The following is a 61,841-nucleotide window of genomic DNA, read 5'->3' on the forward strand; positions in this document are numbered from 1 at the left end:
CTATTAAAAAAAGAAAAAAACAAACTAAACCAAGCATGCAATTATAGATCCTTGGAGTTAAAAGAGACCCCAGAGAGCATCTACTTATCACGCAAAATATTTCACCTAGAACAAATGCTCAAAGTGCCTCTCCTTTGAGACGAATCTTCTCAGTCTTCACTATCATGGAGGCAGGTGCCTCTCGCCTTTACCACCACCAACAAAAACCATCTTGTGGCTAAACTGAAGCAGAGAAAAATCAAAACACACAGGCTGCCTCACTTAGCGGTAAACTGTAAAAGTTCTCAGACACCACTACTTCTAAATCAATATAAAAGCATTTCTAGGCTATCCATTATCCTCAGGAAATTGGTCTTGGGGGAGAGCTCTTCCAGTTAGTGAAATTTATCATTTCTACAATCAAAACTTGTTTTTAAAAATTATAATAGTGGGCTCCCTGCTCAGTGGGGATCTGTTTGTCCCTTTCCCTCTGCCCCTCTCCCGCTCATGCTCTCTCTCTCAAACAAATAAATAAAACCTTTAAAAAAATTAAAATTGTAGGAACTCTATAAAATGTGTTATGTCCTTCATACCTTTTCAAACAGAAAACCATGGGGCAGCAAGCAGTCTTTTCTTGACGTGGGGATTATCAATAACATACATGTAGGGACGCCTGGGTGGCTCAGTCAGTTAAACATCTGCCTTCGACTCATGATCTTGGGGTCCTGGGATCAAGCCCTGCATCAGACTCCCCACTCAGTGGGGAGTCTGCTTCTCCCTCTCCTGCTGCCCCTCCCTCCCACTCTCTCTCTCTCTAATAAATAAATAAAGTCTTAAAAAAATAAAAGAACGTACATGTAATGCAGGATCTTTTGACCTTTGTGTTAAATGACTACAACTGTTGGGTTTGAGAACTCTTCTCTGGCTCTTCTCATGTTAGACTCCCCAGTTGCTCCTCACTTCTCTCTTTCCCGCTTGGAGCAGCTCCTTCCTTGCCTTGAGATTTGCTCCTTCTCTGCTACAAATCTGAAAATAAAATAGCAAAATTGCCGAGAGCATTTTAACTCTAATTTCACATACAACCCTAAAGAAAAGATTTGCCTTTGAGTCCAACCCAGAATCCATAGCACAATCACGTTCCTTCAAACTCAGTTTACGCCTTTCTTTGTTCCACATAATCAGGCAATTGGACAACGGAGTTCTAAATAAATGATAGTTAACTATATCTTGATCTATTAATTAAGAATGTTTCATTATCAAGTAACCCCAGACCAAATCAAATGGACTCAAGCAAAATAAAGAATGTATTGACTCATACAAATGAAAAGTCCACCTGCATGTCCAGATCCAGGTGCTTAAGTAATATTGTAAGAGCTCCGTCTTTCCACATCTTTGGCTCTGATTTTTGCCACATTCCCTTTGTTCTCAGGCAGAGTTGGTCACCAGCATCTATGTGCTTGTATTCTCCCAGTGTAGCAACCCCAACAGAAACTAGGTACCTTTGCTCCAGTAACTGAGCAAAAGTCTCAATGCTGATTTCCATTGGCCTGGATTGGGTCATGCAATCGTGCCTGAGCCAATCACACTGCCTTATTGGACAGACTTTGATCATGCCCAACCCTGGAATTCAATCCCTCTGAGACTACTTGGATTGAGAATAGGGACAGTTATGTTTAATTCCTTAAGAGGAAATCAAGGTTTTGTTGCAGAAGAAAACAGATAAAAGCTGGACAGGCAAAAAAACAAGAGATGTCCACTGAAATTATTACAGGCCAATTAACCTAGGTTTCTAGAGGTTCAAATGCAAGGCAATTTTTGAATCATCATTTGACTGTACAATCATTCCTATTCATAACACTCCTGAAAGTTTTCTGTATGCAGGAAGATAGACTTGGCCCTGAAACCATACAATATACCTCTAACATTAGGCCTTCCTAACTAGAACATATTTCTGTTTCCTGATTACAGCATGTTTCTATCATCACCCTTATAATAATTTTCACACTTTTTCTCTCACTTGAAGTAAAAATTTCAGTGTGAAATTTATCTCCGGTCTTCAATGTCATTATGTTAGCAGTTTTCCAGTCCTTGTAAGTCTTTCTGGAGCACCATTTTCTCCTAAAACAGAAAGTATGAGAGCCAAAAATAATCTTTCCTGTTAGCCTCGTAGCTCTCCAGTAAGTGTTGCTGGAAGCTCTAATAAAAAGCACTATTAGCAGCCAGGACACTCCAAACTGGCATTGCACAGAAGGCATCCTTTAAATGCCTTTGGGTATCAGTCTCCCAAGCAGATGTCCTCTCCCTTTGAGGAGATTGCATTTCCCCCAGAGAATAGGCGTGGCTTTGCACTTGGCATCAGATAAGGGCTTCTCGGATGCCGAGGGGATGCACAGAAACAGAGCAGCGCCACTCAGGGCTGCCGCCAACATGCTCACGTGGTGAGAACTGGCCACGCAGTGCCCCCCACACCCTGCCCACCCACCTCTATAAATCCTCCTGTGGTGTAGAGGCCAGGAAACGGATCTGTTCTCTATTCAAAGGCCATGGAGCCAAGAACTCCCAAAGTTCTTGCGTCAGAATCACCATTCTCCAACTCTGCTGGGCGTTCTTCCTTGACCTCTCCTGGAAAAGGGCCACAGCATGTCTCGGAGTCATCCACCTCCCTGTGCTTCTGGAGGAAGAACACTGCACTTGCTGTAAGGACACCAGGGTTTGGAACGTGATCTCGCCATTTGTTCAGCAGAGACCTTGTTCCCATTCACTTCCACAGGGCCCTTCGCTCCCCTTTCTGACCACAGCCCCTACTGTCTTTTGGGACTCCTCCCCATCTCCTCACCACCACGCTTGTGGTCCAGACAAGGCTCCACCCAAGCCTAAGCCAGTCAGTGCCCCTGCAACCACCTGGCTACAGGGACTGATTCAGGGACAGGCCCTGGTTCTAAGACAGTTGGGCATGTGCAAGTCAGAACAGTTTGCAAGAGCTACTCAAAGAAGCATTCTCTTTTCCACTGGACTTGGAGCTGAGATAATGCCAAGGACCTAGGAATTTCCTGGTTTGAAAACTGAAAGTCCCCTGCCCGGGGATTCTCCCTCAATTCCAGGCAAACCGGGGCAGTTGTTCACCCTAAACAGATGTCAGAGCTGCATGTGAGAGGTGGGGTGCTGCAGCCATGTTGTTACCACATGAAACCTGACAATAAAACCAGCACAAAGCAGGAGGAACTGAGAGATGGAGAGAAGTCAGTTCCTGGTCACATCTTCAAACTCCCGGATCTAGCCATGCCTGTAGCCAAAAGCCCTTACAATCTCTCATCATTATAAGAACCAATATATTCTCTTTTTGCTTAAACCAGCTCAACTTGGATTTCCTGAAACTTGTAACAGGAAGTCTGCTCACTAATGTATCAGTTGCATGGTATTGCAGAAGTTGATTCACCTCACTAAGCCCATTTCATTCATGTATAAAATTGGAGTGTTATTTTCTGAAGACCAGAGGAGTCAAGTATCTGTCTCAATGGTCAGCATACAGTTCTCTTCCCTTCCTTTTTGTGAGCTAGAGCACTCATAAACCATAGACAGTGAGGGCTGGGAGGAAACAGAGACATACTTGTTCTGATGGCTCATTCTACAAATAGGGAAACTGAAATAGAGATGAAAACTGGATCAGCTAAAGCCCTTCCGCTAGTGGCAGTCAGAACCAGAACCGGGGCCCCTGAGTTCTGCCTAGTGCTTTTCCCATCCCATCATGAACCCGACATTTCATTTTCTTTTCTGAGAAGAAGAGTCTGCTGATACAAAGGGGAGGGCTAGTCTTTCACAGCGCAGGGAGACTCCACCTGAATGTGATGACATCAGGGGAAGTGCCAAAAACTGGTCCAGAGCAAGGACTCACCTGTCCCATCTTCCTAACTGGGTATCAGTCCAGTGTCCTCACAGGTTATTACCAACAGGGTTCTTCTCCTGCTCCAGGGGCTCTTCTCCACTTGTCCTAACCATGAGAAGTCTCTCCCCTGAAATGCAGACTTGAATGCAAGCATGGGGACCTATTCTTCTGCCAACCACTTAGTAATGAAATGTATTAATAGCCATCTGGTCCTCACAAGATTCAGAAGTTCCTTCATGTTATTCTCTTCTTAAGAAAGTAAAATTTATTCTCAAAATGAAGCCCCTCGTTGTGTTTGTGAATGCCTTTCCCAAAGCAAATGATACCAGGGGCAAAACAATGAAGAAGGGAGACTAATAATTATTCACCACTTGGATTTGGGGTAGGGGTGGGAAGAAGACAAGGAAGTTCCCTGTTGTCACCTGAGGGGGCTGCTCTGTGCTCAGCTGGCCCGCTCTCTACTGCAGTTTGGAGGCATGGCCAGGAGCCCACCAGACATAGGGAGGTAGAGCCCAGCTGGCTGCTGGCTGGTGATTTATTCGCCTTGTCCACAGCATCCCCTCCTACTGCCTGGGCTGGTTTTAGTCTAAGCTGACTTGAGATCATAAAAGGAATATTCTCCTTGACGGCCACACGTTAGGGAGGGAGACTGGGGCAGAGTGGCCAAGTGATTCCCCCTGGACTGCTGGGCTTGAGTCTAGCTGCTCCAGAAAATCTTGGGAGAATGTACAGTACTGAACTGAAGGCATGTTCCTCTCCGTCAACTAATGTTAGAACCACTGTGTGTCCAGAGTCAGAAGAGGGTGCTTATCCCCTGGGATGCACCAAAATCTTGGGGGTCTTTATTGCTTTGCTCACCAAGTATCACAAGGCTATGTGTCTGACACATAACAAATATAAGTGAGAGTTTTGTGTGTGTGTGTGTGTGCAGTGTTTACAGATCCATTTCATCACATTTCTCAACACTACAGGTTCTGAACCAATTGATAAGTAGACAAAAGAGTCGGGAATCACGATCCCAGCTTTATCCTTGGTCCAGTTGGATTAGAGTTCTCAGATTAAGCCTGGACTAGCAAGGAGCTCTCTTCTCCTTCCTGTCCCCCTCCCAGCTGAGGCTCCTGACTCAGGGAGAGGCAGAACAGTTGGACACCTCCCTGCCTCACTCCCACCAGCTCCTGCCTCGGCGAGCCTTTTACAAGAAGAAGAGGCCTATGGGCATGCAGCTCTGAAGGAAAGAATCCATAAAGGCCTGAGCATAATGTGCTCCATGATTCCCTTTCCCATCCCACCAGTTAGATAAATCACCCCTAATCCCAGGGGTAGGGGGAGTCATGAAAAGAAGGGCAGAAGTTTATGCATTGCTTTGTCAAGAGATTTGACGACATTGTCTTTGGAGTGCAGAAAGCAGACCCACCTTATAGGCAAAAATGACTTTTTTTTTTTAAAGATTTTATTTATTTATTTGAGAGAGAATGAGATAGAGAGAGAGAGAGGATGAGAGGGGGGAGGGTCAGAGGGAGAAGCAGACTCCCTGCTGAGCAAGGAGCCCGATGCGGGACTCGATCCCGGGACTCCAGGATCATGACCTGAGCCGAAGGCAGTCGCTTAACCAACTGAGCCACCCAGGCGCCCCAAAAATGACTTTTTTCTAGGACTCTAGGTTCACCGAAAATAAACTCCCTAAAAGAACCCTCAAATGAACCCACCTTTTTCCAAGGTCTAAATGACAGCAAAGGGTCCTAGAGCAAACTGGCTACACCACCTTGTACTCTGCCAGGCCGTCACTACATGCTTTAATTTTCATGGGTTCAGAATAAACAAAAAAAATTTTTTTCATTTAAAAAAAAAGGTAAAGATTAACAGCTCCGTTTCAGAACACAGTCAGCCCAACCCAGGCACCAACCTTCAGAGGAGAGGCCAATGACCTCAGTTATGGAGACACCTGCTGGGCCGCACACAGGGCCAGAACTATCGGAAATCTGAAGGTGCTCGATAAAGCTCAGGAGCCCTCACTCACACAGCCCTGGGGGAAACACTAGCAATATATTCATGTAGTGGGGGGTTCTTGTAAAACTTGCAAAGGTAAACTAATTTAACCCCAACTAGTCAACACCATTGCTTATTTCTGCTTTGATGTCCCTTGTCACACTTCCCTCCATGTTGGGTGGTATTGGAGAAGCATTGGGCATTTTGGAATCTGGCTGGGGAAAAACTGATTTAGAAATACATCAGTTTGGGGGCACCCGGGTGGCTCATTTGGTTAAGAGACTAACTCTTGGTTTCAGCTCAGTTCATGATCTCAGAGGTCGTGGGATCCAGCCCCACATTGGGCTCCAAGCTCAGCGGGGAGTCTGCTTGAGATTCTCTCCCTCTACCCCTCCCCACTGGCACTTTCTCTCTCTCTGTCTCTCTCTGTCTCTCTCTCAAATAAATAAATAAATCTTTAAAAAAAATACATTGGTTATGGCTTTAGCAATAATAGGCATATATAATTTGCAGTCACTTCTGTGTATAGTTATTAGAATAGAAATAACACCCAGAAGTATTTTTAAATTTAGTTTTAATTGAAATTTTTACTGAGGTAATTGTAGATTCATGTACAGCTCTAAGAAATAATACAGAGATCCCTGTACATTTTGCAAGACAATGCTATAATATCACAACCAGATACTAACTTTTATATAATTCGCTTATCATATTCAGACTTCCCAGTTTTATTTGTATTCTCTCTCTAGTGTGTGTGTATATGTATGTGTGTTAAGTTCTATCAACATTATCACCTATGCATATCTATGTTATCTATTACCACAGTAAAGTTACTGAACAGTTCCAAAGCCACAAGGATTTCCCATGTGGTCCCATTATAGCCACACCTGCATCTCTCTGACCTCTCCCCTTCTCCCAATCCCAAATCAACCACTAATCTGTCCCTCATCTCTAAAATTCTGTCATTTCAAGGCACTTGGGTGGCTCAGTCAGTTAAGTGTCTGCCTTCAGCTCAGATCGTGATCCCAGGGTCCTGGGACAGAGCCCCACATCAGGCTCCCTGCTCAGTGGGGAGCCTGCTTCTCCCTCTCCCCTCTGCTTGTGCTCTCCCTTGCTATCTCTCTCTCTCTCAAATAAATAAATAAAATCTTTAAAAAAAATAAAATGAAATTTTGTCATTTCAAAATGTTATACAAATGAAATCAATAGTATGCAACCCCTTGGGATTAGTTTTTTTTTTTTACTCAGCATAATTCCCTTGAGATCCATCCAAGTCATTGCACATGTCAATATTCCATTCCTTTTTACTGCTCAGTAGGGTTGTCCCACTGTTGTTTGTACACAGCCGGCCTGTTGAAGGACATCGGGGCTGATTCCAGCTGCTATGAACTTTTCTGTACAGGTTTTTGTGTGAACATATGCTTTCATTTCTCTGGTATAACCGTGTGGTCAGGCAATTGCTGTATTGTATGATATTCACTTATTTACTTTTTCGCAAAAAGTGCCAAAATGTTTTCCAGGGTAGCCATACCATTTGACATTCTCACCAGCAATGTATGAGTGGCCAGTTCCCCTGCATCCTGAACAGCGTTTGCTGTTGTCACTACTTTTTATTTTAGCCATTCTGATAGTGGAAGGGCCTAGCCCACTGTGGTCTTAATTTTCATTTCCCTAATGGCTAATGATGTTTTTTTCATGTGCTTAATTATCACCTGTATATTCTTTTCAAACAAAATATCTGCGTATGTCTTTGGTTCATTTTTCATTTGGATTTCTTGGGTTTTTTAGTGTTGCATTTTGAGAGTTCTTTATATATTCTTGATACTAACCCTTTTTTCAGATATGTGGTTTGCAAATATAGTCTTTCAATCTGTAATTTATCTTTTTATACTCTTCACGTGGGTTTTCATAGAGCAAGTTTTTAATTTTGATGTGTTTTCAATTTATCAATTGTTCTTTTTATAGATTGTTTTAGTCCACTTGAGCTGCTATAACAAAATATCACAGACTGGGTAGCTTATAAACAATAAAAATTCATTCCTCACAGTTCTGGACACTGGAAGTCTGAGGCAAAGGAACCAGAATGGTCATGTTCTGGTCAAGTCCCACTTTCCAGTTCAGTCAGCACCTTCTTGTGTCCTCACATGGTGGAAAAGGCTAGGCCACTCTGTGGGATCTCTTATAAGAGCACTTTCTTATAAGAGATCCCACATTGGAGAGGGCTCTATGCTCATGATCTAATCACACCCTAAGTCCTCACCTAATACCATCACCTTTGGAGTTTAGAATTTCAACATATGAATTGGGGGGGTGGGGCGGACACAAGCGTTAAAACTATAGCATGGATCAAGCTTTCAGTGTCAAGACCAGGAATATTCTAAATACATATTCTGCCAGTTAATTCACCAAGAAGCGTGATATGAACGTGCAATGTGACAGGTCATAGGACAACACAAATGTGTCCCAAGCCACCAGCACTGGTATATAAGTGGGTATAAAAGAAAATGAGGCTTGAAATATGGTGCGAGAAGCTAAACTTTAGAAAATTCTTATAGTCATCAGATGTGCAAAACTGTAATTAGAAGATTCAGGTTTCAATAATGTCCAGTAAAATTAGTAAAAACTATTAAGAATAAAAGTAAAATCTGGCTAACCATATGAGTAGAAAGACCAAATTTTCTTTCTATTATTTCTATATATCATATTATAAAATTGTTGCAATATAAAGATATCAAAGAAAAAGTATGTAGAAAGAAAAGTTTTATGACATTTTGAAGTATAATTAATAAAAGATATTGTTATGTTTCTGAAATTCTGCAATATTTGTGTTATTTATCAGGTGTTCAAAATTTATTATGTGTTGTGATTTCTTTTCTTATTCTACATGTCTGTTTGTGTTTGTACCTAGCATTATGCTGTTCTTATTAAAGTGGGGACCCCAAATCAAATAAACTTAAATCAGGCCCTAGCCAGGTGTTAACCCTTTAGTTGCCAGACAATAAGGCATTCTGTAGTGTCCCAAGGCAGGTAGCCATTGGGTGGGGGGAGGGAGAGAGATGGTCAAAGAGTACCCACTAGGCTCAGAAGAGTAGTTATTTACCAACTAGTATGGAAGTATTTCAATCTTTTCATTGGTATGAAGTCCAGCTAAATATATGTTCTGTCCCTTGTATTTATGTAAATACTTTGTCAGGGTAGCAGAAACTGGGCAAGGAAACAGGCCTTCAACATCAGGCAGTTCTTGAGGAAAACAATTAACTTCCCCCTTAAAGTGTTAAACAGAAATTCATAGGGGAAAAAAATCCCCCCAATTTGAAGGTCAGTGGCCCAGAAGAGATTACAATAAGAACATTATAAATCACTAATAGACATTAAACTAGAGGGTTTCAGCTACTATTTTTTCCCCAAGACTCCGTATCAGGCATGCCTCAGAATAGAGATGAATTCCTGCTTGTATGGGCTATGATTGCTGTCCATCCCACCACTCCAAGTCTTTGGAGAGAAAGCCAAAGGTGATGATGCAGCTTGATTCAACTCCAGGCATTGACTGTGGTCAGGCAGTGAGGTAGGGGCTATCTCGACTTAATCTCATTTAAGCTCCTGGGGATGCAAAACCCCTCAGGTCAGCTATGGCTCTCACTTCTTTTCAGAGTCCCCTAGAGATGACCCACAGAATTTAAGACTTGTATAGAGCAGTTTAACAGCCAAAAATCTAAAGGAAACAGCATTTAGCTAAAGGGCGAACTTCGACAATTAATTACACTGAGATCCTTAATAACATAATTTTTTAAAGTTTTAATTTAAATTCCAGTTAGTTAACATACCATGTAATAACTAGTTTCAGGTATACAATTTAGTGCTTAGTAACGTAATTTAACTTCTTGCCTCAGTTTTTCCATAACCTAACCTAATGATGCCTCTTTGAAGGATTCTGAACCCACCCTCTTCACTTTCTTTGAAGCTCTTCAGATGCAAAGTCAAGATGGAATCACAGTTCTGCCATGCATCTGTTATGCAACCGTAGGCTACTGCTCTCCCCATCTGTAGCTTGCTGGTTAGTGACACCTGTGTGATTCCACAGCTCAAAGAAAAACATGAGAATGGAGCCTAAGTAGACAACCTAGAGCCTAGAAAATTCTCAATAAAAGTAACTGTTGCTATTAGAAACAAAATCTTGTACAGTTTTAAACCACCAGCAAAGAGAAAATGACATGCAACATTGAGATTTCTGACATTTATTGTCTACAAAGTAACAGTGCCTTTTAGTCATTCTTATCAGGTGTTTGCTATTAAGGGACAAGACCAGTATTGGAACTATATGAATGCTCGAATTTTCATTTCCAGTTCCTTATTTATCTTCAAACTTTTCTCTGTACTAGAGAAAAGTTTTTCACTTTGCCCCATCTGATATGAAGAATTTTAGAGAGAGAGTAAATTTAAAAGGGAACAAATTAATTTATAAAGTTCTCAAAACTACAAAGATATATTCACAAATATGTAAATGCTTTGTTAAACCCAGAGTTAAAACATGAAATCAGCAAGGTTATATAGTACCCTTTCCTGTATTTATGAAAAAGGGCTTAGTAGGCAAATTAGCAATATAGATAAGATTTCAAGGGAAAAGCTTGCATTTCAAAATATTTCTAAGTTTTGGGGCGCCTGGGTGGCTCCGTCGTTAAGCGTCTGCCTTCGGCTCAGGTCATGATCCCAGGGTCCTGGGATCGAGCCCCTCATTGGGCTCCCTGCACGGTGGGAAGCCTGCTTCTCCCTCTCCCACTCCCCCTACTTGTGTTCCCTCTCTCACTGTCACTCTCTCTCTCTCTGTCAAAATAAATAAATAAATAAATCTTTAAAAAAAATATTTCTAAGCTTTTAAAGTGATAGTATAATCTAAGCTCTAATCATACTTTGTCAAGTCCTTTTATGAGAAGAGACCCAGAAAATGTTACTTTGACACTTTTTGTCCCTTTTAGTATGAAAACCTGAGACGAGTAAAACTGCTTTGAGGAAGTGGATGTGTCCAGGGAAACAAAGCATGGGCTTTGTAATCTAAGACACAGATTCAAATCTGTATTCAATAACCTATTTCTTTTTTAGCCTTTTAATTTCTCAAACCCTCAGTTTTCTCATCTGTAAAATCAAAATAATACTTCATATCAGAATTATAAGAAATCAAGGTATATCCAGAACCCCAACATTTCCTTATTCAAATAATAATATTTTTGAAAATATTTCTAATCCAATCATACTATTTTAAGAATATTTCACTATTCATATTATTTCATATTATGTTAATTAAAAAGTTTTATTTTATATAGTTAGCATATAACACATCATGATGATCTGGACAATTTCTTCTATTAAAACCTTGGAAAAGAATAAAATTTATTTGAAAAAGATTCTATTGAGATATTTTGGGCCACAGTTAGCTACTTTAACTGCTCTCTTGAAAATAATGTTCTAAATTTGATCTAAAAAATAGTTCCCTTGATAACTATAAACATAGGAGCCCAACCTATATTTTTTTGTGGAAGCAAAATTCCTGCCAATCTCTGTGACACTCTTGCTTACAGAAAGTCTGAAAAAAATCAGGCCAATATTGCTTCACAATATTTTTTTTCCATTTCTTTATACAATCCAGTAGAGTTTCAGGGAAGGAAATGAAATATAAAAAGTAATCATCATAAAGATTTATATTTTAGCTTGGGAATGATGTCACCAAGATGGCCACAGAGGTTGCTCCTGATTTTGCTCTCCATAACAAGAAAAACCAACAACTATTCAAGAACAAGACACCACTGAGAAAATCCTAGAATGTGGGGATGAGGCTGAAATATCCACTGCACACAGAGGGTAAGAGAGACCTCATGAGAAAGGTAAGAGTCACAGGCACACAGTGAGTATATTGCCCCTCCCCCATGCCAAAACTGCACCACAAGGAGAGGTCTCCCTGAAACTCTGATTCCTCCAGTGAAAAAGAGAACCTGGAAGGACAACAAGCCCTTTTGCCCCTGCCTGGCATTGTGGGTCACTTTGCAGGAACCCCTACTCTGATCTTACACCACAGGGAATCTACAGGGCTCAACCACTAAGAATCTGGTTGTGATGGAGAAGGTGAGAGGGGCTTGCAAAAACCAGCACACAGATCTAGGCAGAATAATACTGACAGTGTCCAAGTAGTAATCCCAAACAGCAGATTTGCTCATCTGAAGAACTAAATTGGGGCATACTTTGACCAGGGAACTTGGCAGAATGTAGATCTGCCTGATTTTTTTTTTTTAACTTTTTCAAAGATTTTTATTTATTTATTTGAGAGAAAGAGAGAGAGCATGCACAAGCGGAGAGAAGGGCAGGAAGAGAGATAAGCAGACTCCCTGCTGAGGACTGAGCCCAATGTGGGGCTCAATCCCAGGACCCTGAGATCATGACCTGAGCCGAACTTAGATGCTTAACTGACTGAGCTACCCAGGCACTCCCTGCCTGATTTTAATTCTCAAATGAGTTCGGCTGACCCTAGAGCCCCATGTGTTCACACCCAGGCAAGGAGCTGAATCATAGCCCCACCCACTATACAGAGTGCCTTTCAGTTCCATCTGACCATGAGGACTGGTGATAACTCCTGGGAGCTAGAATGCCCAGTGGTACTCAAGCCAAGAGGTAGGCAAGCAGCGTTAATCACCCCAGACCAAAATCAGTACCAGGCATACTTTCAAGGTATTGAAAGAAAATAATAGTCAACCAAAAATTCTATACCCAGTGAAGCTGCCTTTCAGAAACAAAGGAAAGATAAAAACTTTCCAGAACAAATAAAAGCTGAGGGACTTCATTACCATGAGTCCTGACTTACAAGAAATGCTAAAGGGAATTCTTTGTGTGGAAGTAAAAGAATGCCAATTTACATCATAAAAACAAATAAAAGTAGTATAAATATCACTGGTAATAGTAAATATATAGTTATAGTTAGATTCTGCAATATGGTAATAGTGCATAATTCACTTATGACTCCAGTTTGAAAGTTTAAAAAATAATGTAGTAAAATAACCATAACTACATAATCTGTTATTAGTTACACAACATAAAAAATATGTAAATTGTAACAGCAATAATCTAAAATATGAGGGGAAGGAGAAGTAAAATTGTAAAGTTTACAAATTCTATTGAAGTTGTTATCAGTTTAAAATAGGGTTTGTAAGTTTAAGATATTTTACATAAGCCTCATGTTAACCACAAAAGAAAATACTGTAGTAATTACACAAAAGAACACGATAAAGAAGTCAAAGCATGCTGATTCCAAGATATCAAAATACACAAAAAAACAGCAAGATAAGAAACAAGGAACAAAGGATAAACAAAATAACCAGAAAAAAATTTAACAAAATCACAATTGTACATCCTTATCTGTCAATAATTACCTTAAATGTAAATGGATTAAATTCTCCAACTAAAAGACACAGAATGGCTAAATGGATAAAAAGAACGAAAAAAAAAACAGATCCAACAATCTGCTGTCTACAAAAGACTCTTTTAGCCTCAAAAACACATATAGAATGAAAGTGAAGGGATGGGAAAAGACACTTCAAGCAAATGGTAACAACAACAAAAGCAGAAGTATCTATATTTGTATCAGACAAAATAGACTTTAAACTAAAAATGGCAAAAAGAGACAAAGGAAATCATTATATAATAATGAAGAGGTCAGTATATCAAGAAGATATAACAATTGTTAATATTCATCCACCCAACATTGGAGAACCTAGATATATAAAGCAAAAACTAACAAAGCTAAAAGAAAAAACAGTAATACAACAATGTTGGACACTTTAATACCCCAGTCTCAATGACAGATAGATCATCCAGACAGAATCAATAAGGAAAGAGCATTTCTGAGCAACACAATAGACCAATTGGACTTAACAGACATATATAGAACATTCTGTCTAGTGATAGCAGAATGCACATTCTTTTCAAGCACACATGAAATATTTTCTAGGACAAGCCATGTTACACTACAAAACAAGTCTTAACAAATTCATGAAGACTGAAATCATATCAAGGATCTTCTTTGATCCTAATGACATGAAACTAGAAATTAATAACAACAGGAAAACTGGAAAATTTACAACACTCTCCTGAACAACCAAAGAATCAAATTAAAAATGAAAGAGAAAGTTAAAAGTTTCTTGAGACAAAAATGGAAACACAACACACCAGAACTTGTGGGATGCAGCAAGAACAGTTCTAGGGGGAATAAACAATAAACACCTACATTAAGAACAAGAAAGATCCTAAATAAACAACCTATATTTACATCTTAAGGAACTAGAAAAAGAAGAACAAATTGAGCCCAAAGTTAGCAGGAGAAAGGAAATAATTAAAATTAGAGCAGAAATAAATGAAATAGAGGACAGAAAGACAATAGAAAAAATGAACTAAACTAAGAGTTGGTTCTTTGAAAAGATAAACAAAATTAGCTAAAATAACCAAGAAAAAAAAGAAAGGAGACAAATCACAAAATTGTAAATAAAAAAGGAGAGATTACAGCTGTTACCACAGAAACTCAAGGATCATAAGAGGCTACTATGCATGACTAAATTGGACAACCTAGAAGAAGTAGAAAAATTCTTGGAAACATACAAGTTACCAAGACTGAATCAGGAAAAAATAGAAATCTGAACAGACCAATTCCAATAAGAAGATTGAATCAGTAATAAAAAATTTCCCAACAAAGAAAAGCCCAGGACCAGATGGCTTCGCTGGTGAATTTTACCAAACATTTAAAGAAAAATTAACACCTGGGGTGCCGGGGTGGCGCAATGGGTTGAGCATCCAACTCTTGGTTTCAGCTCAGATCATGATCTTGGTGTGGTGGGATCAAGCCCCACATCAGGCTCCCCACTCAACCTGAGTCTACTTGAGATTTTCTCCCTTTTTTTGCCCCTCCCCCTGCTCACACACTCTCTCTCTGTCTAAAATAAATTTTAAAAATCTTCAAAACAAAACAAATTAACACCAGTCCTTCTCAAACTCTTCCAAAAAATCAAAGAAGGGAAACTCCTAAATTTATTTCATGATGCCAACATTATCCTGACACCAAAACCAGAAAAATACACAACTAGAAAAGAAAACTACAGGCCAATGTCCCTGATAAATAAAGATGCAAAAATTATCAATGAAATACTAGCAAACTGAATTCAGCAGCCCATTAAAAAGATCATTCAAGTGGGATTTATCCTTAGGATGTAAGGATTGTTCAACATACACAAAACAATCGATGTGATACATCACATTAACAAAGTGAAAGGAAAAATCATACAATCATCTCAATAAATGCACAAAGAGCATTTGACAAAATTCAACACCCATTCTTGATTAAAAAAAAACTCTTAACAAATTAGACATAGAAAGAATACATCTCAAATCAATAAAGGCCATATATGACAACACCATAGCTAACATCATACTCAATGATGAAAGATGGGAAGTTTTTCCTTCAATATCAGAAATAAGACAGTGGTGCCCACTGCCACCACTCCTATTCAGCATAGTACTAGCAATACTAGTTAAAATGATCAGACAAGAAAAAGAAATAAAAGGTATCAGAATTGGAAAGGAAGAAATAGAATTGTTTCTATCTGCAGATGACATGATTTTATATATAGAAAAACCTAAAGATTCAACCAAGACACTGTCAGATCTAATCAATGAATTCAGTAAAGTTGCAGGATACAAAATTAATGTACAAAAATCAATAGCATTCCTATACACTAACATTGAATTTTATGGAAAAAAAAAGAAATTGATCCCATTTATAATAGCATCAAAAACAATAAAATGCTTAGAAATAAATTTAACTAAGAAGGTGAAAGATCTATACTATGAAAACCACAAGACACTGATGCTGAAAGAAATTGAAGAAGACACTAATAAATGGAAAGGTATCTTGTGTTCACATAGTAAAAGAATTGATATAGTTAAAATAGCAATACTACTAAAAGCCATCTACAGATTCAATGCAATCCATATCAAGAGTCATGGCATTTTTCACAGAAGTAGAACAAACACTCCTAAAATTTATAAGGAACCACAGAAGATCCCAAGTAGCCAAAGAAATCTTGAGAAAGAAAAACAAAACAGGAGGCATCACACTTCCTAATTTCAAGCTATATTGTAAAGTTATAGTCATCAAAAAGGTATGGTACTGGCATAAAAACAAATAGGCCAATGGAACAAAAATCAGGAGTCTAGAAATAAACCCAAGCATATATTGTAAACTAACATTTAACAAGAGAGCCAAGAACACACAATGGAGAAAAGACAGTCTCTTCAACAATTAGTCCTGGGATGATTGGATATTCACATGTAAAAAAATGTAAATGGACCCATATCTTATACCACTCACAAAAATGAACTCAAAATGGATTAAAGACCTAAGTGTAAGGCCTGCAATTGTGAAACTCCTAGAAGAAAACATAAAAATAAAATTCCTCGATATACGTCTTGGTAATGAATTTTTGGGTATGACACCTAAAGCACAAACAACAAAATAAAAAACAAACAAGTGGGACTATACCAAGCTAAAAAGCTTCTGCACAGCAAAAGAAACCATCAACAAAGGAAAAAAACAATCTATGGAATAAGAAAAAATATTTGCAAACCATATACCTGATAAGGGGTTAATACCCAAAATACAAAAGAACTCATACAACTTAATAACAAAACAAATAATCCAATTTTATAAATAATCAAAGTACCCAAAAGACATTACTTCAAAAAAATATACAAAAGGCTAACAGGTACATGGAAAGATACTTAACATCACAAGTCATCAGGACAATGCAAATTAAAACAGAAGTGAGATATTATCTCACTCCTGTTAGAATGGCCATCATAAAAAGACAAAAAATAACAAATGTTAGCATAGAAGTGAAGAAAAGAGAAGTCTTGTGCACTGTTTGTGGAATTATAAATTGGTACAGCCACTCTGGAAAACAGTATGAAGGATCTCCCAAAATTTTAAAATAAAGCTATCATATGATCCAGCAATCTCACCTGGGAATATATACAAAGGAAACAGAAACACTAACTCAAAAGTTATCTGCACACCCATATTCATAGCAGCATTATTTGCAGTAGTCAAGACATGGAAATAATCTCAATGTCTATCAATGGGTGAATGGGTAAAGAAATCATGATATGTATATATGCAATGGAATATTATTCAGCCATTAAAAAATGAAGCTATGCTGCCATTTGCAATAACATGGATGGGTCTTGAAAGCATTATGCTAAGAAAAATAAGTGAGATCTCACATACATGTGAACTCAACAAAAAATAAAACAGGGGTGACTGGGTGGCTCAGTCGTTTGAGCATCTGCCTTCAGCTCAGGTCATAATCCCAGGGTCCTGGGATCTAGCCCCATGCTGAGCAGGGAGCCTGTTTCTCCCTCTCCTCCCTGCTTGTGCTCTCTCTCTCTCCCAAATAAATTAAATAAATAAATAAATAAATAAATAAATAAATAAATAAATAAATCTTTAAAAATCTTAAAAATATATAACAGAACAAAATAACCAAAAACAAAAAAAAATAAAACAGCTCATAAAAAGAGATGCAGAGGGTGGAAGGAGGGGGATTTAGAGGAAGGTGGTCAAAGAGCACAAACTTGCAGTTACAAGATAAATAGGTTTGAGTTACATAATGTACAACATGATGACTATCACGAACACTACTGTAAGATATGTAGGAAAGTTGTTAAGAGAGTAAATCCCAAGAGTTCTCATCATAAGAAGAAAACGTCTTTCCTTCTTTTCTTTTTTCTTTCTTCTCTTTTCATTGTGTCTGCATGAAAAGAGGGATGTTGGCTGAACCTGTTGTGGTAATCATTTCACAATATGTGTAAATCAGACCATCATGCTGTATGTCTTAAACTTATACAGTGGTGTATGTCAATTATTTCTCAATAAAAGTGGGGGGGGAAGTTTGCCAATTTAAAAAATTAATAATGAAGGTAGCAGGAGGGGAAAAATGAAGCGGGGGAAATCAGAGGGGTAGACGAACCATGAGAGACGATGGACTCTGAAAAACAAACTGAGGGTTCTAGAGGGGAGGGGGGTGGGAGGATGGGTTAGCCTGGTGGTGGGTATTGAGGAGGGTACATTCTGCATGGAGCACTGGGTGTTATACGCAAACAATGAATCATGGAACACTTCATCTAGAACTAATGATGTAACGTATGGGGATTAACATAAGAATAAAATTTTAAAAAAATAATGAAAAAATGGGAAAAAAAGATTTACATTAAAAATTTTGTTAGCCAATTTCAAGGACTTGGTTTATTTTGAACACTTTCAGCCACTTTCAAAGACATACCAGAAACATCGAAGGCATCCATCTATCTGCCAGTTTCAAATCCTCACACAATGATAAGACAATGGAATTCTTAAATAAACCAAATTTGTGTGTGTGTGTGTGTGTGTGCCAAACGTTTTTTTCTGAGTCATGTGAAAATGTGTTTAATGCAATTGACCAAGGTGGTTTTGGTTTTATATTTGGTTTCACCTTCTCTAACGACTGAATGGGAACTGGGTTTTGACAATTTGCCCAACAGGATTTTTAGAGTGTAGTGTCCCCAGCAGGCAAACTGGCACTCAGCAGCCTAGTTAACATAATTCTGATATGCATGTCCCAAGAGGCAGTCCTTCCAGTCAAGGGTGGAGTCAAAGAAGTCAGCAGACAAAAGTCAAAGCCAGATGGAAAATCACAGACTCAACAACACGAATGTCCATTTTCTCAAGAATAAAGAAGGTGCTAGGGCACAAATAAGTTAACTTTAATATTTCTCCTGAGATATACAACAGGTTCTACTCTAGGTAATGGGAATAGGGAGTCATTTAGGGTCACACTATCTTTCTTTCAGGAAGTTCACCAGGAATGGCCCTTTATAAATAAATTTTGAAGCAAATCCCTTTCAGCAGCTCTAGGGGAAAAGTTCAGGAGTGTTATTGGGTGTCACAGTGGTCTTGAACTCAAATTCTATTGCCAATCAAAGTATATGTGTCCTTCCCAATTAACCAGTTTGAAACTATGAATTTATTCAGGGTCTAAGCACTTTTCTGAGATAGGGCAGTGATTCCAGACACCTCTCTTTTAGGTTCAAAGATTTAGGCTCACTGTATTTAGATTGAGACCAATGGTAAGAAAACAAGACAACCAAATAAGAAATTTCCCAGGAGTAAGAAGGTGGAGGGCCTGGGTTCCACACTAGAGCCCCACTATTGGGAACATCTCATGGCTGATGACACCATGGGACCCTTCCCAACTAGTCATTATGGTACCCTGAGCTAAAATATATGTCCGTACTCTAAATGTCATTCAAAAATATAATTATACTAAACTGTAAAATAAAGGTAAGAAAGTCCAAGAATGAAATCTAGCTCATAATGCCTACTTGATACTTCTATTGCAATATCAAATCTTTCAAAAGAACTTTTTACTGAAATTTTGGTGCCCCATTGTAGTCTGGATTTAGAGTCCTGCCTTGAGGGAAATGGTTGATTGTTTGGAAACTCGAGGATCTACAGCTTTGGGACTCTGGACCTATTTTTACCTACAGAATACAGAGGTAAATGGATACTTAGTGATCAGGAATCCTCTCATTGCTGGTGTGTCTCATAGCCAAAGTACTTCTTAGGTTCCTCAGGCTTGCAATGGGTCACCACATTTAATGTTTCCAGCAACACCACAGAGACAAAGAGGCCAGAGGCACTATTCCAGGCAAGACAAATGTAAGCAGAAGCTAGGGGAATGAGATGAAAAGAAGGCACTGAACAGAGAAATACTGTGAACAAAAAGTCAAAAGAAGTTTATGGTGAGTTGGGGTTGTGTGTGATGGGAGCAGTAAGAACAAGGGAGGAAAACTTTCTCACTTGGATTACAAGGATGATGATAATGCAACCAATCAAGGTAGAAAGTCTAAGAGGAGAAGGAGTAGATAGTTAAGGCAAGAGGATGAAGAGAGACATGATGATCCGGGTTTGTGGCAGGTTGACCTTCCTGGCTGTCTCTCCCTGTAGAGCTGGCTATCCCTGGAGGAGGAAGCATAGATGTGGATCTAAAGCTTATAAGGAGGCCTGGAGGTCACCCAGGTGGTTGAAGATAAGAGGCCTTAGTAGAACACCTTTAGTGTAAAAAGGAATTCAATGTAGTGGGAGCAATAACAGAAAGGTGGCCATGAGGAATAAGGAGGAGAAAAGATTAGAGCACAGATGGAGGAGCTAACCTGAGAGGAAAAGGAGAAATCCTTTCTCTGAGAAGAAAGAGGAAGCAGAAAATACCAGCTGAGGTGGCCATATCTGAAGTAAAGAGGAATTGAAGAAGTTGACTTCAGGTAGCCTTGCCCTTCTCAGAAATTAGGATGTCATTCCTGAGCATGATAGGACAAGAGAGAAATGAAGTGCTCAAAGAGACCAAAACTGGAAATGCATGAGAACACAGTAGGGTTCAAGGTAGAAAGGGGATAAAAACCTGAGGATCATGAGAGCAGCATCCACTTAAGAAGGGTCTCCAGAAGAAAAAGAAGCAGAGATCAATGGAAAAAGTCAGGTAGAACAACAACCAATTGCATACCTTTGGATTTATCTTCAAATATTTTGAGTAAAACTCAGAAAAAAATGACTACAGACAGCCTAAAAATTGACATTTTTCTAGAGAATGGGTTCTGTTCATATTTCAAATCTGACAGATAGCCTTTTCTCAAATCACAAATAAAGTGACCCAGACATTTCACGTAGGAAGAAAAACAAGGCCCTTAAATCAAACAGACAAGAAAATAATTAGGTATTTTAAAAGTTCTGCATACATAAGATCAATTTTCTTTTTTCCAGGTTTATTAAGACATAACTGACATATAACACTGAGTAAATTTAAGGTGTAAAATATGTTGATTCAGTACACATATACTGCAAAATAATTACCACCATAATAATAAACCATATTTTTAGCATTTCTAAAGAATAAGTTGGTCATTAGAATGTGATGTTGTCTTTACTATGTATTCTTTTCTTCCAAAAAAGTAAATCTTATGGAAGGGGATTGCCAGAAATTAATCATGAACTTGAAATTTATGTTGTACTTCATGTCCACCTTTGGCTCTGGTTGCTCATAAAGATCCCCAATCAGCCCTAACACCAAGAATAAATGGGTGCAGCTCTTACCAGCTTTCTCACCTGTAATGAGATGTTAAGAGTCCCAAGAAAATGCAATTCAGCAAAAAGAATTGGATCTGCCAGAAGGGTATGTAAGGTCAGGAAGTAAGTTTCATCATGCCAACTTAGCATGACAAATTATTCTGTCAATTAATGACATCTCTCTTTTCTAAGCCAGATACATTATAAGGTACTGGCAGTTCTCCTCTCAAGCAATATTTTACAGTTTTCATGACACAAAATTTTTTTCAAGCACACTTCTTTCTTATTTCTAACTCAGGGTACCTAGCTAGGAATTTTATCTGTCTGGATCTGTTTCCCCACGGACAAAATATAAAGACATTAGGGAAGGTGGCCTGAACAGTATTAAAAGTTAATGTCAAAGGGGCATCTCTTTGGTAAATGGATAACTACAGTTTCATAATCTATTTAGGGTCTGCTTTCCTTGTTCTTTATAACCAAGATGTCAGATGATACCTCCATGTGCCTTGAGATCTACATAATATTGAATCAAAATCCCAATTCCAAACCCTGTGAAAGTCCAAACCCATCTTTCATAATTTCTGCAAACTCCTGGTGGAGCTGTTGGTCTCAGGAGATCTTCTGGCCCTAAACTTGGCTTGCCCAGCTGATGTACTATCTTGCCATTTCGTAACTACCCCGTGGACCTAGATGTGAAACTCAATTCTTCCCTCCATTTCCCAATTTCTAAAAGAAAGAGGGATGGGCAATGTTGACTTTACTACAGATTTGAAAGGGATGCAAAGAATATAAACAACCCATTTAAAATCAGGCATCCCCTTCCTGCTAGGGAATGGAGCACTGGGTGTTATACACAAACAATGAATCATGGAACACTACATCAAAAACTAATGATGTAATGTATGGTGATTAACATAACATAATAAAAATAAATAAATAAATAAAATAAAATCAGGCATCCCCACCCTCAGCCTATTTAAACATTAGGCCACCTGCCTATTGGGTGTTTCCACTGGCCACTTCACCCCTATGGTACCCAGTTCACTCTGTTCCTCTGACAGCAGAATAATTTTTATTTTCGTGTTCTGAGTACTTTGTCTCTTTTATTGTTTTGGCACTATTTTATTGACCTCAGGCTCTTTCTCACCTGCTATCCCAAATGGCTTAGTAAAGTGTTATTATAAACAAAGACAGTTTACTCCCTAAGAAGAATTTAAGTGCCAACCGCTAAGAGAATATATTTTTCACACAAATTCTCCCAACACACACAACAGTAATGGCAATCATCCTGCTGTATTAAGAACTGTCATATTTCCATATCTCCCACACACATTCCGAGAAGCTCTCATGCTCTGGTTCACAAAAATGATACCGGCCAGAGCCTCAGCATCAAAGATGTAAGGGCCTTGAAATTTCTAACAGTACAGAAAGGGGTTGATGTTCCCCTCCACAGAAAGTACGAGTGGTCTTCAACAGCACAGACCTCCCAGCTGGGAAAGACACAGTTCACACTTGTGCTGGGTGACTTTATAGGGAAAAAGTTGTAGAATGTTAACAAATTAAAGATCATGTTTAAAACCATTCAAATACTCTCAACAATTGAAGAGATATTGGAAAACGATACGTGTGGTTCTTTCTATACATTTCTGAAGTCAGTAACTACTATTCTGGTGCATTTAGGGGCTGGACCAAATAATATCTCCTCCTGACCATCCTGGCAAATCATCCCTGTTAAGTCACTCATTTATCACCATTGATGAGTTTCCTTTGGGGAATGCATGTAAAATTTTTTATTTACCTTGTTTTTCATAATCTTTTCTACAAATAAAGAAGCCATACTGATTTTTGTTCTTGCTATTGTTATCTGGTATTACATGTTCCTAAATAGAATAGAATTGTTTTTATTTTCTTAATTGTTTCTTCTTGACTTTTTAGTTAATAATTGATACTGACTTTTGATGTCAATAATTAGCTCAAGTCTGGTTCTTTTTTTTTTTTTTAAGATTTTATTTATTTGTCAGAGAGAGAGAGTGCACAAGCAGGGGGAGCGGCAGGCAGAGGGAGACGCAGGCTCCCCGCTGAGCAAGGAGCCCAACACGGGACTCGATCCCAGAACCCTGGGATCACGACCTGGGCGGAAGGCAGACGCTTAACCAGTAGAGTCACCCCGGTGTCCCTCAAGTCTGGTTCTTGATAGAATTTCATTTTAAGTATTTTCTAGACATAAAAATGATGTTTATTTCTGAAAACAAATAATGTTTAAACATAATTTAAATAAATATGTTCTAAAGGCTATTGTAGACTTTTATGCTTCAGAATATCAATTTTCCAAAATATATTTGAGCATACATAAATGTATGTAAAATTAATATCTTGTGAAATGTTAGCTTATTGACTGTAGGATTAAATAAAAATTTATATTTGAAACTTGCTCTTTTGCTTACAAAGACTTAGTTTTTCAGTATTTTTGATGCAATCTAGTTTTTAATATTCTTTAAAATACAGTTGACCTAAAAACTTTTTTGAGAAACCAATTTTTCTGAAACCAAAGAAGGGTTATAATCCTCTTAAGTATCTTACATTTAAGTAGATTTAAATTTTTCTGACATTTATTTTCTCATCATAACAGACAAGATTTTGATTAAAGCCAGAAGGCCATCAGACTCACCAAACAAACAGAGAAGTCCAAAAAATGTTTGAGGCCCCATTTAAGCAATCTACTGAGGATTATCACTAATTCGAATTTGTGAGACCTGATCCTTCTTCTCCTCTGCTTACATGGCTTGTTTTCATGCTCAAGCTTTCAAGAAAAGTGCCAAGTAAACTGAGCCTTCATTTTGCAAAAACATCCATCTCACAGAGAAAAGGATTTGACCATTTCTCAGTTTCTCCAAGTGCAAAGAAAGGAGCAAAGTCTTTTTATGAGGTCAATCACAATACTACTAGGCAGAGTACAAGAAGCTACTAGTTACAACATCTCACAATTAACAGCTAATGCCCAAATCCTCCACTGTATGGTACATCCCTCATTTGACCAGCCTGTCTGAAAACCCTCAATACTATGTTTGGAAAGTAATTCTAAGAGTAAACTCATTGATATCATGTCACATGACATGGCAATAACTCTAATTCACAATAGTATTCAATGTAAAGCATCTCATTACAGAATGATGGTTTTATGGATGTTAGTTGGCTGGGGACACGAGACATAAGAGTTTGAGATTGGACAGCAGTTTTAAGTGAATTAGGAAGCTACAGAAGTGCTCACGATGTCATTCAGGAACCTTCTACCCAGCAGAAAAGGCATGTTCAACATTGCACAGGCAATGACTAATGAAAAATAGAACAATGTCATCCTTACACCCCACCATTTGAGAATGTTCAGTAGGCTGATTCTATATATAAGATGGTGGGGATAGCAATAACACCTTATATGGATCTTCTAAGTATTGAACGAGGGACTGTCTAGCAAGCGCCTGCCACACAGTACATATAAAGGAAGGAAGTAGTGGGAGGAAGAGCGGGAGGGTTGGGAGCAGAAGAAAGAGAGGAGTTTGATACAGTTAAAATTATTATCTGGGTGTGTGGAATGTTCTGTCAGGGGTGCTGTGGGAGTACGCACTGCTCTGTAGCATGGATAATGGTTTAGATTGTGAGCTTCTCTGCTAACCCAGGCAGGAATCACCATCTCCTTGCAGGGGGCCTGGTGCATGGTGGCTGCTCAGAAGATGTGACTGAACAGGTGGCAAATGACAGCCCAGACACACTCACAATGCCCAGCGGCTCACAGCCATCCCACCAGCATTACTGGAAGATCTCACTCCCTGGGCCCTGGCTGCCCTGCTTTCTCCTTCTGTCAACCTAGGAGATGGGTTCCAATGAGACACCTGCAAATATCAGCTCTGTCTCTTTAAACTTTTCTGGCCTTTTTAAGTCCCTAGATAACTGCCACTTTATCCATGAGAGAACTGAGTAAAATTTATCTTTCAATAATTCTAGAAGAGGTTGGGAGCAGTTTCTGGCTAATTGCAGCGCTCAGTAACTCCTGTTAATGGTGACTTTCCTGTCAGACACGCCGTGAGTAACAGGACATGACAATGTTCATTACCCAGTCTCAGCACATCCACGAACAGTGTTGTGAGGTCACTCAACCTTCAGCCATCTGCCCTTCCCTTCCCAATATCCACTTTGCAGACATGGAGGTGAGGCCTCCAGCCTTTCCAAGTTTGATCTTTCAAGGATGATGGTTGAGGGCAAATCCTCATGGCAGTGTAGAGTAGTGGTTAGAGGCATGGGGATGGGGTCTAGATTCAAATAACCTCTCCACTGCTTATGAGCTGAGGGGCTTTGGGCAGTGTTGTAAACTGAATTCTTATTTAGAAGTCCTAGCCCCCAATGTGACTAGATAGGGTCTTTAAAGAGGTAATTATGGTTAAATGAGATCATGAGAATGAGACCCTGATCCAATATGACTGACATCCTTATAAGAAGGAGACATCAGGGATGCAGTTATACAGAGAAATGGCCATGTAAGGACACAGAAGGTGGCCATCTAGAAACCAATGAGAGAGGTCTCAGGAGAAACCAAACCTGCCACACCTTGGAGGTTCAGGCTTCCAGAACTGTAAGAAAAAGGTCATTTCTGTTGTTTAAGCCACCCAGTCTATAGTATTGTGCTATGGCTGCCTGAGCAGTCCAATACAGGCAGGTTTTTCCATCTCAGCCCTAGGTCCCTTCTGCAAATAGAGATCATCATAGACTCTACCTCAAAGAGCTAGTGTGAGGACTGGATGAGATAATGCCTATAAAATGCTGGGTCAGCATCTGGGACAAAAAAAAAAAAAACAGGGGCTCCACACATGTGAGGTATTAATTCTAGTAACTCAACTCATCAATATAAAATATGCATAATACAAGGGCCAGAAAAATTAAATCACAGCTCAAAAGCTGTTAGTCATTTGACAAGCCTGATTTGGGAGCCAGAATCTTCAGGGTCAGGATTTAAGAGAATGGGCTTAATGACTGTGTACTCATTATCTAAAGCTACCTAGCTCATCCTCCTTCCAGCAGCTGCCTGCATTCCTCATTCCTAACAGCACTGTAAGGTAATGGTTAGGGACACAGGGTCAGGGCCTACACTGAGTTCTAACCAAAGGCCAGACACTGTTCCAGGTGCTGGGGATTCAGAGGTGAATGAGAAAGACAAGGTCCCGGCTGTCATGGGGCAAAGGTTCCACCAGGCGGAGGCAGAATTTGACTAAAAATACATAAGCATGATAATTTCAGAGAGAGAAAACTAAGGTGTCCTGCTCATGTGTGACCACTGGGATGGTGAGAGGAAAGACCCCTCCTAGGGAAAGACACTCCAGCTGAGACCCAAATATTGAGAAAGAGGCAGGTTGGACAAAATCTAGGGGAAGGGCATCCAGGTTCAAAGAACAGATGTACCAAGGTCCTGAGGCAGAATCAAACCAAGACACCTCAGGAATGGTAAGAAGTTGTGATGGCTAGTTTGTCTCTAGCACAACTTGTTGCTATTCTTCTACTCAAAAACCAGGCTTATTTTTAGATTAGTGCCTGAGAGCTGTTCATTATCATGACAGAAAAGAAAAAGAATCTATGTATCCTTTTCCAACCCAAAATGAGGGCTGATTTGAAAGGGAAAAATCCAAAGGCAGTTCAAAGGGAAGGTGGTGGCAGAGGGGAGCTGAACAGAGACAAAAGTTGTGAAAACACTTAGTGCATCAGAGCTGGGGAGGACTTTGGAGACAATCTGCCTCATTTTAAGGATGAAGAAACCAAGACCATGAGCATTCAAGGGCTTGACTACAGGCCCACAGTAAGACAGTAACAGAACCATGACCACAACGCAGGGCTCCAACTCCGAACCCACACAAGACACTTCATTATATGCATGCATATATAATATATATTAGCCATTCTTATGCTAACTTGTTAGAAATTCCAAATCTATTCCAAGTTAGAGATAAAGCAAAACATCTCTTGGGAAAAACCAAGGCAATCAGAACTTCCGACATGAAACAAAAGTCATTGGAACACAACATCCTGACAGCTGTCTACCGCACAGCTGGGCTGTGACTATTATTGCCTCCCATGATGCCTCTTTATTTTTTAACATTCACGGCCCACGAGTGCCCACCAGAAACAAGGTAAAGAGCTGCCTAGAAAAGAAATATATATGACGATAAAAGGCATGGGTACTCCTGAGGCCAAAGGTTCTCTTCAGACTCTAATTCAAAAGCTGGACCATTGTAGTTCCCAGTGGGAAATAAAGATCCAGATTATAAGTAGCTTTAGATTCATACTTTAAAAATCCTCAAGAACCACGCTCTGTTTCCACAGCTCTATTTTACATGCTTATTTTATGAGTCTCTTGATGGAAATCTAAACCTTGAATGTTCTTCCACAAACCATTAATCTTTAAAATATAATTCAAAGAAAGGCTGTGTGGAGATCAAATGCTAGTATCCAGAATTGATGCAAAACAAAGGAGGCGTTGGGTTTTTAGAAGTGCCTGCAGGCTGGGGCTCTAGGAAATAGCTCCTTCTGTCACTATGGCAACATAGTGGGGAGGGGGCACAGCATGGTGAGCACTTCCCCTCATTTCTCCTCTGAAACTGGAGGTCATTTAAGGTTACCTAGGACAGCATAAAAAGGAAGAAATTAGTGAAGGAAGGAAGGAAGGAAATTTTAAAGGTATGTATCATTCCCTGGAAGTCAAGACACACCATGGGAACTCATGGTTCTCTAAGAAAATTTCCATCTCTTTGTCCTCTTTTGTGGATTCTCTCCCAAGTGAAAAAGTCAATTACTCTTCCCACACTTGCTCGAACTTGGACCTATTGTATTAATATCAGCTTGGCAATATCTACTTGTTGAGTGTATGTTATTTACAGAGCACTATGTAGAAGTCTAAAAGATAGAGAAAATACATTATCCCAGGATTCAAGGTGAGTGCAATCTAATTGAGAAATAAAATAAACATTCTTAAAATTATTTAAGAATATTCTTGTGCTAGATGGTTTCCAAAGATGGTTCCATCATTGCCCTCACTTTCTACATCCATGCTGCTCCGCCATTTGAAGGTGCAGTCCATTTCCCCTCCCCTTCTAACTGGGACAGCTTTATGACTTGCTTTTGACCAAGATGGTGGAAGAACCACTTTAAGAAGACAAGAAAATCTGTATCAAGAGGCATGAATAAGAGTCTCAACCAACTGGTAAGAGTCTGAAAGTCAGGCTAAGGATTTTTAGATGAGACTTTGCCCAGTTGTGATTTGCCATCCATTTTGAGGCATAACACTGGTGTTCTACCTTCTACCCATTGGTATTTTAGAGCAGTGGTTCTCAAAATTTGCTGCACATTTAAGCAACACCTTGGGAACTTTTAGAGCTCTCAATTCCAGGCTACACACCAAACTGCTTACATCAAAATCTCTAGGAATAGACCCAGGTATGTTTTTAACCTTCCTAGATGATTCCAATAATGTATACAAGTTTAAGAATTAGTTTTAGACAGTTGCCCTTTTCAACTCTAGGCATAAATGACTCAAATGACAATGATCCTTTGAACTGCTCAGCAATATAATAACACCTCTCCTAATATGTGCCATCTCAGAATGCCCAGAGTAGGGACTTCTACGTATGACAGTGAACCTGAGCCTTGAGAGTTTTTTATCTCACTTAAAAAGGGCATCTGTTAATGGCACAGTGGATGATTGACTATCCATTTTGATTATGCCTCATTATAATAGCAACACAATTAATGATAATCAGCCACATTTTATTTTTTAAAGCACAGTGATGAAAATTAATCATGCTACAGGCAGGTTCCCAGCTCTCACCCCTTGAACAGACTAGGCAAGAAAGCACAATATCCATTATAATCTCTTCTTAACTGACTTAACTTTCAAATAGAAACCAGTGAAGATAGAGAGAAAAAAAGAAAAGATAAAAGAGAGAGAGAGAGAAAGGATAAGCAGAACCCAGGATTTTGCAACAGAGGAAGCATTAGAAACACACACACACTCAAAATCTGACCCCACCATTCCCCTCCTAAAAGCAAAAGTGTTGGGGTGCAAGGGTGGCTCAGTCATTTAAGTATCTGACTCTTGATTACAGTTCAGGTCATGATCTCAGGGTCATAAGATCGAGCCCTGTGCTGGGCTCTGTGCTAAGCATAGAACTTGCTTAAGATTCTCTCTCCCTCTCCCTCAACACCTCCCCTCTGCTCATGCTCTCTAAATAATAAATAAATAAATAAATAAATAGAATTTTGAAAAAGCAAAAGTGTTTTAGAAATAAGATCTTGGTGGGATGCCTGGGTGGCTCAATGGTTAAGCATCTGACTTCCGCTCAGGTCATGATCTCAGGGTTCTGGGATCGAGCCCCTCATCGGGCTCCCTGTTCAGTGGAAGCCTGCTTCTCCCTCTCCCTCTGCCCCTGCTTATGTTCCCTCTCTCTCTCTGTCTCTGTCAAATAAATAAATAAAATCTTTTTTAAAAATTTAAAAAAAAAGAAAGAAGATCTTGGGGAATTAGGTCAACATAGCTGACTGTAAAACTACCTTCCTTTCCTCTTGCTCAGTTCCCATAGTATGCAGAAAAGATTTTTTTTTTAATAAAAAGGAAATCTTAATAGCTGTAGAAAAAAAAAGAATATCATTAGTAAATCAAAAATTTTGAGGAATTTATTAAAGAAGAAAGACATATGGTATTAGGTCAAGAATAAAAAGCCCAGAGAAAATCAAATCCACGTGTAAGAGAACACTGCTCTGGATTGGTTCTATGAGTGCTCTAAATTCAATCAATAGCTATAAAGAGTTGGAGGAATCCCAGACATCATTGGGGTAACTAATTGAATAACTACATATAAAAATAGGCACTTACCATCCCTCATCCCATTTCCCCGAACATGCAATGAAACAGGAGGTAAGATGTGTATGCACATAATAAGTAAAAATTTAAAGCATAGCAAATATTTATCAATAATCATAATAGAGTGAACAGGTAAAATTTCCCATATTAAAAGAAAAAAAGCCCAAGTTGAGTTTACAAATATTTTTCTCCATTTACAAAAAACACATCTGAGCACAATAAAATAAAACCAAATGTTGAAGAATGGAGAAAAAAATTATATCGAAAGAGAAGCAAATGTGGCAATATTAATATCAAATAAAATAAGATCAAAGTAAAAAAACATTAAAAGGGAAAAATATGAGCTCCATTTTATATTTATTTTTTAAAATATAATACACTAAGAAACCTTAACACTAAAGTCAAGGACCTTTATGCAATTACCAAAATAGCTTCAGATATCATGTCTTCAAACTGAAATTTTTTCTTAGTGAAACCCTGAATGTGCACATATAATTTAATCTGTGCACTTGGTTTCCACTGAGTATAGGCAAGGTGGTTCTGAGGGACCCTTGAGAACACTGTCTGCCCTGCCTGAAAATAAAAGAAAAAAAATTGACAACAGGAATCAGAATGTTTTTCTAAATAGGATTTTTACTTACATGTGTCCCTGATTCAGAGTCCAAGAGGACTTTTGTCAACTTCACATATTTGGAGACTGTGTAAAAGCCTCACAGTCCCCAAACATGAAGTTGCTCAGTTCTGACTTTGGAGGAAATTTATACTGGTCTGGCCAGTGGTTGAATGGGCCACCTCAGAGAAAGTAAGCCCTCTCCTTTTTGGGAAATCTGAGCTGAGGCTGGACATCTTCCTGCAGTGGTGGTAGAGTAAGGACACGTGCATGAAATGAGTGATCAGCTGGACTGTCTTATCCAGATATTTTGTTGTAAACTCACAAACCCCTGAATCGTATCAATATAAACTGAATGACCACATCGAAGTTGGCAAATAAAACAGGGAAGAAGGGAGTAATCTCTTTCGGCTAACACGGAGATTTGATTAGTCAACTTCTGGAGACAAGGGAAATCCAAGGTCTGTCTTCTAGTCCTCTGACATTAGCAAGATGGGTATGTCTAACTGCAGTGGCTTGAGCTGTATTTTGCAACCATTCACTCCCCTTGCGTTGCACCCCCACAGGAAAGAGCATATCGCCCAGCCCTGATCATGTGACTTGCACTGACCAATAGAATGTGAGTGGACATGATGCCCTATCCAACTAGGAGAAGATGTTTTACCCATGACTGTGGTTTGGCTAGGCATCTTGCTCCTACATCACTCTTACAGAATGGTTGTCTTAGTTTGCTAAGACTTCTGTAACAAAGTACACTGTGTCACAGTTCTGGAGGCTGAAGTCTAGGATCAAGATGTCAGGAAGGTTGGTACCTTGTAAGGGTGACGAGGGAAGGATCTGCTCTCGTCTTTCTCTTTGACTTGTAGGTGGTCATCTCACTGTGTCTCTTCACATGGCGTTCTCCCTAGGTGTATGTCTCCAAGTCTCCTTTTTATAAGGACACAAGTCATATTGGATTAAGGCCACCCTAATGCTCTCATTTTAACTTGATGACCTCTGTAAAGAACATATCTCCAAATAAGGTCACATACTAAGAGTCAGGACTTAAACATATGAATTCTGTGGGGATAAAACTCAACCCATAACAAAAAGCATATATCAGATAGAAGCTGATCATTCAGTATGGAAGGGAGAGACCATGTGTAGCAGACCTGCTAGAGACCTGTGACCCTTATATTACAGGAGCAACAAATAAATGTACATAGTAAGCCACTGAGATTTAGAGATTGTTTATTATGCAGCATAATTCACTAAAATCTGACAAAGGTACTAATTTACTTGCAAATCTACTAGCAGTTAACTAGCAAGTCCCTTGAAAACCAAAGCCTCTCACCCTGTAAGAAAAGGAACTCCACCAACCATTTTCAATGAGCAGTTGTATGGCATCAATAAATCTGGGCAGCTCAGAGGTGCATAAGACACAGAGATAAGGAGAGCACATGATGAGTGATGGGAACCCCCCAAAAACCTCCTGGCTGGAATAAGAAGGCACTTGGGTACTCAGCCTTGCCTCTTCCATTTCTTATGTTCAAAGCTAGTGGGATTTCCAAAGAGCAAACTGTTGAGATAATCATGGTGTCCTAAGGGGTTCTTATGAGGAAGACAGAGGAATTCATAAGTAAATGGTGTCCAACATTCAAAGTACCAAGAGTAAAGAATATCCTACTCTGGGTTTATTCAATGTAAGAATGTAGATGATGTCAAAAGAAAAATGAGTTCAGAACTCAAGTGTTAACTTCAATGTCTACGTGCTTATAACAGAAAGAAGTTTAAGAAAAATTTTCTTACTCAATTCTTTATTATCTTTTGGACTATTTTTTCCCCTTTCAAGAACAGAGAGAAAGTCTGCCTAAAATATTTTACTCTCCAGACAGATAGGTAACACGTTATGGAAAATTCTGCTATGAACTCCTAGCCACTGTACTTCAAAGAAAACATCTCAAAGCCATTACATGTTTTCCAGGCCCCTGATTTTATATATATATACTTCTCTCTACCTTGGATTTGCTTCCTGACATTTCACTGTAATCTCTGCTATAGCCCTCCAATTACTTCTATTCCCAAGAACTTTTTCCCTAAGTCAAGGTAGGTTTCAGACTGTTTGAGTCAGCCTAGGGAAGGTGAAATCCAGGTCTGGTTTTGGTGGGCCTCAAGACTTCTTCTTCCATCTGAAGGATGTGTGTAGCTCTGGTCAGCTCACAAGGCCATATAAAGGGCAGATGGTCAGACAGTTAAGAGCATGGTGTATGGAGTCAGACAGCCCCAGCTCCAATACTCATCAGCCATGTGCCTCGAGTGACTCCTTAACCTCTATAGGCTTTACTGTCTTCATCTGTCAAATGGGGCCAATAATAGTACCTCACTCCCAGGGAAGTTCTAAAGTGATCTAATACATACAATGCCTGTGGAACAGTACCTAACAAGTTGTTCACCATTGGTCAGACATGCCACTAAGTTTTGGTTTGGGAGCCCTGGGAAACTTGGCAGCTCTTGCCAAAGGTATATCCAGTCTGGAAGAGCTGTAGGGTTGATTCTTGGCCATGATAAGAAGGTAAAGTTTGCTTTCTCTCCAGCAATACCCATTCACAGAAGAAAACAGGGGGAAATGTTCCTGTTCCAGTGTTGAGTATACCCTCACATTCATCTTATTCACAGTATTGACTGAATTCTCACTGTGTGCCAGGCACAGTACAGGAGCTGGGGATGCAGCAGTGAAGAGAAATATAAGTTTTTGCCATTTGGAAGCTTACATTCTAGTTGTAAGAGACTTACAATAAATAAAATAAGTAAATTATTCTTAAAACTATGAGTCACAAAGAATTACAGGGCCTGGGACCCTCCCATAACTCTGCACCAGCCTTTGTTTCCGACTAGATTCACTCTTCTCTTCTACCAAACACATTTCCTGGCCTATAATGTCTTACTGCCATTGATTGCCATACCTTTTAAGGCCTAAAGATGAAACAAGAGGATTCCTCTTTCAAAGAGATTATTTTGGGGCACTTGGGTGGCTCAGTTGGTTAAGTGTCTGCCTTTAACTCAGGTCATGATCCCTGACCTGAGGGTCATGGGGTTGAGTTTACAGTCTTTCCAAGTTTGGGGGTTTAAAAAATATTTTGTGTTTTTTCTCTCTTAATACTCTCTTTGTGTTATAGATATGCTTGATTCCACTTCATAAGCTAATTAATGATGGTGACTTCTAGCCTTTTTCCTGTAAATCCTCTCAAATTTTGAGTGCTTATTTTTCATATTAGCTGCATATTAACAATGCCTGCTAACACAGAATCTCTTTCCCTTGGGGTTCTCCAGCATTTCACACAATGTGAAACAAATATCCTGAACCCCTTCCCCATAAGGAAGTGCGCTGCCTTTAAAACAAGAAGTGAACATAACTCAGCAGGACAATACAACCACCACCACATGAGATGAATGAGGAGCAACATGAAAAAGAGGAACTTCTAGCAGATACTGTTAGCCAGAGTGCCCGGGGGGAATCCAAATAAGACATAGGTGTGATACAGTTGCAACTTTTCTTTTACTGTTTCTGAGTATTAAAAAAAATAAATTTTAAATTTTAATCGAAAAGCTCTATTCCCTTTCCATACTCCCAGCACTTGGATGTCGATTCTTTGTCTTTCCCAACAGTGTTCCCACTACCTCATTCCAAGTCATCATAGCCCCATGCCTGGCCCACTGCTATGCTTTTCTGAGTTGCCTTCTGTTTTTCCAATGAAGACTTGATATTGACCAATTTTGCTTAATGGGTGGAGTCATACACTGGTTCAGGAAGGACATTTTAGTATTTCAAAGACTCTTGAGGGTGGTCCACCAAGAGTGGCTCAATGTGACAGATCAAGAGCAAATAGTGCCAAAGTTTCCATATACTTTCTCTTACAACTTTTCATTCTCAGAATAGAACTGAGTTTTCCAGGAATATTCAGATGGGATAACTTGGATGTATGTCAGTCCAAGCTACCCTGTTTGAAGGCAATCTTTTTTAGTCGTCTGGGGAAACATTTTTGTTTGTAAAGTGGATAAAGTTTCAGAGTAAGAACCCATTCATGCACGGCTATCTCATGGAAGCTATAAACATATTTTTAGTCGTTTGTTTACTTGTCCTTAAAGATAATTTGGCAAGGAAGAAGCTAGCTCACTTTAGGACCTAAAATTTACTGTGGGTAGCTTGGCTTTATTTGCATAATGTTAATATTCCACAGAACTCTCTGGCTCCCAAAGCAATAGAAAAATAAGATATGTTAACAAAACTGCACAGACTAGCAGTAACTAGAATCAGGGATTGTGAACTTAATTATGAAAAGTGACATCCAAGAAATTAATGAATCAACTATCTCAGAATATGGTCAGCAGTGGTGATGTCGAGGTCAACATCATCACAAATGAAACAGATTAACATTTATCAAGAAATCACTTTCAATCACAATAATATATATTCTCGTCTGAAAATTGGATGTGAGGTTAGACTAACTGTTCCCTGAGACCCTTCCAGGCATAATATTCTAGTATTCCATGATTTCACAACATCTTTGAGGTAGAGCTGATTATCATCCAAACTGCCCGTGAAGATCTGTTAGCCTAGATGTTATATGGGTTTCCAAAGTAGAATCCAGAGGACCAATTCTAGGTCTATCTACTCAGTCAGGGTTTTGCTACAGCTACAAATAATTACAGTTTTATCAGAAGTCTCAAAACCTTTATGAAATGTGCCAATAATGCACAAGCAATCAGCAAGTACTGGAGAAACACAAGACATTTATTAAAGAACAATTATTTGGCTTGTAAAATCATTCATATGGCTCTGGCCTGCTGAACAATGGTGTGAAAGACCTCATAAAAAAGGGGGAGAAGGAGGCTTGAAAAGGAACAACTAATTGAAAATGTCCAAGTGCAGACCAATTCCCTGGCAAAAACTACTTACATACTGTGATTTATGGGATTCTGGGAAAAGTCAACCATACCAAAAACACAACCTACCCTAATCAGTCTTTCATCCCCTCAAATTCTTTTTTTTTAATATTTTTTAAATTTTTATTTATTTTTATTTATTTATTTGAGAGAGAGAGAGCACAAACAGGAGAGAGGGCCAGAGGAAGAAGCAGACTCCCTGCTGAGCAGGGAGCCCGATGCAGGGCTTGATCCCAGGACCCTGGGATCATGACCTGAGCCAAAGGCAGATGATTAACCAACTGAGCCACCCAAGCACCCCTCATAGCCTCAGATTCTCCTGTTACTTGTTCTTCCCTTGATCCTACTCCTTGGATTAGATACTTATGAAAACTTGGAAATGTTATCAACCATTGCCACCTTAACAGAAAACTATGTTTTATCAGATTAGCTGCTCACACATTCATCAGGACTCTATGAGAGAAGAATACAAACAGGTAAATGTTAGAACAGAGGAAGAATTAATCTAAGTCTAGAACTTCTAAAGGTTAGGAAAGATGGAGTGACATGGTGAGGAATCCTGGGATCCTAAAATAAAGGGAGAGAAGTAAAGCAAGTTTAGGAGTAAGGAGAACGAAAAGGAAACTGACATTAGATGCATAACTACTGTGTGTTAGGCACACTTCTAGACACTTTACATTTATTTTCTCATTTTATCTACAAAATAACCTACTGGTTAGATATTATTAACCCCATTATATTTTTATAATAGCTATGTTATTTTACAGCTGATAAAACTATAAACTCAAAGGAGATAATAAATTGTCCAAGTTTATAGAGCTAACTAATGGCAAAATCGGGATATAAAGTCAGATCTCTGTGACTCCAGAGCCTGGGCATGTTTCTCTACTCCAAGGCTTACTAAAACTCAGAAACCTTATCTCTAGGACTTGTGCTCCCCAAGCACTTCATTACTTACTGTGTGGGCCCTGAGGAAAAAAGGACTGGAAACACCAAAAGACACATTTATCTCCTTCCCAATTTTGCTTTAAACCAATGGTTTTCAATTTTTGTTTTTAGCCATGAAAACTTGTCTCAAAATATTCTTAAGCAAAATCCAATCCACCCACCATGGTAACCCCAAGGCCTCTTCATGGAATGACGTGGGTGCCACATAGAAGCTTCGAAACCACGGCAGAAAAAATGGAAACAAAAACTCCACAAATAAATGTATATGAATGGTCACTAAGCACATGAAAAGGTGCTCAAAATCATTAGTCAAGAGGAAAATGCATATTTTTTAAAGATTTTATTTATTTATTTTGAGAGAGAGACAGTGAGAGAGAGGGAGACAGCACAAGTGGGGAAGGGGCAGAGGGAGAGGGAGAAGCAGACTCTCCACTGAGCAGGGAGCCTGATGCGGGACTTGATCCCAGGACCCTGAGATCATGACCTGAGCCAAAGGCAAACGCTTAACAGACTGAGCCACCCAGGCGGCCCCAGGAAAACACATATTAAAACGACAATGTATAACCACCACACATCTACTTGAAAAGCTAAGATTTTAAAAACTAGGTTGACCAAGATATGGAGCAACTGGAACTCTTAAATATTGCTAATGGGAATGCAAAACAGTAGGTCCACTTTGGAGAGCAATTTGACATTTTCTTATAAAGTAAAAACGTACCATACCACACACGATCCAGTAATTTCACTCTTAAGTACTTATCCAAGAGAAATGAAAATATATGTCCACACCAAGAATCGTACATGAATGTTCATAGCAGCTTTAATCATAGAGCCCAAAATTGGAACACAGCCCAAATGTTCATGAACCAGTTAACAGGTAAAGAAATTGTGGTTTTCCATACAGTGAAATGTGAATCAGCAATGAAAAGGAAAAACTACTGACACACTCAACAACATGGATGGATCTCAAAAACATGCTGGGTAATAGAAAGCAGACACAAAAGAGTATACTGGGATTCCACTTATATGAAATTCTGGAAAAGACAAATCTAATCTACCGTGATTGAAAGCAGATTAGTGGTTATGTTAGGTTAAGGTGTGGGATGGAGAAGGACTGTGGAGGAAGGACTGGGTTTGGGGCTGACAACGGTATTCTATATCTCAGCTGCGTGATGGTTTCGTGGGTGCAGAAATTCACTGAAACTCAAGGAACTGTACACTTACACAATGTGTGCATTTTACCTCAGTAAGGTTGGTTTATTTTAAAATACCCCTATAATTACCAGTGAATTGTTGAGAAAGATCTGGGCACAATTACATCATCACTCAGATGACATTTTGGTCCTTTCTTCTCATTGAATTTTTTTATTTCTTCCAGTCTCTAACTCAGCTCTGCTCTCTTCTACAGCCACATGAAAGATGGCAACTCCATCTGTCCTGCAAACTTTCAGCCGACTTCATTGCAAAAATACCCCAGGACCAAAGCCAGAGCTAATGAGCATCTTAGACCACTTGGAAGAAGAAAGGCTATTTTTTGGCTGAGGATAATTGAGCTTCACTTCTAATCAGAATCTAAGCTATTATTTTCTCTGTACAGAATCCAAATCACTCAAATTCCTGAAGTCTGTCCATAGTTATTGTCCACCTGATGCCAAAATTTTCTGATGAAAAGTGAAACATTCAGCCAGTTGTGTGAATTCTTTGTCCTGAAAGCTAAAAGCTCAGCCATCTGGCAGGTTAGCAGAACAGCTGAACAGTCAACTGATGCTCTGCTGTAGATTGAAAAGCCATAGAATTGTGCAGATAAGAACTTCTGCAAAAATCAAAATGCAAAGGCCCAATGCCAATGCCCCTCATTATTGATAAAGTGGGATCACAGCATTAAAATCATGGAAGTTTGGAGTAAAAAGGAATCCTGCCCAGCTGCCTCAGTTTACAGGTAAAGAAATTGAGGCAACTGCCACCCATCCTTTAAAACTTTGATCAAATGCCATCTCCTCTAGGGAATATTTCTCCACCTCCCCAGGCTGCTATCTACTCTGGCTCCCACAGCTGACTACTAATACTTACCCCGTCACATACAATTTATCTGTTTATGCATCTGTCTCCTCCACTTTTACTGTAAGTTACCTAAGAATAGGACCATAAGCTCTGTACACTCGAATTCTCGCACATAGAGTATTCTCAAAAAGTAATTATTAGATGAACTTCGGTTGAGAATCTGAATAAATTTGCACTCCAAATAGATTCTTTCTCCAAACTTGTGTTGAAATGGTGGTAATGAAATTCATTAGAAATTCTAGACTTACAGTTAGTCCTAGGCCCTGAAATCTGAGGTTTTGTGTTCTTTGGACAAAGAGAATACTAATAAAGCAAACTGTAATCAGCCAGCGCAGTTCTTGGTATATAATACCAATACTATAATTTAGAGAAATTAAAATACAATAATAAATATTTTCTGTGTTAATATCAACTTAAACATAATAGTAATAGTAACTAACATTTGAGTATTTACCATATACAAGGAGCTATTCTGAGATATTGTGTTGTACTTTATGTTTAACGTAATTTTATTTTATGTTTATCACTAAAACTATATAGAACTTGATGTTACATTTTGAGACCTATCCTTACGTCTCCCCCACCTGTGCCTAATGAAAACGAAGATGATGGATGCTAACTAAACTCATTGTGTTGATCATTTTGCAATATAAGCATATATCAAATCATTATACACCTTAAATGTATACAATATACATAGGTCAAATCATGTTATATCTTAAATTTATATAATTCTATGTGTGAACTACATTTCAGTAAGACTGAGAAAAAAAAATAAAATGGATTAATAAGCCAAAAAAAATTTTAATTAAAAAAAAACAAAGAAAGGAAAAAGAAAAACAATTTTTTTAAATGACAGTTGTAGAACTTTCCCTAGCAATCTTTGTTTTCAGATGTCATGCCCACGGCCTATCATGACTTTACATTTTTAAAAATTAGACTTACTTAAAAAAACTGAAAATATTCTTCAGACGTCAAATTCTTCTATAATGACATTTTGATTAACAGTGTGAGGAACTAAAAGCATGCGGGTTACATTTCTTTCAATGAAAACATGCACTTTAAAATCCTGAAGAATGAGCTTAGAGAGAATTTATATGAGGCACGTGTTCCCAAACTTTGGCCCAAAATATTTTCCCTCTCTGTTGTCTGTCACCATGGAGCTGGAGAAGATTCGGTAGATAAGGCAGAGTATGAACCTGACAAAATGAAATCCAATCAGGATGACTGGACTGGAAATTTCCATAAAAATGAGAAAGAAAAACAAAGGAATCTCCATGAAAGGCTTAAATTCAATTGAATTTGTTCAATAGTAAGCCCTTTGGCAAACAAAATTAATGAAGATCCTTTTTTTAATTAAAAAAAATGTACGTGGGGCGCCTGGGTGGCTCAGTTGGTTAAGCGACTGCCTTCGGCTCAGGTCATGATCCTGGAGTCCTGGGATCGAGTCCCGCATCGGGCTCCCTGCTCGGCAGGGAGTCTGCTTCTCCCTCTGACCCTCCTCCCTCTCATGCTCTCTGTCTCTCATTCTCTCTCTCTCAAATTAAAAAAAAAAAAAAAGTACGTATTGAAGCATTTGCAAAGTAGCATCTAGTTATTAGGTTCTTAATATTTCCAACCCTAGAAGAAAAATTGTCTTGTGTTGCTCTGAATCATTGAGAGTATTAGAATAAAATCTTGGACACAAGATCTTTTACACAAGACTCAAAAATGAATGCTTATTGAATTAATGAATTAATTCAAATTATTTTTCCCTTTTTTCCAGCCACTTTTCTACATCTACACTAAGTCCCAAGAAACTATTTCCCACACAGTCTCTGTAACTCTGTTCAAGCCACTCAGGCAAGCATCTCAGAGCCTGCCCTCTCTCTCTTCCCTCTATGACCCACCTCGTTGCTCCTCTTGACCTCGGTCTTTATTCCCACCACAGGAAAACCATCTTAGGGACCCACAATCTCAATTCAGGGCTTCCTTTCATTTCCAATTTGTATTACAATAGTACTGTCCTTCTTCTGTTGAATGGTGTGGAGAAAACATTCGAGATAATTGGGATGCGGGAGCAGGTAGGATTTTAAAAGGTTTCATAGCTTTCCCAGCTGATTGTAAGTGTTCAAACTCATGAAGAAATGTGAGCTTTAGGTGAAACCTCATATGAATGCTCTTAAAACAGAGAAAAAAAATAATCCCGTGATTTTAATATTGTGGGAAATGAGGCAAAATTATATAATGTAGAGTGGAAAAAAAAATACCTGTGTTTGCATCCAGCAGATGTGAATTCAAATCCTAACTATGCTGCTTACTGGTAATTTGAGTTTGGACACTTCCCAGAGCTTCAATCTCCCACATGTAAGAAGAATGTCAGAGATCCATTGAAGGACTGAATGAGATTGCTATTTGAAAGGAACTAGAGACACATAATGAGCATTCAGGAAACATTAACTAGCCTACCATACATATAATTTAAGAAGCAAAAGAAATAATCATTAAAATTATAAACCCTAAACTCTATGACATCTCTGGTTGAGTTTGGGGGGATGCCTCAGAAAGCAATTTTGTTTTTCTCCTTGGTAATACGTTCTTGTCACAACTATGATCCGGACAATGGCTGGTATGTAGTGCCTTCTATTGGGGAGCACAGAAAGATACATTGAAGTGTAATACGGATTGCTTTTAGGGCAGAAAACAGTCACAACACAGAGACATAACTCACCTATTTTATAGCAAAGTCCAAAATAGGCACACTACATTTGTGGGAATTCAAGTGTGTGTGCATGCATGTGTGAGAGAGAGAGAGGAAGAGAGAGAAAGAGAGCGGGAGGGCAACTATTCAAAGTTGCCCTTAGACTATACTACCCAGGGACATGGAGGCCATGACCAAAGCACTCTGAGAAACCACAGAAGTTTAAATTTTAAGAGCAATTAGAGGACTTTCAAGGATAATTTTGTCTTACACTCTGATTTTAGAACTTCATCCCTGAAGTAAAATCAAACCCCACTTCCTATTGAAAATATGGATTCCAATAGTAAAACACAAACATTTGACATTCACATGCCACTTTTAGATTTTTTCCCTGATTTTTGTCTTTGTTTTAGTAGTATCATTTGATTTATCTGAAGACCAAAATTACATTTTATCTTTTTAATTGAAATATAATGATACGCCGTTACCCTTCTGATTTTCAGCTAATTTGAAACTGTCAAAGTCCAAATACGGAATCACTATTGCCACAAACTGAGGCCATTCATTAAATTACAAAAAAAAAAAAAGGTCAAAATAGCTTGACTTTGCCATTCCTGGTGCAGCATGGTTTCTCCACCATCTACCTCTGGGAAGCCTCAAGTCATCTTCTTATCCATGTTGAAGATGATCGTATTGTTTGTGTGTGATTTTGCAGGATGATGATGCCTCTTCACGGACCAAAAAACACAAAGAGGATTTTAAGCTAGTTACTGTTAATGTTGCTTTTTATCATGGTGGAGGTCCATGATGTAACCATGAATCTTGTAGTACTACCCACTCTCCACCAGAAAAGCTTTCTCTCATTGTCCACTCCTTTACTCAGAAACCTGATCTTTTAAAGGGAATTTGATCATAAGCAATATACATAAATTACACAACCAATCAATTTTCAAGCATCTAGAGAAATTGAGTTCCTGAATAAAAATCACTTTGGAGAAATACAAAATTCAGGGCAATTCTAGTTAAAGGGTCATCCTATAATCTTTGGTGCTTCTCCATACAACCTGAAGAGAAAAATCATGGAAACGCAGAGATCTGACAGCAAAATATTTGTGTTCTGCTGTCTGTGGTGGAAAAAAGAAAGTGGTGTTACTTCTACTTCCGTGAATCAGCCCTTCTTTTGGGGGATGAATGGTATGCTGGTATCCCCCAGCAACTTCTTCAGGCTGGCTTAGTACCGTCCCTGGATGGTGAAGGAGATTTATTATTGTATAATGTATAGAACTATTGAATCACTATGTCATACACTTGAAAATAATATACTATTGTATGTCAACTATACTTTGATTAAAAATAAATAAACTATAAGATTTTTTAAAAAATGCAGATTCATTATAAACCTGGAAAAACCTCAGCCCCTGCAGAGACACACCTAGAAAGGAACTCAGCCTATACTACTAAAGAGAGTGAAAGTAGATTTGCAACCTACACTGAGTAGCAATCAATGGCAAGTAAAAGAGAAGGAGGGCTCTGAGTAGTTCCAACTCCTTGAATTGGCCACACTGTACCTTGCAGTTCGCAGCCAAACTTCCTGAAGGAGTTAGTTTGTAATGAGAGTGCCCTATTCCTCAACATGCATTAACTTTTTACACCTGTGATATCTCCCATCCCACCATCATACATATTCTGCATATTATAGATACTAATCATCTATGCATCGTCAAAAGGAAGCTTTTTCCCCTCCATCTCTCTGTGGTTGACCTTCTCTTTCTGGAGAACCTCTGCTGGCTTGGCTACTGGGCATTCTGCCATTCTGATTTTACTTCTTGGACTGCTCCTGCTCTTTCTGCCTCTCCTCCTCCAGCCCCAAGAAGTAGCTGGTCCCTGAAGAAATGCTCTTTGCCCTCCTCTCTATTTTCACTCATCCTTGCCTATTTCAGCCATGCTCAAGGTTTCAAGTCCATGTATTTGTGTGCATGGCTCCCAAGTCTCTCTCTCTAGCCCCAACTTCTCTCAAAAGTTCCCATACTGATTTATCCAAATGCTTTCTGGATATCATGTCAACACCACCAACTCAAAATGCACAATGCAATAAATCATTTCCAGGATTTACTACCCATTTTATCATTTGCCCTTCCGCTCTCTCAGTTACGCAGATTCAAAACCTTAGAGTCATTCCCCATCCCACTCTTTCCTTCATTTGCTAACCTTTCACTAAGTGTGAGAGCTTGTCAATTTCAGCTCCTCAGCATTTCTAGCTGCAGTGTCTCCATTGCACCTGCCATTGGCCCAGTCCAGGCACTTCTCTCCTGCCACCAGGAATCCTGTTTTCTTTACCTCCCTCTTCTATTTTCTTCAATTCAGCTTCTACAGTGGGAAAAATCATAAGTACCGTGATGACAAAGGCTGAGTTTTTATCATTGTACAGTCAGTGCCTAGCAGGTTCCATCTTAAATATGATTTTTTAATTTATGTAAGCACAGCCTTGATCATTTCTTTTCTTTTTCTCTGGTCTTCAGTGTTTTCCTGGAATACTCTTTTGGATACATAATGACCATATTAATGGAAAGAGACCTCAGAGAGTGACTGGTGACTTAAAGTAAGAGAGAGAAGCTTGGGTTCTACCTGCATTTCTGACACCTATTAAATATGGAAGGAGACAGATTTTGGAGAAAAGATAATGTGTTTGGGTTTTGACCTTAGGAATTTGAAATACTTATGGGATATTGGGTAGAAATAGCCACAGGCATTGGGGCTCATGAGAAAAGTCTAGGCTAGAGCTGAAGGATTTAGAGATAGAAAGGCAGTCCATTGAGCTGTCAGGTGTTTTACCTCTGGAGCCAGTTTGCCACATTTGAATCCCATTTCTCCTGCTAACTAGCTATTAGAGTCTCTCAATGTTCTTCACTTCATGCCTCACTAGCCCTCATTTTTAAAATGGCTTTAGAGGTGCCTAGGTGGCTCAGTCTGTTAAAGTGTCCAACTCTTGGTTTCAGCTCAGATTATGATCTCAGGGTCTGGGATCGAGCCCTGCGTCTGACTCCATACTCAGCTTCGTGTCTGCTTATCCCTCCCCCTCTGCGCCTCCCCTCCCCCACCCTGCTCGTGGGTGCTTTTTCTATCAAATAACTAAATAAAATCTTTAAAAATAAATAAATAAAATGCTTTAAAACCCCTATTTCTTTATTTGTCATGAGAATCAAATATCATGAGGACTAGATAGGTGTTTGTTATAGTCCTTTACATAATAATTAAAGATTTGAGGGTGAATGAGATGACCCAAAGAGAAAATGTAAAAAAAAAAAAAAAAAAAAGGGAGGGAAGAAAAGAACATGACAAGAGACTATCCTGAGGGATTCTGGCCCAAACTAGGTACTAACTACAGAAATAATAATACATAGCTCTGAGATTTATGATCCTATGGGAAAAGGCATAGCTTCTGTAGCTGAGACATGAAGATAATGTAATGGGAGAACAAAAAGGAGAAAACTTTGAAAAAGAAACAGAATCTCTCTATCCAAGCCCCATGTCCAGCTCTTGGGCAGAAGGTCTAAGTAAAGGAAGTACAACATCAGGAAGAAAGCATTCTTTTCATGTTAGGGCTCAGAATATAAAAATAATGAGATCGGTGTCGGTTTCTTCATCATCTGAAACCCCAAACTAGAACTGAACCTCCAGCATTTACCAGCAAGGGTCCTTGCCTGGAACCTAGGAGCATCAGTACTGAAAGCATCCTGTACTGAGGGGCTGCCTGTGACCCATTCTGGGGCTGGGGCTAGGCTAAAACATGCAAAACAACCACCAACCCAACCCAACAAACAAACAGAAGGCCAAAGCCAGTAAGCTGCATACAGGACAAGTACATTCAACCCTGTTTGAATATTTCCCTCCTCCTATTTACAGCTTCTTCCCCTTTATTAAAGTTTGAAGTTTCCAGTGATGTCGCATTGCACTGCTTTGGGGGAATGTGTGTACTTCTGCCAGCCCAGATCCATCCCCCCACAAACAGCCGTAAGTACCAAGGTTTGACCAGGAAAAAAGAAGCTACTTCCTGGCACAGTTCATGGGACCAGCAAATAGAGGCACACCAGTGACTCAGAGCTGCTCAGGGAAGCTCAAAGTGAGAAGACCGTTAGGTCCTTTGTTTTCACTAAGCCTTGGCAGAGACCTCCATGGTTATGCCCACCATGGGGATCCTGAACCAAATGTCAGGAAATCTGAGTTGTGATCCCAGCTCTGCTCCTGTCTCCCTCTATGACATTGAACAAGTCACTCAGCCACTGTGCACTTTGATTTCCTCATCATTAAACAGAGGGGTTGGGTTAGATGGTGTACAAGGCACCTTCCGACATTCTGTGTCTCTCTAATATTGCCGTGCCCTGTATAATCTGATGGGTGAGGTTCTGCTGCAGGAGAAAACCCCCAACTTCTCAATATTTACCATAGCTTATGTTATTATTACTTCACACCAAGCCAGCTGCAGGTTTAGGCAACTCTCCAGAACAATTGCCTTCCGTGCAGTACCATTCCAGGCCAATTCAGGCTCCAACTATCATTTGTACCACCTGGAACATATGGTCTCACTAGTTACCCGTAAGTAAGGAGGGGACTGAAAATATCACTGACTGAGCTGATATGTGACATATGTCTTATCCACTAAGTTTACATTCACCAGAATGAGTCATATCCCTGCCCCAGTGTTAGAGGAGGAGAGGGAGAAATTTCCATGTTCCCAGAAGGTGAGAAGAGCTGGATATTGCTGCATGCTAGTCATGTGTACACGCAGTCCCTTATCAAGGATAAAGACTTTTTACTTTTCCAGCTGCTTCGTATGCAGTTCTGACAGTGTTTTGAGGTCAAAAGAGAAGATATAACTCTCTTCATTTTACTAAGAAGGAAACTCAGAAAGGTTGAGCGATCAGTGCAATGTCACAGAGCTGCCTAATGTCTGGGAAGGGACTAGATTCCAAGTCTCATGCTCTCTGCTTCCCAGCGGTTTAAAGAATACCAGATTTATATCAAATGGCCTACATTGGGATCCCGATCACTCATTACATTAGTTGGCAACTACCATCCCCGAGCCTCAACTTTCATACCTACATTAACAGTATCAAAGACCTAGCTCAGAGTCTGCTTGAGAGGATTAAGATAATGAAAGGGAAAGCACCTATCACATAACAAGGCAAATATTAAGTAAGCAATACATTTTGTCTATTTAATTATACCAGAGCGTCCTCAAACTGTTCAAAGACATAAGCTATGTATTCTTACATCCAGAGAGCCCTGCCTTAATGTTATAAATAAATCAGAAACAGTTATTTTTTTACTGGAAATCAACTATGGGGAGACTTTGACCTCTTTGGAGGCCAGGCAGATGTTACATTTTTCCCAGCACCTAGAGAAGTACCTAGAAGAAAATAGTAGGAACACAAAACACAGGCTTGTAACAACTGGGTGATGTATATGCTTGACATGTAGTAAGTGCTTAATAAGTATAATGCATCATGGCTACTGTTTCCTTTTTGTTGATTTCATTCCTGTTTAGTTTTTTGTTGTTTTCATTCTTTTTGTGAAATGGAAGGAAGTGAGTGAGGAAAAGGAGGGAGGTTGGGGAAAGAGATGCTATGGATGGAATACTTGTATGCCTTCCCCCAAATTCACATGTTGAAATCTGCTCCCCAGTGTGATGGTATTTGGAGGTGGGGCCTTTGGGAGATGATTAGGTCATGAGGATGGGGTCCTCATGAATGAGATTAAGTGCCCTTATAAGAAGAAGCCAGAGAGCTAGCTTCCTGCCTTTTCTGCCATGTGAGAATATAAGAAGTCAGCCACCCACACACCAGAAGAGGGTCCTCACTAGAACCTGATCATGTTGGAACCCTGATCACAGACTACCAGCCTCCAGAACTATGAGAAATAAATCTCTGTTGTTTATAAGCCACCCAGTCTATGATACTTTGTTATAGCAGCCGGAACGGAGGAAGACCAGAGAGAACATGCCACTCACCATCTCTGAATAAGGGATGGAAAACAATTAAGGACGGAAAAGGCTATGGCCATTGATGTGAAGAATTCTTTAATCATGTTCCTTAGCAAGAAAATGCACAGTAAAAAAATAAATTCCTAGAGGTGGGAGAACAAAACAGCCCTATATTGAATGGGGCAGAAGAGATGCAAAGAGGAGGAAGACAGAGTTGTACAGGATGAAAGGACAATGTTCTCCTTGCAGCCCCTCCTCTACGCCATGAATGGAGGTTGCCATGGCTCAAAGTTTGTCATTGCCTGAGTCAAGGACTAAATCCCAACTTCATAAAGTTGCTCTGATAATCCAGTGCCGTGGGGCCATGGGCTCCTCCTTCAAACAAGTGACCTCGGCTAGTTAACTCCATAGTAACAGCTCACATCCCAAACTGTTCTTTCCTGTGTGGGAAGAAACATTTCAGAAATGGGGAAAGGCAAAATTGAACAGTGGTTTTTCTCTCTTATGACCTTCTTCTTTGGCAAATCATATCCTTTTCCTGAACGTTGCCATCTCCTGAGGAAACCGTGCACAGAAGAGAAGGTTCGGTGACTTTAATTTGCAGATGTCTGTCCAGGATACATTTTAAAAAGTAGAAGCCTGTAGCTGCTTTTCCTTTAGTTTCATGCAGCACTCAATATTTCGCAGGTGGTTTCACCATTCTTCTTTTTTTTTTTTAATTTTATTTATTTATTTGAGCGAGAGAGAATGAGAGATAGCACGAGAGGGAAGAGGGTCAGAGGGAGAAGCAGACCCCCTGCTGAGCAGGGAGCCCGATGCGGGACTCGATCCCGGGACTCCAGGATCATGACCTGAGCCGAAGGCAGTCGCTTAACCAACTGAGCCACCCAGGCGCCCTGGTTTCACCATTCTTGTCATTAGCAGCTCCCCCACCCCCAAAGAGAAAGGCCAGCATGTCTCCCTCATGGTGAAAGAGAGAGACTGCAGATCAGAGAGGCTGGGTACTTTCTGCACAGCTCCAGAGCAACAGAGCCACAGAGGTTTTCTTCTAGGCTACTAGAAAGCCAGACAAAATAAGGCTGAGTCTCTACTGAACCCCATCTACACCCTGCCTTCCTGCGGTCCAGCCCCTGCCCGAGCCACCGTCTTGGTCAATGAGCTGACATATCTCCCTCCAGCCCTAGGCTCCACCTCTTGTCCCGTAACCCGTGACTCCCTGTAGTTTTCTCCAGCTGGCTGCCTAGATTGCGGGTAAGGCAAATGTAGGCTCTGTCTCTACCTGGAGTATCAGATGCATTGTAAGCTCAGTGTTCTGTCTGTTCCAAAATGTCTATGACTGGAGTGACATTTTACAGGATGATAAATGACCCTTCTCCAGCTGGGCCCTGGAAGTGCGTGCCTGACCACAAGCCCCTCCAATTGCAGCTCTCAAATGTACCATGGGGTCTACTTTCCAACCAGAATCATGAGCCAAGAGTACTCTTTCCCTGGCCCAATTCCAGCCTTTCCCAGTAATTTGGATCCCATGGTTCTGTCCATGAAAGAAAGCTTTTCCTCTGCAGCATCCCCGCCTGACTCTGACGTACAAAGGTGTAATTAGAACAGCATGGAGCAAGCAGGATGATCCATTTACCTCATCCCTAACATTTAAGTGCTTTAAAATATGTTTCTAATATCCTAGGTGCGTGGGGCCAAATTTCCTTCTCAGATTTTCACATGCATGAGTAAATCCACACAGACTAAACCCCTTGGGCCTTAGGTTCTGCTTAGAAGTTCTTTTCTTTTTTTTTTTTTAAAGAAAACAAATATTCCATTAAAACGACATAGTGTACTCTGCATATTTTTAGGACAATTAGAGTTTAGAATTCCCTCTTCTTCCGCCCCTGGTTAAAAAAAAAAAAAAAATGTTTTAACTCTTTCCTCCCCAAGAATGGCGTATTAAGCCCGGATAAACTGAAAGGCTTTCTTGTCTTTTAAAATCATGTCCTCATCTCTCATTGTCAAAATACCAACTGGTGAATTGGGATCCTGGATGTGCTTTGGGGAGCATCCAGGCTCCGCTGTACGTTTGCCAGATAAAGACTTTAGGGAGACAGTTATTTGGGAACCTAATGGAAACATTTGCTTGAAATTGAAAAGCTAAACTCACAGGAAACGGAGAAACATAAAGGTAAGGCCACCCTCTACCATCTGCTTGACTCAAAATGGGTCACTGGTTTCGGTCATTTTTCTTCAGCACTTCCGACTGTGTAAATAAAATCATAGAAGAGAGGGCGCAGCGGGCTGGCGGGACCTCAGCCTGGGGGGCGGAGCGAAAGCAAGGCCAAGTGGGAGGGGCGAGCGGGTCAGGTGACCGGGAGGGGGCGGGAGCGCCAACCCCGGCCCCGCCCGCGGGCTCCGATGTGTCCGCCGCTCGGCTCCCTGCCCGTGAGTCTGCGCTGCCGTGGCCACTTGTGGGTCATATTTGCCCAGCCAACATGCAAACCAGCTGTGTCCTTGCGACCAAATTTGGGGCAGCATCTTTGCACCAGGTTGCCCTGTCCCTCTGCATGTTCACATTCAAGGGCCCCAAAGCCCCCAAATGTGCAAGAGAGGAGGATGTCAGACCCATCTGCAGCTTGGGTTGGTTTTTTTTTTTATTATTATTATTCATTGCAAAGCATATCAAAGGATGGAAAAGCCCAGCCCCGCTCCCTGCATGACTCAGGCAGAAATAAGATACACCTTCCTGGGAGTCTGACCCGGAAAGATGACCCGGATCCAGAGACGGCTTGGGAAATTATCTGGGATGTCCTGGAAACTAGGAATCATACTGAAGAATCGAAGAGAGAGCGCATAATTTCTTCGGGAAAATGTGTTTGTTTATTTAAATTAAAAAATAGTGTGAAAATTACAAACTGTTAAATACAGAAGACGATTTTATACAACTTAATAGAATAAGAAGGAAGTATATACATCACTTTTTTAACAGGCGCAGATAGACTTGCACCAAACTTCAGGATTAAGCAATGGAAAATGTGACAACGCACATGTCCCTCGCAGTAAAGCTTCAGAATTCAAGTGATTCCAGGCAAGGGGCCAAACTGAACTTGGCTTCTTTCACCTCAAACAGCCCCCTTTGGAGTAAATCCACACTCTGAATTTTAAAGTGAACGGAGGGCCCTTTTCCCCCAAAACATAAATGTCCTCTAGCACTGTGTGAGGGCAAACTGATAAACCAGCTCATCTACTATTAACCCTTATGGGAACAGTAGTTACTGCTATCTTCAATCAAGGAAGAGCGTGTTTAAAAAAAAAAAAAAAAATTTTTTTGTTTTTACTAGAATTAAATTTGACCTTTTGGTGTGTTTCTCTTCCTGCTTGCCTTTAAGGGCCTAACGGGTCCGCTACAAAGCTACTGTCAGCAGGAATACATGGAGATACCAGCAAGCATTCCTGAACATTTGCTTTTAGATTTCTGGTTTCTCGGCTGAAGTATTAACATTCTACCACCCAGGGAACTTTGCAGAGTAAAATGTGGTATCTGCCTCCCTAGTTCACTGCTGGGAAAATGACAGCATGAACGGGGTGGTGATTCGTCCTGAATTTCCCAGTTACATGTGTTCTGAGTCTCCAACTGCAACTTTAAATAAGCAGATCTGTTCTCAGACTAACTGGCCAAGTGGGAAATATTTTGTCCAAGCTTCCTCACACCAGGCCATACAGGATTTATCAGAGTCTTAAAATCCAAAGACATCCTCTCAGCCCCCTAGGGATGTAGATTCAGGAGTCTCATGAAGGCAGTAAGCCTCTTGATGACATGCCCAGGACCACACAGCATATCAGTGTCAGGGCTCAGGATCGGAAAACAGAACCTGGACCCCCGCTTTGTACAACCTCCACCTGAGTATGCCCTTTTAGGTCTCGGCTATGTGACGAAATGCCATATCGTGGAGGCCCACTTTATGTCAGCTCCCCGCTCAGAAAACTAGGCTGGGAAAAAAGCAGCAGCAGAGCTAACGGCTTGGCCTTGTTCAACCCCACCATCACCCCTTCTAGAAAGATCAGGAAGAGTCCCCAGCACAGCTATTCAGAGTACAGGTTCGATTCTGGGGAAGCCCTTCCAACCAAGAAAACATCATGCCAGCATGCGATGCTGGATGGTCTGAGGTCAGAGTCCAAGGTCATAGGTTAGACAAAGGCTCAAAATAACAGATTCTGTTTTATAATCCCAGCTAATGTTAACAGGTTGTGAAAGTTGCTTTTTTTTTTTTTCTTACAGTATGCAAAAGAACCAGGTTTGACTCTCCAGCTTTCTGCCATCAAAAACCCTCCATCAGACATCCCCCTCTAACCCAAAAGACCTCCAAAGGAAGCTCTGTAACCTGCTCGGAACACCATAGGGGTACTTACAGCCCATCAGATCTAGAGCAAAGCTCTAGGCAAATTAGCAGATCGGAACCAGTCCCTCCGCATGTCCTAGGCATTGGGCAGCCCTGGAGTGGGCAGATGCCCCAGGGGTTACCCAGGGCATCCAGCGAGAAAACAACAGCAAGCACAGCGACCTGCCGAATTCGGAACTGGAACCCCAAGCCCCAGACCCCAAAGTCAAGGTGCACACTGCACATCTTCGGGGCTTTTCAGTGGCAGGTCTGCACCACAGGCCCGGCGTGGACTCCTGGCTGCTGACTCCAGCGGAGTCTTGTCCCCCACCGCCCCACGCAGGGGCTCGCCAACGGTCTCTTTAAAGTGACAGCTGCCCTGAAAAGCGAAACCGGACACGGGAAGTGTCCTTCCTCTCTCTAAGGGTGCTGGCTGATGGGGCCGCCTCCAGGGGCCCTGGGGGTGCTAGGAATTCTGATGGATGTTCTCTGAGGACCCCTCGCTGCTTTCGTTGAGGAGCATCTCTGAAGTCTCCCCCAGCTCATCATCTGCCCCCTCCTCCTGGATCGTGAGGTGCACGTCTGGGGAGGAGGACTCGGAGCTCACGCTGTCTCCTTCCATGGAGCAGAGGGTACAGGACAGGGCAGGCGCCACACTCTCCTGCAGCATGTTCAGCATCATGGGCACCTGCACCGACCTCAGGCCCGACACCATGGGCAGCGGCTTCATGGCCTCCCCCCAGAGCCTCTCCTCATCTTTGTACAGCAGTAGGAGGCTCGACTTCTTCTCCCGCCTCTTAGATTTCATATAGCCCAGCATGATTCCGATCAAGAAAATGCCGTAGAAGGACATGACCACCAGAACGTAGAAGTATTCGTTGCCGTTGCCGCTCTCACTGCCGGGCACGTGGGACACCAGGTGGCTGCTGGGGGCTGCGGTGCTGGGGTGCGTGCTGTTCAGAGGCTCCATCTTCAGCATTGAAGCGCCACGCACACAGCCAGGGTCTGGGGAGAAACCTGCAGGTTAGACCTCTCCCACGGGCCCGCGGTGCAGGGAGGACGCTGAGCAGGAGGTTTGTGGGATTGCAGCATCCAAAAAGCTGATAACTGCATGGAGAAATCCTGGTAAGAAGGCCCACAAAACAGCTAACAGAGGTTAGGTATGAGAGGCCAGGGTGGATGGAGGGAAGGGAGGGGGGGATAGGGAGACATGCGACAAGGACTTTCCTTTTTTAGGATATATGTGTCCTCTTATCTGCACTTCATAAAGCGAGCGTGTAAAAAGCATTGCTTTGATCATTTTAAAATCCAAAGGGGAAAGTCAGTCTAAGACAAGGGAGCATAGAGAAGATAAATCACATTTTAGTCGCTGGGAAACTTTTTCTAACTGAGCAGAGGAAAAAAAAGAAAGCTTACATGTTGCTTCTCAAACGTAAGCTTATTTTTAATTCAAAGCCGAGTTTCCTAAGAACAGAGAAAGGGAAGGAAAACCTCATCTACTCATTGCACAAAACAGCCCTCTCTCAAATGTTTCTGAAGCCCAGTTGCATTGCTAACTTACCCAAGGCTGGCAAATTCTTCCAAAGTCCTGGGTTGCTAAATGGCCAAGTCCGAGGGCGTCCTTCCTCTCTGCGGGACTCCGCGCTCTGACAACTCTGCTTCTGCTGTTGGGATATATAGTCAAGAAATGCATCGTCACGTGTTCTGGGAGGAAGATTTACAACAGAGGTTGGTCGTGGCAGAGTGAACAGCCCTGCGGTTCAACTCACTGAACTTCGCAGCTGTGAAAAGAAAGAGACTGGGAGTCGGGGATTGCTCCTCACCTCCGCCCCCCCCCTCCCCCAGCCCCGAGCCAAAGTTTCCAGGTGGCCCTGAAAACGAGTGGAAAGAGGAGAAAGAATGTGCCCAGTTGGAACTGTTATCCCAAGGTCCGCTCTCATTCAAAATGAGTTCGTGCTTCATTTCCCTCTTGGGGAATAACCATGATGCCTTCTGCAGGTTTTCAGAGACAGTCAAATACCATCGACTGGATAAAAGACAGTTGGAAGCAAGTGCAGGGTTTACTGTCAAGAAACTCGGGCTTATGTTTCAGTTCTTCCACTAACAAGGCAAATGTCATAAATCCTTACTGAACCTTTCTGCGCCTCAGATGCCTGATCTGTAAAATTGCTGGATGTGGGAGCTTCGACATGGAGAATTAGATGAACCGTGTGAACTTTTGAATCCCTGTCAGCTTCATCATTCTAAGATTTAAGGCTGCCTGGTACAGGGCAGCCTTTTTAAAACATGGAGAGGTTCTACCCGTCTTTTGCATCAGGCTCATACATTTATTTTTTATAATTAAAATATATCTTCCAGATTCTTTCCAATCACCCGTGTGAAGTGAAAATGGGTTATGGTGCAAGACACTGTGGGCAGTTTGGGCTCCTGTTTGATGGCATATCACTGCTCCTCCGTAGCGTCCCACAGAGACCATCCACGCATCTCTTTGCTGTCTCTGGCGGGTCAGGGGAGGAGCAGAAATTCTTCTGGTGACCTGCTGAGCACAGTTCAAGCTTTTAAAACCTATGCAAACCTTGTGTTAAAATGGTCGCTGTGATCAAAATTGAAAAAAGAATGGAAGACTTTGATGTCATTCCATCCGCTCCCCGGGATGCTTATTCTGAGAGGCTATTATTCTAAGTTAAAGTAAACTGAGAGGGATGCTCTGTTTCCCAGTGGTCTGGTGGCCTATGAATTGCAGCCAGACTGTCTTGGGGAATCGACTCTAGAGAAAACATTTCTCGTGGTTCTGCTGTTGTTCAACTGAAGCTGGGGAAGAGCATGGCAACATCTTCTTCCGCATCTGGAATGTACATAGCCCACACACTGGGACATTCACGGCTGCTACAAGAACCCACCCAGGTTAGCGCCTGGCCCTAAGTCTGTTGGGATACCTATGGAAAGAGCAGGCTAATGAGCACAAGATGCTCTTTTCCCCACTGGTCTACTTGTGTTATGGTTTAGGCTGTGTTCACCTGTAAGTCCACAACTGGCTTCAGGGTATAACCCCTGACCATTCCAACACCAAGATCATCCATACACTGGACTTCTGCTCACACCAATAAAGACACCCTTACGGTTGTACCAATACTTGAAAAGTTCCACAGCTACCTTGACCAAGGTAGATTTGGCCTTTTCAACTTGTATTTATCGTAAGTACCTGACAGCTTCCATCTTCCACTATGCCTACAGTGGTTTGTCAGGGTCATCAAAACTAAGAGAGACCTGGGAGAAACATGTCTGTTGATTGTGAATCCCCATATGGTAGAGTATGTACTTTGGGACATACGAGTTTAGTAATCACCCAAAAGTGGCCAAACACAGCAAACTGGAAACTTTGAGGAGGCAGAGAGGAGATGGAAAAAAGGGAGAGCAGATTTAAGGAGCAAGGAAGCATGAGCCTGGTGCCAGGAAGCCAAACAGAGGCCAAAGTTTCAAATAAGAGAAATCCCCCAAATCAAGCCAACAGTCCCAAGACAATAAAACCAATAAAAGACAGATGAAGAGCGAGAATGGAGTCCAAAAGACAAAGCAATTCTGAGACTTAGGAAGAGCAAAATCTTTTTACAGGCATAAGGGAGGGAACAGCCCAGATGAAACTCTGCTGGATGCCCGCTTGGTGTCTCTGCTTCTTCTAGGACTCCATGCTGACTTGATGTGTAGCTGTTTCTCCTAAGCTTAAGTGAAATGAAGCAAAGCACTTGGCGCCTTATCTGCCAGAATGTGTGTGCTCCATCTATGCTTTTTGTTGTCATCTTTGAGAGTGCTTTGTTGCTAATAAGAGCTTCAGGTGCCTGACTCCAGATTTTTTTGTTGTTGCTCTTTTCTCTCCCACCAAGAATACAATTTAAGTTGTGGGGCTTGCAAACCTCAGTACACATAGCTCAATCTTCTCTCCAGCTCTCACTCATAACAGTATTAGGAGAATTACGACAGTGGATAATGGCATAAGTAGTGAGGGAGGAAGGAAGAGCCTCTACAAAGTGCACTGTATCAGGGAGAGGATGTCGACACATGAGCATTATTAATTATATCTACTGTGAGCCAGTTTCAAGAGAGCAATGTTAAAGAAGTAAATCCATTTTCCAGATATTTTCTCCTATTCTGTGGCTTGCATTTTCTTTTCTTAACAGTGTCTTTTGAAGAGCAAAACTTTCTTTTTATTGATGGAGACCAATTAATCAAAATTTTTTATGGTTTGTGTTTTTTTGTATCTTAAGAAATTTTTGTCTGACCCAAGATCACAGAAATTTTCTCCTTTAAATTTTATAGCTTTAGCTCTTACACTTAGGTCTATGATTCATGTCAAGTTAATTTTTGCATGTAATACAAGGTGTGGGTCAAGACTCATTTTCTTGTTGCTTATGGTTGTCCAATTGCTCCAACATTATCTATTGAAAAGACTGTCATTTGCCCATTGAGTTGTCTTGAAAGCTTGGTCAAAAATCAATTAACTGTATAGAGTGTAGGTCTATTTCTGAGATCTTTATTCTGTTCTTTTGATCTATCTATCTTTGCATCAAAGTCATGTTGTTTTGATAAATCCATTCTTAAACTGGCATTTTAAATAAGTATGCAACCCATACTTAGCTGAGCATCTATTGTCAATCAGGCATTTGGTAAAGGCTTTGCTTACCTCAATCCTGTGAGGTAAGAATTACCACCATTCCATAGATAAGGAAACGGAAGGTCAGAAAGGCTAAGCAAATTGCCCGAGGCCAGACCAATAGTAGTAGGCTCAGGATTTGAACCCAGGTCCATACAATTTCAGAACCCATTCTCTTTTTCCTACCCTTTGCCTCATTCAATGGGAATCAGGAAAGGGACTGAGAAAAAGTAGAAAATAGAAGATGGGTATTTTTCCAACTTTTTTGAACCTTCATAAAACTTTTTTAAAAAAAGTGAATTCCTGGGGTGCCTGGGTGGCTCAGTCAGTTAAGCGTCTGTCTTCATCTCAGCTCATGATCTCAGGGCCCTGGGATCTGTGTTCAGTGGGGAGTCTGCTTCTCCCTCTATCCCTCCCCCTGCTCCTGCTCTCTCTCTCTCTCTCAAATAAAAAAAAAATCTTGTAAAAAAATATAAATAAAAAGTGAATTCCTATGTGGCCAGACATAAATACTAGTGTGTATTTACAAATTGACTCAAGCATAAATGCAAATTTGCAACCGCAAATTGTTTATTCTGAATTCATGCTATCAAAAACTTTGGAAGCTATACCAACCTTAGTATGTTCTAGAAGTTATCAGTGAAATAGTCATATTTTTATCCTATCTCCATATTGTCCGTAGTAAAACAGTTTCCCTTTTGTTTATATTTATAGCTGATTTCTGGTCTTGTTTGACTTTTTTTTTCCCCCTACACAATCCTGACCCACAACCTTCTCCAGAGCTTTGAGTATTTCAACTTCCTGGTAACGTCATGTTCACCAAATGACCCTGGCCACACATCTCTGAAATTATGTTAGCAGCTTCTGTGACTAAACAAAGTCAGTGCTGGGATAAGAGCGTGGTGGTGAATCTCATCAGATTAAACGTAAGCCTGGAGCCCAGAGATCTGACCCGGCTCGGCCTCCCCCATGCTACGTGACTGGCTAAATTACATCATTTCTCTGTGTTTCAGTGTTGGCCCCTCAGGCATGTCAAGCCTAGGATAATTAATTGTCTCCAGATACTCAGAAATGTCCCATAATCCAGGAGGATAGCCATCTTCAGAGTAAGGAACAGAACAGAACAAGATACGGGATAACCAGGCTGCAGGACTGGCAGAATATTGCCAAATGCAACTCTCAGTGTCCACCCCTGATGTTGCTTTTCCCAGAAACCCTTTCTGAAAAGTTGTGTCTGGGAACTCTTTCTGTGGTCTTCCCTTGTAACGCCCTGAGTCACCCTCCCTAGACACATACTTTGTAGCATTCCTAGCACTTGGAGTAAAACAAGACTGGGTATCGGCTGGGGCTCAGTAAGACCCCCAGACCCCCCTAGAACACCGGCTGTGTCTCAGGGGATGTGAAGAGTTAAGATGCAAGAACTCAGAACTCTTAAAATTGGAGAATGCCTGATAAAGTTGTCATTAACTTGCCCTTGTTATTTAATCAAACTCTTTTTCTCCTGGAACTTAATTAGCAAATACTTACATAGGGCCTGAAATGTCTCAGGAACTGCTATAAACACTTTACAAATTTTTTCTTACTTAATCTTCCTAAAAATCCTGTGAGATAGGCTCTAAGATCATCCCTATTACATGGATAAGGAAACTGAGGCATGGAGTGGTCCAAGTAACTGCCCCCAGGTCACCCGGCTAGTACATGGCAGAGCTGGCCTTGGAACCCAGAGCTGAGATTTTGAACACAGAGTCTTTGAGTCTCACCACCACACCACATGGCCCGTTCTAGTTACTGAGTGTCCCAGGCACAGCACTATGCCCTGGATCAGTACGAGGTGAGAAAAGAGAGGGAGAGAGTCTCAATGTCTCCTGCAGCCTGCAACTTGTTGGACAGAGGACTGGGGTCATACCCACACCTGGAAAAATCTAAAGGGTGAGAGACTGTGTCCAGTTCTGGCTCTGGAGAAAGGCTGTTGAGTAAGGAAAGCTCATGCTCCCCGAGTTTTTCAGGAGAAAGATCTGGGAGTGTTTCTGATAGGCCAGAGGTGGGCCACACAGGAGGGAAAACACAGACCTGGGATATAGGCTAGTTCCTGCCCAAGATGGTGGCCCAAGGGGTGAGGGAAGAGATTCATTCCCCCACATCCAAAGAAAGTGCCTGGAATGGGGGCAGAGCCCGTGGTCCTACCCAACAATGGCTTTTAAGTCTTCCCGAGGCCCAAGGGGAGGGGAGCACTCAGGGAGAGGGAATGACAGAAGAAGTTTTAACTGTAAATGAACTTGAGAGGTTCTGACCATCATGTGGGAATGAACATTTTAATTACCAAACTGAGGCTGCCTGGGGAGACTAGAACAGCCAGAGGATTTTTTGTTACCTAAGAGAGACCAGAAAGGTCGTGGGATCTGCTCCTAGACTTCCACCCTGGGGCAGGGGAGGAACTGGCCCCAGAGAGTGAGTCTGAAGAAGTAACGGGACTCATCGTAAGGGTTGCCTTGTGATGACACCCTGCAAGCCTTGCCTGTTTATCAGGAAATTACATGTGCAGAACGCTGGCCCCAGTGACCGCAGCTAGCGAGTGTCTGCTTATCACAAATATTAAACAATGTTAGAAAAACACAAAAAGACAACATTTGGGGAGCTCCACAGCAGGATCTATCTTAAATTTAAGTTGAAGAACAGGAAGTGATTGTTCACTGTTTCATTCCAAGCACCTAGAGTGGAATAATAGCAAGAATGTGCCAGGGACTCTTCACAGACTTTCTTATTTAGTTTCCACAAGAGCCCAGTGCGGGCTGTTCTGAGCAGAACTGTATAAATGTAGAGAATGGAGTCTGAGAATGCGAGTAACTCGTCCTGCTCCCACAGCAGGACATAGCAGACCTGCAATGGGCCATCCTGCCTTCCACTGAAACCACTCCAGACACGTACTCCATTCCTGGAACACACACTGCTTGGCTGTCGTTTGTCACTTCCTGGGGCCCTAGCTAATCAAGGGGTCAGGACGGGCTTCGGAACACCATGGACCAAGGGTGTTCATGAAGGGCTTCGGCGAGTCCAACTGAGGAAGGCAAAGCTGACAGTCCTTTTAAAAAAAGTTTTGGGGTGCCTGGGTGGCTCAGTTGGTTGAGCGACTGCCTTCGGCTCAGGTCATGGTCCCGGGATCTTGGGATCAAGTCCCGCATCGGGCTCCCTGCTCTGCGGGGAGCCTGCTTCTCCCTCTCCCACTCCCCCTGCTTGTGTTCCCTCTCTCACTGTGTCTCTCTCTGTCAAATAAATAAATAAAATCTTTAAAAAAAAAATTAAAATTAAATAAAAAGTTTTGAAGCTCTTAAAAGGTTTTCTTAAACCCTCTAAGTAACAGATTATAACATGGGGCCCAATAAAAGCTGAGAGGTGGACTATAGTTAATAATACAGTATTATATACTTGACAGATGCTGAAAGTAGATCCAAAGCATTCTTACCACAAAAAAAGAAAAGTTAACCATGTTAACTATGTGAGGTGATGGATGTGTTAATTATCTTGCTCTTGGTAGTCATTCTACCATGTGTATGTATATCAAATCATCACGTGGTACACTTTAAATATATATTTAATATATATATTTGTTTAATTTAATTTAAATATATCTGTCCGTTATTCCTTAATAAAGTTAAAATAAGAAACCTTAGAGACAGAGCTGGAATCTAAGTCATAGGACAGCCCAAAGCCAACAGGCCATGAGAGTCTATCTTTCCACAGCCCTAACTGTGCAAGCAGTCAAGGTGAGCCGCTGGGCTTGGAGAATGGGCAACTCATCAAGTATAGCTCACCTGTTGAGATCCTATAGACAGGGTTTGCCTATAGGATCACAGCTGGAACCCAAAGAGACCAAAGCCAGCTCTTCATGCAGGGTAGCAATTGCAAAGAATGGCATTCTGCTTCCCATAAGAGACCAAGAAATGAAGACCTGGACACAGGGATGTTGAGTTTGATACCAAGGGCCATGCTGAGAGAGCAAGCATTCCTTCTGAGCTCAAGAAATAATTCACTCCTGCACACAAGCAGGAAAGGAGTGTCAGAAATGTTGATTCATAGCAAACAGTGAGCACGAGGAGAGGAGAATGTACCCCTGCCCTGCCCCAGGATGGTGGGGGGTGATGGGGAGGGGGTCCTGGGAAGTGAGATAGCCACACGATAACTTGGTCATTGACCTTCAGTTGGGTAGATTCAGAGCTTGGTGTTTTGGATCAATATTTCCAGAAATTTCAACCAAACTCCATCTCAGTCCTGGCCCCATGCTTCACTGTGCATAACCTAAATAAGTGATACATTCATTTGGTCTATATCTCTTTATTTATTCATTCACGGATTCATTTATTCAAATAAATACATATGTCCTGCAACCTAAACCAACAGATATTTCATGAATTAAAGAATCAAAACAACAACAAAAAAAATGATTGAGTATAAAGAAAAGAAGTCAAAAATTAGCATTGGACAACAAGGGCTGGCATCGGGACTTTGTCAAATCCTAGTTTCCCACATAAATAATATTAGCTTCCTCTTGGAAGGGGACCAAACATTTGTCTGCAATGGATCATACGCCTCCCGGCAGCTCAGACATGGCGTTGTGATCCCCTCCTAGTACTGGATCACCATGGCGCTGCTCCAGCCTCCAGCGATTGCCTAGTGTGAAAGCAGTCAGGCTCAGCCCTGGGACGATTCTATGACACAGGTACAACCCATGGAAAGCCAGGACCTCAAGGGAAGTCTCCTGGGCAAGGACCTCTTTTTTTTTTTTTTTCCTATAAGAGGCTCATTTGACAGTAGATACACTATTGTCTTTGCTTTTATTTCTAGCATAAAAAAATAAAATTTTTCATGGAAGTGGAAAGGCAAATTTTACCTCTTCCATCAGTCTAGAAAAAGGTTGGTTAAATTATCCAAGCCACCAAGGCATAAGAAGAAAATTAATAATCAACATAGCAGTGAGGAATGGGTAAGAAAGCAGAGGGATTAAAAACACAGGTTCCAGAATCAGGTACCTGCACTCAAATCCCAGTTTCTGCCACTCACCAGCTGTATGGTCCCAGGCTACTTATTTAACCTGGTTGTGCCTTGATTAAGGTCGTCGTAAGGACTAAATGAGATCGTATATAAACTTCACATACTGTCTGGCAACTACTAAGCACTGCATAACTTAGCAATGATCAGTGCTTACAACGGCCAGGCAATGTTCCTTACATTTTTTTTAATTGAAATAATAATTGCCACACCACAAAATTCATGATTTTAAAGTGTACAAGTCAGTGGTTTTTCATTTATTCACATTGTGCAACCATCATCACTATCTAATTCCAGAACATTTTTATTATCCCCAAAATAAACCCCATACCCATTACCATCACCGCATTTCCCCCAATCAAGGGCCTTCTGTCTATATGGATTTGCCCACTCTCAACATTTCATAGAAATAGAATCACACGGGGTACCTGGGTGTCTCAGTTGGTTAAACATCTGACTCTGGATTTTGGCTCAAGTCATGATCCCAGGGTCGTGAGATCGAGCCCCGCGTGGGGCTCTACACTGGGCATGGAGCCTGCTTGGGATTCTCTCTCTCCCTCTCCCTTTGCTCCTCCCCCCTGCCCTCTCTCTCTCTAAAAAAAAGAAAGAAAGGAAAGAAGAAAGAAAGAAAGAAAGAAAGAAAGAAAGAAAGAAAGAAA

The 61,841-nt window shown here is 40.7% G+C and overlaps 1 protein-coding gene across 2 annotated transcripts; it reads right to left on the reverse strand.

Annotated features, from left to right (window-relative positions):
• Positions 1-49,969: 49,969 nt before the first annotated feature.
• Positions 49,970-53,464, reverse strand: KCNE4 (potassium voltage-gated channel subfamily E regulatory subunit 4). Of its 2 annotated transcripts, none has more exons than XM_035007009.1 (2): positions 53,049-53,464; positions 49,970-52,508 (listed from the first exon to the last, which is right to left on the reverse strand). In XM_035007009.1, exons 1-2 carry the CDS (start codon positions 53,182-53,184, stop codon positions 51,958-51,960), a joined length of 687 nt encoding a protein of 228 aa, XP_034862900.1. In that variant the 5' UTR covers positions 53,185-53,464; the 3' UTR covers positions 49,970-51,957. The 2 variants fall into 2 exon arrangements, with proteins under 2 accessions (XP_034862900.1, XP_034862899.1); XM_035007008.1 differs by having other exon boundaries at positions 49,970-52,496; positions 53,053-53,225.
• Between the last annotated feature and the right edge of the window lie 8,377 nt (positions 53,465-61,841).

The sequence above is a fragment of the Mirounga leonina genome, unplaced genomic scaffold (assembly GCF_011800145.1).
Source record: "Mirounga leonina isolate KUSES-001 unplaced genomic scaffold, KU_Mleo_1.0 Mir_151, whole genome shotgun sequence".
Classification (NCBI taxonomy): Eukaryota; Metazoa; Chordata; class Mammalia; order Carnivora; family Phocidae; genus Mirounga; species Mirounga leonina.

Coding starts and splice junctions, on each gene's coding strand:
- KCNE4 (XM_035007009.1), bottom strand. CDS start 53,184: ATGCATTTCTTGACTATATATCCCAACAGCAGAAGCAGAGTTGTCAGA. Junction 52,509..53,048: donor AATTTGCCAGCCTTGGGTAA/GTTAGCAATGCA, acceptor TCTAACCTGCAG/GTTTCTCCCCAGACCCTGGC.